This window comes from Cyanistes caeruleus, chromosome 20 (assembly GCF_971803275.1).
Source record: "Cyanistes caeruleus chromosome 20, bCyaCae1.hap1.1, whole genome shotgun sequence".
Classification (NCBI taxonomy): domain Eukaryota; kingdom Metazoa; phylum Chordata; class Aves; order Passeriformes; family Paridae; genus Cyanistes; species Cyanistes caeruleus.
In genome coordinates, this window is record NC_141720.1 from 3,378,965 (window position 1) to 3,451,053 (window position 72,089).

The following is a 72,089-nucleotide window of genomic DNA, read 5'->3' on the forward strand; positions in this document are numbered from 1 at the left end:
TAAAAGAAGATTTCAGCCTCATTTTTCACTGGCAGTGACCAGAATGACCAATCTGCTGCCTGCTGAGGAGCAAAAGGTCAGGCCAAGTCCACTTTGTGGCTACTTGTTTTTCTCCACAGTGACCAATTTCAGGCAGTAATAGAAGCATCAATAATGTCTCTGTCTTCCCTGACTGCTTCGTTTCTTCTTTTTCTTTTTCCCTATTGATTGAAATATTGCAGCCTCCATTTGTTAGCTGGGCCCCTGCGAGGCAGGCTGAGGCACTCACTCCCAGCTCGTGTCTTCCCCAGGAGCAGGATGTCAGGAGCTGAACTAATTTGGGATTGTGGAAATGGTGGCCACAGAATGCAACTTGTGATCTCCTTGGCTTAGGCTCCTCTGTGGCTGAGCTTTGGGTGCTCTGGGGAGCCACCTGGCAGCTGGAACTCTTCTGTGGTGTTTGCATGCTGAGAAGTACAAAGGAAAGGCCCCCTCAGAGTTTCCTCACACCAGAGGAAAAACCTTCTCCAAGGGCTGATTGCTGTCCCAGTTCCTGCTCCAGAGCTGCAGGTGGAGCTGAGAGCAAGAAGGAACCTTTAGGATGGGAGCTGTGTGGCACATGTGTCCCCAGAGACACCCCAGCTCCGTGTGGAGCATGATCCAGCCAGTAGGAATTCTCTGGAAACCAAGTCTTCCTTCCATCTTAAAAAAAAGCCCAATGCCAATAACCACCACCAAAAAACCCTGAAAATCTCAAACCACCAGAGAGGTTCATCAGAGGTCTTGTTTCTTCCCTGAGGCTGGGTCGGGCCTACCAAGGCCTCCCTCAGCCAGGAGCTTTGTTGAATTTCACAGGTCCCTTTTCTCAGGATAAGTTAAAGCTCAGCTGCACTGCTGCACCCCCAGCCTGGGACTCATCATTTATGAGTTGTCACCCCATATAATTTCTTCTTGCACAGTGGGAAGGTGATACACTAATTTTGGTTTCTACCAGGCAGACCCTGTCTTGTGTGGAGTCAGGCCCTACTTCTTGCTGTCTTCCTGTAATTCCACTTCCAATTTCTAATTTCCAATTTCTCATTCCTCACCTTGTAACTACCCCCACAGCCTGTTCCACCTCACCACAGACCTCGATGGCATCTAATTGTCATCAGGATTTTGTCTGGGTGGTGCAACACATTTCCTGCTCCTGTACTGACCTACTGCTCTGTAGACTCAACATCCCATCAGAATCCTCCTCTGGAATACGACTCCTTGAAAATCCTGATAGCTGTTGACAGCTGAAAACTTGATGGAATTTGGTGGTTTTAAACAAATCTGTTTCTGCAAGCACAGGCTTCTGACTGCAAGGGCTTTGTAGTTTAAAATTGCTGAAGTTAATTGATATTCAAGAGTGATTATTCAATGGTAATGCATTCATAAACAATGTCACCGTTCGCTTGAAAAATTCAAACATTAATTTAAATTAAACTGTAAACAAGGGAAAGATGTTGTGTGAGTAAGGATTGAGAAGGCCCTGCAGAACGTTTGACTGCAGTGATACTGTACGGATATCCATATGGGACAAGTGCATTTTTAAATCAGGAGACTCAAAACCATTTCAGGCCCTGTTTTCTAGCTCTTCTCTTTCTTTTTTACTAAGAGATGATACTCAGTGGCCACTGAATCTTCAGAAACCTCTGTCAACAGTCTTCTCCATCAAACATCTCATCTGACTGGGACATCTGACCACTCAAGCTGGGATATGATGGCACTCCCACCCCATGTAATTCTTACTGCATTTAAAATCAATCCATTTGAGGCTGGAAAAAAAAAAATACAACTGCCTGTCTTCACGATCTCGCCTTATATCACTTCCAACAGGAAAGGTTTCTTGGGTAGACCGTGGCATTTGCTGAGACATTTCCCTGTCCTAATAAATCCCTGCTTTATGGATAGATGAGACAGGTTATAAGCCTGGGTCAATAAGGGAGGCTACAGAAGTACACAGAGCAGTGAGTTAAATCTTGGGTGACCTGGGTTCAGGATTCTGCACTGCTACAGATCTCTCTAATCTTGAATAAGTCACCTCTTCTCTCCTGTTTTTTCCTGTAACTTGGGTCTGTCAACACTCTCTTGCATCATGGGATTTTGAGAGTATGAAAAGAACTCCAAAAGTGTGGAGGCAGTCAATGCAGGGGTAACGAGGGTCATCTAAATACCATTCTTAGATAAGTAAGGATGATTATTTCCCATCTCCTTTATCCCTGAATGATAAAAATGTTTCCAGAAATCATTATATACAACACATGAGCGAGAAGCAGCAGGAGAGTAATTCCCTGTCCTCAGCTATCTTCTACATGTGGATGAGGTATATTTTTGGAGGGGGGGGGTGGTTATTTTATCCCTGAGCCTTTTCTTGACACATTGGTAAATAGGGTACATTTTGCACAAGTTTGTTCATCACGCCACCCCAGCAATATTAGCAAGTAAAATATATAAAGTTATTTGTGGGGAGTGAGAATCAAATCTCCTCTCAGGGATTACTGGCAATAGAAGAGGCAGAATGACTTTAATCCTGTCCAGCACAGAGAATTCCCAGTAGTTTCAATGTTAGTCTTTTGTTTTCCAGAAGTTTACCTTGGGTTCCCTGTGGATCACAGCAAACTTGATTTGGTGGAATCTGATCCCTGATGTTTCTTTTAACACAGTCTCTCTATCAGATAGGAATCCTTTTTTTTTTCCTTATGAGTGCAAAGCGAGGGGATTGTTTCTTAAAATTAACAAGAAAACTTGAGATGTCTAAATCAGCTTTCTTTATATGGCAAAACATATTTATTAAATAATAATTGTAGAAAAAATATAAGAAGCAGAACTCCTAGGCACTATCTTTCGCAGCAAATGACCAATTTTACATTCTGTCCTTTCATGCCTCAGTTTCCCGGTGTTCAGAAAACCATAATTAATTTTCAAGGCAAGATATGCCCTATCTATGCAGTTCTATATCCCATTATGCTTGGTATAACCATTAAATTATTTTTTTTAAAGCAAATGATTTAAAGCTGATAGTAAGAAATACTTTTCCTACACAGCACATAATTAACACGTGGCACTCAATGCCACAGACGTTATTGAAGCCGAGAGCCTTGGAGGATTCACAAAAGGATTAGAGATTCATATGAATAATGGGAAATTCTATTAGAGAAAATAAAAAATGCATGAAGGATGGAGGACGTCTTGCTTTGGGGTTATAAAGCAGCTGCTAATTGAGGACAGAGACGTGCTGGGTGCTCAGGACATCCTGGGATGGTTTTCCACCAGGTTTCTTGGGCAGGACAGCAAAGCTGGGCTGCTGAAAGGATTGCTGGGCTGTCTGAACCTCTGCCCTCTCTCAGTGAGGCAGCTCCTGTCTAAAGGTAACAACGAAAATAAAACCCAGAGCCAGCTGTGGATGAGCCATCATGGCCTGGTAGCCCATGGCACAGTGGAACTGAGATTCTTGGCATTGCTTCCCACTGCTCCTGACTTGGCAGGGGAGGTCTTGGTGCACCACAAGCTCCCAGAATGATGTCCCAGGCACTTTGGGACAGGTCCCAGCACATTACCCCATCTTCCCATGGAAACCCCACAACTAAAACCCTCCCAGGTGAATCACACCTGGCTGCTCAGCTGCTTTGAGGCCATTCCTGTCCAGTCTCCACCTGCCTCCTTACCCAGAGCCTTCCACAGACACCTCTGCAGAAGCCCAGGAGCCATTTAACAAACACCTCAGGTGTCTGACCGTGTTTGCAGCTCCTGAGCAAGCAATTATAGTTCATCCAACCAAAGGCTTTCATTTGATCCAGCCTCAATTAGAAGTGGAGGCACTGCCACACCTGCCCACAAGTTCAGAAGTGTCCCCAATTCCGCTTAGATTATTGCTGTATTTCTGCAGCCTTTGATAGACTAAGATTGATTACAAAAAAATAAGAAAAAAGAGTGACCTTCCTCAGACTTTTCCAGTGGTATTTCTGTTAGTATTTTATAATCACTGTTTAAGGGAGAAATTGCTCTGTGGTTATTAAGGTAAAAATTATCACCTTCTTTGACTAATAAAATCAATAAAGGCTCCTACCCTTTGAAAAGCCCAGAAACCTGCTCTCTCTTCATAATTAAATATTTCAACCTAATCTGGAGCAATAATAACCTTCAAAGTTTTATAAAATTCCTAATAATAATATCTTACAGAACACCTTTCTGCTCAGCAGGTTTCACAAATTGCAGCCCAGATCTGAAAAGCATCTTTATTCACGGCTGGACTGGGATAGACATATCAGGGTTTAAGGAGTTTTTTGTGGAGTTTCATCATCAGTGGTAAACAAATCTGTGTAGGATGTCTGAATGTCGCATTTCTGGCACAATTAAAGGGTTGTTTTTAATTGCTGGTGCCTGTAGTAGGGCATTTGTGCTCACTCAGAGACCTCTAGGGGAATCGTGGAATGGCTTGGGTGTGAAGGAGCTTTGAGCTCCTCTAGTTCCAATTCCTGCCATGGCCAGGGACATCTCCCAGTGGACCAGATTGATCAGAACTCCATCCAGCCTGGCCATGGGCATTTCCAGGGATGAGGTAACCTCTGTCAGGGCCTCACCACCCTCACAACAAAGAATTATTTACTGTTATCTCTTTTAAACCTCAAATTGAGGCCATTTCCCCTTGTCCTGTCTCTCCAGGTGCTGTGAACAGTCTCTCTTCATCTTTCTTTAGGTTCTCTTCAGGTACTGGAAAACTACAGTCACCCCAGAGCCTTTTCTTCTCCAGGCTGAACAATCCCAATTCCCTCAGCCTTTCCTCACAGCAGAGCTGCTTCATCACTCTGATAAACTTTGTGTCCTCCTCTGGGCTCTCTCCACCTTGGCCATGTCCTTCCTGTGCTGGGGACCCCAGGAAGGATCAGACTGTTGCAGATATCGACCATTTATAACTAAGTTCTATTAAAAAAACTTTTTTTTTTTCCCCCAAATGTTTTATTTTTCATATGTGTGTTGGAACATAGTGGCCAGAAGCACTTTTTGATGTCCCTTGTTCCAGCAGGGTTAACTGTGGATGTTGAGGGTCACTGATGGTGTAATCAGTGAGGGTGAGAGCACCAAATATCTCTTCAGCCCAGCTGGAGTGTCACCTAACACTGACAGTGCTAGAAGGGGGGATCAAAATTCCTAATCTCACATGGAGAGATACTGCTCCTGCCTCTCTAATTTCTCCTGTCCTTTTCTGGAGTTCCATTTATCAGGATTACTTGCTCCTCAGACAAGTTATCTCTGTCAGGCTTGAATAGCTGCTCTCCTGGGCACCAAGAGACATCCCAGCTAATTAACTATCATCCTACATTTGATGATGACGAGCGTCCACTGAGAACCTTCCATCCCAGTGGATCTCTTGGAGCTCCACATATTAAACAAACCTGCCTGTGCCAAGCCCAGGGATTTCCTCCTCACAAATGAGTGGCAACCAGTTTGGAGCCGAGTTTAGGAGGAGGCAGAGGAGCTGTGCTCCAGTTCATGGCAAGGGGAAGGAGTGCCCTTATGGAATGATTAACTTGTCTAGGAAAATGATGTCTCTGCAGGGATTTGATTTCACACGTAGCTGCCACCAGGAGCCCAGTAACAGAGCAGGAAATACAGTTCAGGAATCCCCTCTCAGCAGTGCTCATGTCCAGAATTCCTGCAGGTATCCTAGGTGTGTGTGTCAACTTAGAATTAGGCAATCATAACTCAAAAGTCACCATTTTGATCTAATCTAACCCTTTCCTAGCCATAACCATTTCAAAACATGGGTGTTTTCTTATGAAAGAACTTCCTTTCAATGCCTGTCCTTGAAACCTCTTTGCACTCCTGAGGGATGCCTGGGCTAGTGCTGGACTATTTTTATCCATATTTAAGTCATTTCAGTGAGGGAACTTAACCAATGCTCTGTGGCCCTGAGTTGTGCTGTATGGACAAGTCCTCTGACTCATTTAGGCACCTGGGAAACGCCTGTTTTGGGCCAAATCTTATCTCCAGAGGTTCCAGGTGTTCAGTTTTGTTTGGAGATGGCTTGGCTCTGGCTTTCAGCAGCATCCTCAAATCCCATAACAACCAAAATGCACATTTACGTTTAGAAGAAAAAATGAAAATCCCCAAGGCCTTTGTACCCCCTCCCTTTCTCCCTCAGTGGGTGAAGACAATAATTTGTGCACAGCAGATGAAAGAGCTGCCTAAACACTGAGTGCTGTTGTGAGCAGGACTCCGTGGGTGTGAATCTGTGCAGCCCCACTGGAGGGGATGAAACTGTGCTGATTTTCACCTGCTTTCCACTCAGGCCCTCTCGTGTTTATTACTGTTATCATCTGAACCTGAGCTGCAGCTCTCCCCCATGTTTACTCATGGCTGACCTTATCACATCTCCTTTCATTTGCCTCCTATCTAAACAATTTACATTTCACCTCCTTGGAGGTTTTTTTTTTTTTTTTGGATGAGACTCCTTTCATCTCTCATCATAATGTTCAATAATGACATTTCCATTTACTTTCCTTTTCATGAGGCTTCTTTTTGAAAACAGAATCTGACCTCTCTCTTTGTATTCTCCCATCAGCCAAGAATCACATTGTGCATGAATTTAATTGACTTATTACTTCTTGACAGAATGTGGGTCCTTTAGGTTTGTGTGTGTTCTGTATGTTTGTTTGTTAATTCCTGGGTTTTTGAGAAGCAGATTATGCAATTTCCAGAGCTTATTTCCAATTACTATTGAATCTTTCAATTGAACTGAATTTCATTGTGAGATGGAAAATAGAATGAACTGAAAATTCTACTGAAAACATGTCAGTATTGTTGATACATGTGTTAGTGCTATTATAGACTTTATCAGCTTATTTTCTCTTCTGAGGCTGAGTAGGGAGGGGAAACATCAAATAAACAAAAGCAAGCAGAGGGTTCTTTTTTCCCTTCCTCTGAAAGAAATGTCTATATTACACTGAACAAAACCTTATTTGCCCTGTTTTGGTGAACATGAAACCGACCCTATCCTGTTCTTCAGTCCTCAGATACAATGGAAAATTCATTTCAAGAAGTGTCCGGCTTCACTTTTATTTAGCAGCCTCCTGATCTGGTGCTAACTGTCCCCTCTCTATCGATCCAGAGGGAATGCCATTGATTTTGCCTGCAGAGAATCTGGCCCAGATAAAAAGTGACATTGGTGCAGGTGGCCCCTCGTGGCTCATGCCAGCAGGGAGCTGCTGTGACACACAACAACACAAGGAAAGGAGCAGTGGGTACAAAACCTGTTTTCAGTGTTTAGGTTCCATAAACAAACATTGTTTTGTGGTGGGGATTGTGGCAAGATGCAATATTTCCCAGGAAGGAGAGGATGGTGAAGAGCTCAGTGAGCTGCAGTCCCTCTCTCCTGGGTTGTACCCCCAGGGAAGGGGATGTGTAACCACTCTGCCTCGTCTCCTCTGATATTCCAGCAGTTCCTCCATTTTATTTGCCTTTTTGAGCATCTCTGAGCACTAAACTAGCATTTCATAGAAGTAATTACAATGACTCCAAGTTCCCAATCCTGACTGGAAATGTGGAGTTTAGCTTATTTTCCCTGTGTACATTATTTAGCACTTATCAAACACTGAATTCCATCTGTCATCACTGAATCCTTATCTCAGGAGCATTCTGTGATTCTCTACATTCAGGTTCAGGTTTGACTATGCTCAGTTATTTTGTGTCTTCCACAAACTTCATCTCCTTTCTATGAACCCTCTTTTCCAGCCCATTTATGAATATATTAGGTATGTTTATTCCTGTCTTTTTTTAGGTGATTTAACAAGAAAACTTGTCTCATCCCATGAGCTCAGAGCTGCTTTAAGATCTTTGAGCTCTTAGCATGAGAGGTTTGTTTTGTTTTTTAATTTCTGAGCACTGCATTGACTAAATCATCCTTATTGATATATTCCTTAATCACTTAGAAGAGCCTGGAATGATTTGTGAGAGATGACTTCACTCTACAGCTGCTGTATTGACTCTTCCAAAAGAATGATGTGCTGCCCATGTGTTCACTAATTCTGTTTGGGTTAGTTTCTAATAATTTGGCCTGGTGCAGCAATCAGACCTGGTGATTTGGGCTCCAGAGAGTGGGGCTTTTATTGGTAGGGTTTTTTGTTGTTGTTTTTTAAGGCTGGATTATATTGGCCAGTTTCCCTTCTGGTCTGGAGATTTCTTCCACTGAGGTCAGGGGGTGACTGGCATGGTTTTGTGTGATGCCAGCCAAGGGAGGATCAACACAGACTGCAACCTCTTTATTTGAGGCTTTGAAATCTCCCATATGTCACAATCTTTCTTTTCATCACCATTTTTATGTTTTGGGGACAAGCCTTCCAATCCCTATTTGTCCAAAAAGTCCCAAAGGGGCTTTGTCACTGCAGCAGGTAAAAGTTGGATTTATGGAGTCTGAGCACGTTGGGAACATGTGAGGCTTTTTAAGGATAAAGTTTTGCCTGACAACCTGGAGCCTGAAGAAGCAATACTTGTGCTCAAGGCTTCCTTCTGATGGGAGGAGAAGCAGAGCTGTGAGCAGCAGGAGATACAAGGGTCCTTCAAATCACAATCCTGCTTCAGTCCCTCTTCTCTCTGAATCATTTGTCCAGCAAACTCAAGAACCAAACAAATGTGGATTATCCTCAGTGGAAGAGGATTTTACCTTTATCTGGTATAAATCAGAACAACTCCAGGGAAGGGTTTTTTTTCTCCATGAGCTAAGGATCTGGCCACTTTCACACTATCCAGTTATGTCTGTGGATCAATAAAAAAAAATTGAAATAGTATTTTTTTTAAGTGACACAAATCCCACAGCTCTGTCAAAAAGCTTTGTATCATTCTAGCAATCCCAGCCAGCCTTAAACTTGTGCTGTCCATCTGTCTTTAGGAGAGGTTTGTGTATTTTTGATTGCTGGGTTTGTTTTAAGACTGGTTCCCTCAATAAAATGCCCAGGTGGATCAAGGTATGGTAAAAACCCAAACCAGAGTATGGCCAGTTCAAATGGGCACCGTGATTTTCATGTCAGTAAAATCCTCACTTCTGACATTAATTGAAGAACAATCTCTCAGCACAGCAAAGGTTAAAACTGGCCCCACTCTTGTCTTTCTGGTGTTGATTTGGTAGATAAATTTGGGACTGCTTCCTGCAGAGCTGTCCAGCCCCTTTTCACCAGCATGTATTTCACTTCCAGCATTATATAAGCTTTTATTTTCTTAATCTATTATATAGGCCTTAAATGAGAAACCAAGCCCTGCAAAATTGCTTTTCCCTTCAGGCCAGGATCAGCCTCACCAGTCCTTCCTACCCAGTTCTGCTTCTTTCCCAGCTGCTTTAAAGTCTCATCACTCCTGAGTGGGAAGCCTTAAATATTTCCAGTGACATTTCCTTGGCCTCCAGTGATTTAATATTATCAACCTGGTGTGTTATTAAAGTGACAGGAGGTGTCTCCCCTCCACAGGTATATTTTCCTGAAAACTCATTTGAATTTTTATTACTTTATTCTGAGGGGCAGCTGGTGAAGCGCAGAAGGGGCAGGGAGGGCACAGGAGGGAAATGCACCTGGTTTTGGGGATGGAGATCTCCTCTGTACATATATTACAGGTTCTGGTATAGCTTATTCCACCAGAGTTTACTTCAGATTTAAGTGTATTCCTCAGCTGGAGCAGTCAAACTAAAGTATTTGTAAGAAAAATGTCTCCTTCCAGAGACTGCAGCCCATTTCAGTGGCATAACCTGGGGGTAAATGGGTTTTTATGTCCTTTGCAAATCCCACAAATTTTATGCTTTACCCATGTCTCAGTCCAACTCTGCTTAAGTTTCATCCTTTTAGTTGTTACTGTAGGAAAAATCTAATGTGCAGAGTGAAAAATCTATAAACTTAGGACAGTGGAGAAATAAAGCCAGACTTTTAGCCAGCATAAATCAGTGGCACTAAAATCATTGGAATGGATCTGTGCAAGTTCCCTCTTACTGCACACAGAGTCTACAGGGCTTGGTTTGCACAAATATGAGGGGGAACCGATTTCAACCACTCAAAAAAGGAAAAAGTATCTCCACAGTGAGATCCCTGTTTAACAAAGGTCTGTAGATTTTCAAGAATGTTTTGAAAACTGTCAGTTACAAAGTGTTTTTTTGGTTCTAGAAGTGAAGAAAAGATGAGATCCTTTTTAGCCACTCATCCAGAAAAGCCAGGTTATTAGATCTCCATCAGCTACTGACTTAATTCTGTCGTGCTTTTCTGCTGCCCTGTCCAATCTGTCATGGATAATTCTTAAGGAAATTTGAGCAAATTCCAACATCTCCATATTGTTCGTGAAACAGCCCCTTTGTGTTGTTCTCCAAAAGGTATTTGGTTCAGGACTTTGCTCCAAGCCCATCTCTTTGCTTTGTTCATTAAATGATGTCTCTCTGAAAGGTTATTTGAAGATATTTCCTTTGTCTCTGGCTTATCAGCTCCTTTCCATCTGCCAATCTCGGCGGCAGCACATTGGTATTTTAGACAGTTCACTAAAAACTTTGCAAGGTAAGAAACAATATCCAATCCTGCCAGGGCTTCATTCTTAACCAAGGCATTCATGACTTTTCTGTCAGGCTATAAAACTGGTTTTGTAACAAAACCCTCCCATTCAGGTTTAGTTTTACCTTTTCCCTCTATATAATCTTCAAAATCACTTTAGAAAAATACTGTATCAAAAGCTGATATTAAACTCTCGAGTGCCTGGCAAATGATTCAAAGCAATAGCTCACACTGGGGTAAACCCAGAGATTTCTTTTGTAGAGTTCCACCTACATAATCTCTTAGAGGTAGATTTTTAGAGCTTACTATTTACTTTAGTCTGGAGACATTTTCTGGCTTTTATGGCTTATCTACTTGCTGTCCACCAGCCCTCTTAGATAGGAATGTTGCTGTTTTCCTACTCTTTAATCTTTTTTTCTTGCTCAGAAGTTGCCTTTGCTGTCACCCACCCCAAGCACAGGCAAACCACAAGCAGCCCACCTGCTCTGTAGCTGGGCAAAGCAAAGGCAGGGATGCAGCCTGGGAGGGAAGGAAAACTGTGCTGGGAAAGGCAGGATGGGCAAGGCTTGCTTCCAACTGAGACCAAATTTGGATTAGAGATTGAGAAAAAATCCTTCCCTGGCAGGGTGGGCAGGCCCTGGCACAGGGTGCCCAGAGCAGCTGGGGCTGCCCCTGGATCCCTGGCAGTGCCCAAGACCAGGTTGGACAGGGCTGGGAGCAGCCTGGGATGGTGGAAGGTGTCCCTGGCCATGGCAAGGGGTGGGATGGGATGGTTTTGAAAGTCCCAACCCAGGCCTGTAGGATGATGCCTGCAGGATCATGGAATAGCAGGATGGTCTGCTGAAGCCTTTCTGCTAACGTGCCACTGGACTGCTGAGATCTCCCTTAACCGAGTGCTGTAACACTCTGGCTTTGAAAGGATGCCTGGCAGAAGTTTCCCTCTGGGACCTGCGTCATCCTCCCTGTCTGTCCTCTCTCTCCCTCTCACAGGGACTGAGCTGCTGCTCTCCCAGGCCTCCATGGGAAGCCAGGGCTCCCCAGAATTACAAACACTTGTTCTCTCTGGCCTGCAGCAAACACTGCTCTATAATTCATGGGATATCTGGGAGTGAAACAAATGCCATGTGGAGCCCCATGGAGGAGCTGCAGCTGAACATCTGGATGGTTTTACATGCAAGAACAAGCACGGGTTTTACAAACCTCACTACCCCAAATTTCTCTCCCAGAGTTCTGCTCAAAAACAAGCCCTGTCAGGGGGTTATGGAGGGAGCAACTCAAGGATGTGTCGTGGAAGTGTGGTGTGAGATTTTCCACAGCATTTATGTAGCAGGCATTGCTGATCCCTGGATCCACATGGGGAAGTTTTCCTATCTTATCCTTTCCTATCTTTCCTTCCTATCCACCTATCTTAGTTATAGTGAGCTAAAACATAAAGCCCCCTACCCCTCATCTGGAATAAGGTTTTTATCCCCCTTGAAAAGCCCTGATGGTGTCTCTGCCTCCTGCACCTGTTTCTCCTGACTTGTGCACAAACCTCCATGCCACGGCAGGGTGTTATCATTTATTATTTCTGACTCAAGACTTCTCAGTCCTCACCACCTCAAAGCATGACTTGGCCCACAGCACTTCAGAAAAGAGACAGAAGAGGGAGTGTTTAAAATTTATTCTTTTGTTTGTGTTTAAGAAGAGGTTACAAAGTGCTTTGTGGTCTGTTTTTTTTCCCAGTTTGATTTAAATTCCTTTTCTAGTGAAAACCCTGACATTAAAACAGAGATCCATTTCTGTCAGAGTAGGTAACGTCCATTAGGTGTTTACATCTTTAAAAATATTCTACATTTAAATGAATGCCTTGTGATGCACTGAAAAAAAAAAATCTATTGCGGGAAATTCTCATTTTTTTTTAATGCTAAGTCTCTAAAAAGCCAGACTTTAAAAGGAACAAAGGACTGAGTGGAAGTAAAATGATATGTGTTCTTTCTGAACTAGTCTGATGCAAACATGGAGAAACCCCACAGCCAGTTCCAAACAGATTTGTTCTGTTCTGTGCCACGTGCTCTCCAGGAAGAAGTTTTGCTTGCTTTATATTTTCTTGTATTTCCTGAGCTGTGGATGGCCATGAGCCTGACCTGGTGGTCCACAGGCCCTGCTGGAAGTCCCTCTGTGATCTTCCTCAGATCAGCAATTCTGTGAGAGGGAACCACCCTTGGGAACTGGGACAGATCCTATGGAGACTCCCCAGATCTGGAGCCCTCACATTCCTGGGTTTTATTATTTTCCTACTGAGTATCCCTGAGTTACTCTTTGGGTGAAGAGCTGTGACCTCCTGGGTGTCCCAGGCACAGAGGCCTCCCCTGTGCGGGTGGGTGCAGCTCTGGGACATGGGGTTTTTTTCAGATACACAAATAACCTGCACACATTTCAGCCACAGGCAATGGGCATCCCCTTCCTGCTGATTTTCCTTCCACAGACACGCAGCAAATGCAGGATTTCCATCTCGTTGTGGCTCTCCCACACCTTATTCCCAGCCCCAACCACAGACAAGCAGTTCCCACCCTCAACACTCCATCCTGGACACACTTTGCCTGCTAAGCCTTTATCCAGCAAGGATGTTCACACACCCAGGTGCTGATTGCCTCCAGCAGCCCAGAAAACCTCCCCTATCCTGATTTCTCCCAGGTTCAGCCTCCCCAGGCACATCAGTGCCACTGACTGCTCCAAACACAGCACCTGCAACCTCCCAGCCACGCTTTCCTGCCTCTCCTGCTTCACCTCCAGCCTCCCAGCCATCCCTGTGGCCCTTTCAGGGGGTTTTGGTGTCCAAGTGATGCTCCAGCCCTTTCCAGCCCCACTGCTGTTACATAAGGCTGGGTGCTGGGTGCATGAGCCATCCCTGAGCACATAATGGATGCTGCATTTGCCTACGCTCGCTGTACTTCCCGTCCCTACATCAGTGCTTTGTAAAGCCCTTTGGGATACTGGGAATGTGAAAGACGCTATAAAAAACCCAAAGCCTATTCTATTCTAGAACAGTGCTTTTAAGTCCTTTTATCACAGAATGAGGCAAGGGTTGAATTGGGCCCAGAAATAGCAATTTAAAGTTTTCATGAAAGACTAGAACAGTGTATGTTTGGTATATTTTAACATAATCTGAGAACACTAAGTGCACTAAAAGCATTCCACTTATTTGTGGGTGGGGATCTGGAAAGGAGGGGGAGAAATATAAGTACTTGTTTTTCCTTTGGGAGTGTGTTCATTACAGAGCCTGACAGAGATCTACCGGGAGGGCAAAAGGGAGGGGTAGAAAAACACCCTCACAAAGGTCTCTGACTGTGGATTCTAGAAGATAGCGGCCTGCTTTGGCTGTTTGAGCATGAAGGATTATTTGGGATGTGATCTGAAGAACATAAGGGAGAAGGTTTTGGGTTATAATAACCTATACCAAAGTTCTCAGGCTCTGAGTTAAACACAGTCATGGGTAGGACAGGCAAAGTCGTGGCTGTCAGGATGTGCCAGGGGTTGATCCAGGGCATGGGGATCTATGGGCAGGCAGCAGGAGGTGGCACTGGAAAAATAAGAGAAGGCATCAGCCAATTCAGAATTCAGGCTGTTGCCTCCATCAGCACCCAGGACATTGCAGTGGGATCCAGGAAAAAAAAAGGCAAAGGGGATCTGGAGTGTCAGGATTTTGTGTCCAAGCCCATTTCATATCTCCTCACGTGTCATCCCAGGTCAGCTCTGATCCAGAACAGCCCCCAGCATGGCTGGATATTTTATTAAATGGACCTGTCAGACAAATCCAACACAGCCTGGAATACCTACAAGTACCCTCTCATGCCACTTCCTCAAACTTTGCTGCATTGACACATTTTGGCAAGAGTGAACATATACTGATTTTAATTTGGGGGTCCAAATATGTGTATACATAGAAATTCCCCAAGGAGAAAATGTTTGTGGTAAAGCCCCATTAATTAGTTCTTGCTGAAGTCACCAAGTTCAGTAGGTTTTTAATCTGTTTAGTCTATTTTCTATTAGTGTAGCTCTAACTTTTAGAAACAAACCATTTTATGATACTGAGTCAGAGAGGCTTTGCTGAAGCCAAGCCCATCAATGTGATTATCAGTTCAACTTGGAATCTCCCCAAATAATTAAATCAGGCTTATTTGATAAAACCTATTTTCCATAAAATCATGTTGACAGTCATTAATTCTATTCCTATCCCTTAATTCTTTATTAATTGGTTCCTCTATTAGCTCTTTCATTATTTCACTGTATTTATGTCAGGATAAATTAACAATCCAAAGTAACTTGTAATCCCATATAGTAGGTTTTATTTTTAATGTCACATTGTTATCAGACCATCCTGTTACCTGTAACTCTCATTTATGACTTTTATTTGTATTTATGGGTTAGATATCTTCCAAACTGTCTCTTGATTTTCATTTCAAGTACCCACACTGGTCTATAATAGCTGTTTCTCTACTGGTGAACCTAAAAGATCTCTTCACCTTCCTTGCTGTCAGCAGTTTTCAGTTCAAAGGTTGTGCCCAGCAAAATCAACTTCTCAGCTGGTTGTTTGCCAAAGCCTTTCAGCTGATTTATCCTCTCTCTGTGGAGATCTCCATGCCTTGGTCTTCTCTTCCTTCTTTTTTCATTCTGCACTTCCTTAAAAGACCTTCTTTTACAGTTAGTGCACATTTTTTTTTTTTGGAACTTCTCTTTATCAACCTTGGTTATCAGCCCCTGGCCAGGGGAGCGGGGCTGTGGCCACCCATAGCCCTGTTTTATATTCCTGGAGTGATGGGTGGGGTAGGGAGAGGCAACAACTCATGGATTTCCATGGATTTCCATGGATTTCCATGGATTTCCATGGATTTCCAGGACTGAATGTAGCACTTGTGGGTTCTTCCCTCTGGAAGAGATCCTACCCCTTCAGTCAGAGGGGATGCTCATGCACAGCAGAGCAAATTATATCTTTTTGATAGAATTTTGATGCCTCTTATCTTCCAGATCTCGACTGTGATAGACACAACTATTCCTGTGCCTCACTTCCTCCTCACACTCTGTGCACATCAACTGCCTTGATTTATTTCTAAAGCTAGACACAAAACCACTCTGAAACCTGCTTAGGTCCTCTTGCTTTTTCAAAAATCGTCAGCTTTTTCTTTTTTTTCTGCTAGAGATGTTATTTTTGTCTCAGAAGTAAAAGAGTAGGGGTAATATTTCCCCCTTCCTGCAGCAAACAAAGAACCTATTGGGAAATTCTGGGATTCAGGAGGACTACACCAGCTTGTAAGTACTGTGAGGAGCAGCTAGGGAAGCTGGCGTTGTTTAGCTTGGAGAAAAGGAGACTCAGGGGAGACTTTCTCACTCTCTACCCTTCCGTGACAGGAGGGTGGAGTCAGGCAAGGATTGCTCTCTTCTTCCTAAGTGACAGGACATTGAGGACATCGTCTCAAGTTGTGCCAGGGGAGGTTCAGGTTGGAGATCAGGAGGAATTTCCTGACTGAAAGGGTGGTCAGACATTGGCTGGGGCTGCACAGGGAAATTTGGAGCTCCCTGCAGGTGTCCAAGGAATGCCTGGACACAGCACTCAGAGCTCTGGGCTGGGGGCAAGGTGGGCATCGGCTCAACGGTTTGGGGGACCCTTTCAAAACTTGGTGATTCTGTGATTCATACTTTGAATTACAAATCAGCCCAAAGCTCATTTCAGGCATCCTCTAAAACCTTTCCTCAGAGCCATCTCTTTACTGCAGTTTCCAAAATGATATTGAATAGAATTCCCTTTTTTCTATTGTTATTAACAGTTTGTCATCTCCGCTTTACCATCCCTGGCTGATGTATATTGGAACAGGTTGATACTTTTGTTAGGGTTTGCTTTATCCATTACATACTTTAAAAACCATCCTTATTTTCTTTGGCTCTGCCAAAGATGGATTTTCCCCTGGTATATGTTGTCTATATTAAAACATGTTATGTTTAAAAGGGCCAATAGGCAGTTAATTTCAGATGTGGATTCCAGCTTTCATATAACAGTAATCATCATCATAATAAAAATATGGGGAAATAGCACTTAGGTATTTTTATTTCCCTTGTCACTGCAGGTCTCTGTACAATATTGTTCAATACTATTATCTTGGTTAATTTTTAATGTCACAAACACTGGAGTTTCTACTGTTTCTCCACAGTGATATTTCCAAAGTCTAACAATACTCCTTTTCCATTTTTTTTCCCATAATCATGACCTTACATTTTTACTCCAGTGAAGTTTTGCCACATCTACACTGTTGTATTTGAGGGCAAAGCTTGGTCCTTTGACATCAATGGAATTATAGTAGAGATGAATCTATTCCACTTAGAGCATAAAATCTTTCCTTGTAAATCAATCCCTCCAGTCCCTAAATCATCTCTGAAGATGTTCTTTGAGTTCCCTCCAAGCTGTCAATACATTGTTGATGCTGAGATAGTCAGAACTGACTGCATGTTTGTCTCATTGAGCCCAGAGGGAAAAAAAAAATTACCTCACTTGACAAGAATTTATATATATCCTAAATAACCCTGTTCTCCTGTTATTTGCTGCCATATTAACCTGATGTACTAATGTGTGATTTATTCTTATCCTCTCTGAATAATTCACTTCCTGAATAGCTGCAATTCAGGTGGTTTGTGTTGGTTCATGTTGTTGTGCAGCTCAGACGTTGCTGCCTCTCCTGATTCCAGGCTGACCAGCTGCTTTACTATTTTTGCACTTGGGCTTTTTGCTGATTTTTCACCTCAGACAAATAACCTTCCCTTTTTGGTTTCACCTCCAAAACGAAGCTAATAATGTGGCCAGGCTGCACTTTCCAATTATGGCTTAGAATGTTTGCATTTTTAAAAGATGTTTAGGCCTCCCCATGGGAAATATTATGACTCTAGTTACTTCCCAGTGCTCTCAGAGCCAATCCAGAGTTTATTTAAGCATATAATGACAGTTTAATTGATCTGGTCTTGCAGTGCCTTTGTCACCATGTTCCTCTCCCCTTGTGTGCACATGAGACATTGGTTGGGACAGAGTTAATTTTTGTCTTAGTAGCTGGGCCAGTGCTTCATTTTGGAAGCAAAATCAGAAGAATATTGGTAACAAACTGATGGTTTGGTCTCTGTTGATTCCCTAAATCCAGGACTTTCCAGCACTCTGCCAGTGAGGAGGTGCACAAGAAGTTGAGAGGGAGAATGGTCAGCACTGCTGACCCAGACTATGCACAGGGACATTCCACACTACAGAGCTTCTTGTCCAGCAGAGAACCTGAGGGGATTTGGCTGGAAGGGGCTGAGACTGCTCAAAGATGGTGTGGACATCAGGCAGGGAGCAGTTGTGTTGGGCAGCACTTGTTTTTCTTGGGTTTTAACTCTCTCCTTCAGTTTTTCACTATTATTAGTAGTAGTAGTAGTATTAGTAGTAGTGGTTTTAGAATATTTAGAATATTTTACTTTTTTTTTTTACTTTGTTTCAGTTATTAAACTGCTTTTATCTTAACCCGTGAGTTATTCTTTTTTTCTAATTCTCCCAGTCCCACTCTGGTAGGAGGGGATGGAGTGAGCAGCTCTGTGGTTCTTTGTTTCTAGCTGAGGTTAAATCAGGACAAAAGCCAAATCCTTGTGGCATAAATCAGCACCCATCTTTTAACACTGGCTGAGGAACTGCCTGCTTCAAAGACTCATTAGCTGCAAGCCTTGTTTAAAGGGTGAGATAATTTATTTTCTTTTATTTTTTCTCTATTATTTTAACATTTCCATTATTTTTCCATGTTTTCCATCCTACTTAAGAGTCTTGCTTGGATGAGCCCAGCCCCAGACTGTCTCTCCTTGGCTGGCTAAGTCAGACAGTTTTATTTCTGCTTCTCATGGTCTTTTTTAAGCTGAGTGCCAGAAAGCACTGAGGTGAGCAGGGTGAATGGGCTGGGAAGAGGGAGTGGTGAAAGAGAAGAAAATTCTGGGACTTCTGTTTGAAAGAGCAGCGCTGAAGGTTAATCTGGAGCCAGCTGGCCCTGCTGGCTGGCACTGCTGATAGACAGAACCTTTATCAAGTGTCAGCAAAGACATGTGACATTTATCACAGCGGAAAGCCGGATGCTGCTGCATTGACAGTTATTCAGCTCACGCCATCTCCGCTGCACCCAGGTCCCTTCACAGCATCATTTCTTCCTGAGACTGGGACAGCTCTTCCTCCTGCTCATCTCTGCTTCTCCCTCAGCTTCCTTTTGTTACCTTTCCCTCCGTACGTTTTCTTTCTTTTTTTATTTTTCCTCCTGTTTTTTCTTTGCCGTTCCGTGTCATTCCATCCATTTTCTTTTCATGCCTGTTTTTCCTGCTCCTTTCCAGCACTTCACCCCTTTCCTCTGCTTTTCCTCCCTTTGTTCCTCTGCCCAAACAGCCCAGGAGAGCCCCACCAAACCCCACATCCACAGGCATCCTGTGACTGCAAAGGAACAACTCCCAGCCTTGGCTTATAAAATCTTTCAGATCACTTCAGGTCACAGGGAAGTTACCTGTCAGCTGCTGCTGCTGAAATTCCTGCTAAAAGGCTGGAATTGTTCCATCAACAGAGTTAAACCCTTTTCCAGGTACATTAGGGCAGGGAGAGGAGCGTGTGGACACGGTGCTGGCTGCACCGAGCCGCTCAATGGGAACAAAAGAGATGTGAGGCCCTGCAATTAAGTGATTATGCAAATCTGAACAGGGATTTCGTTTTAAAGTATTTTCCAGCACGACCATGATGTGATTGCAGGAGACATGTGAGCCATCCCCAAAGCCAAGGAGCAGGGCCAGCTTGCCCCTATGGAACGCACACCTGGGAATAAGTGAGCCAGTCACTGGATGTCACCATTGAGCTGCAGAAATGTGGCTTCGGGTTCATTATTCATCTGCTTTTAAAAGTACTGTGTTTTTAAGGAAAGCCTCTGTCTCTGGCAGCCCAAAGTGAGTCAGCACCTTGCTGGGGGCTGGACCTTTTGCTGGGACTGGTGTCTTATCCCTGAGTAGGTGGAGACAAAAATCTCATCCTGGAAGGGAACAGAGGGATCTGGGACTGCTCTGAATTCTGTGAGCTGGGTTTGGAGGTGGCTGGGTGAATGTCCTGAGAACACAGTGACTCAGAGCCCACCAGAACTGTTCCCATGTCTGCAGCAGTTACACAATGGAAGCTAGAGGCTCCACTAATGGAATTCTCATGGAAATCATATTCTGCATCCAGCTCTGGGGATCCTCAGCACAGGAAGGACCTGGAGCTGTTGGAGCAGGTCCAGAGGAGGTCACCAGGTTGATGAGAGGGATGGAACAGCTCTGTTGTGAGGAAAGGCTGGGAGAGCTGGGAATGTTCAGCCTGGAGAAGAGAAGGCTCCAGAGTGACCTAATTGTGACCTTCCAGTTCTTCAAGAGACTACAAGAAAGATGGAGAGAAACTCTTTACAAGGGCCTGGAGAGACAGGACAAGGGGGAATGGCTTCACAGTGACAGAGAGGAGGCTTAGATTAGAGATTTAGAATAAATTCTTCCTTGTGAGGGTGGTGAGGCCCTGGCACAGGATGCCCAGAGAAGCTGTGGCTGCCCCTGGAAGCATCCAAGGCCAGGTTGGAGCAACCTGGGATGGTGTGAAGTGTCCCTGCCCACAGCAGGAGGGCTGGATCTGGATGATTTTTAAGGATATTTCCAACTCAAACTCTTGCAGGACTCTATGATATTAGTATTGCACAAAATCCCTTAAGCTTCACAGAAGAGCTGAGACCAGAATTACCCAACTGGACACTCAGAAACCACCAACACCAGAAGGATTTGGTGACCTAATGCATAACTGCTGTCCTGAGAATGAGACCTCCAAACAGAAGGAAAACAGAATAATTTTCACTTAACTGGAAATGTTCAGTTGTTTCGAGTCTCTTAGGCTGTTATGTAGGAAATTATCTCTGATGATCCAATTAGTAGAATGGAATAGGGATCTGCATGGGACTGAGGATGTACTCAGAGCATAGATTAAAAGAAAATTGTGTATATCTATTTAAGAAAAAAAAAAAAAAAAGGGTGGAGGAGGTGAAAATAATCCAAAGAAAAGAGAGATCCTTTCTCAGATTCTCCCCCAAGAAATCATAGAATTTCCTGAGTTGGAAGGGACCCAAAGGGATGACTGTGTCCAGCTCCTGGCCCTGCACAGGCCACCTCAACAATCCCACCATGAAAGATCATTCAAGGACTGATTGGATCATTCCCAAAAAACAAAAAAAATAGCAATACTTCATTGCTGAACCCACTTGGCAAGTATTTGGTGAGTCAGGATAAATAACTCACTCATTACACACAAGCCTGGGTGCACACTTGGGTCAAACATTCTGGAGGTGAAATTGCAGTGATTTTTATGGTCTGTTGGTCATTCTGTGTGAGCACGAGGCTGTACTGCTTGGAAAAATCTATTCCAGTGGAGGAGAAGGCAGTGCCAGGAGGGGCTGAGCAGAGCAGGGTGCAGGAGAGCACCCAGAGCAAAGGGGAGGAGGAAGAGAAGGGACAGGGAGCACTAATTTAGCACAAAATCAAGATGTTGAGAACCCGATTAATTGAGGTACCAAGAGAGTTGGAGGAATAGAAAATCTTTAATTGCCTGTACACCAATGTGAAGATTCTGGGTAGGAAAGGAGGAATAGGAATTCCACACATATGAGCACAAATTCGACCTACTTTGGTGCTACTGAAGCCTGATGGGAAGGTTTGCATGAGTGGAATGTTAAAAGCACTGGTTACGATGTCTTTAGCGAGCAAAACCAGGCAAATAAAAGTAGGAGGACAATATTCTTATGTCAAAAATGACATTTCATGTTTCTGATTCTCTGAGAACTCTGTAGCAAGTGATCTGAATTCATATTCTCACAAATACAAACCAAATCAGGTCCTTTCTGCTACCCACTGCAGACCAGAGAGAAACTTGATTTCTTGTCTGGCTCTTTACACACCTCTCTGTTATAGGTAACAACCAAAAGACTTTTTATCTGTGTGGCCTATGAAAGAGATCTCACACTGCTAGAACTAAAATATGCTGGAATATTTATTTATTTATTTTCAGAAATGAAGATGAGAATTTCCCAAAATGTTGGATAAAAGAGTTTTATCCAACAGGAGGATAGTGCTAGTCTTCATCATCGTGATAGATAAAGAGAATTCAGTCCCAGAATTAAAAGTCAGAGAGCTGTTTGTATGCAAGTGGCATAGACTTTAACTCTTGCCACATGTAAATGAAATAACATCCAAACCACACGGACACACTCACACCCAGAGCTGATTTCACAAAGATGAAAGCTATTATGAAGCCAGTAGTTTGGGTAAAAGGATTTAAAGGTGAAAGCAAAGTAAATAGCCAGGAACTCTCTGACAGTATTTTCTATGCTTCAAAAATACCGTTAGCATCAGCAAGGGAAAAAGAATTTTTAAAAGCCAAATCAAACAAAAGACATACTTGAAGAAGGGCTGGCCTGATGTTTAGAGGACAACTGAGAATGTAAAATGTGACCTAGAAAACAAGTGCAGGTGCCGGATTCAAGGCTCTGTGTTTGGGTTTGCTCGAGGTGTGCGTGCAGAAAGCGCAGCCCCCACTCAGAGAGTTCCACAGTTTGCGAGAGCCCAGGCTCAGGATCTTCAGACCAGTGCCTGAAGTCTGTCTGGATGAGCCCTCAGTCATTTAGCTGCTCACTGACATTGAAATGCAACTTTGCATCCCCTGCCAGCCCCAGAGCAATGCACCATCTGGTGCCCACATCCGCTCTGCTGAAGGGACACCGATAATCCACAGCTTGGCTCGTGCAGCTCAGGAGTGAACTTCGGGATGGATGGGGAGGGAAAGGCCAGCAAACACAAACAGGTCCTGGAGCACAGAAGGAATTCATAAGAAGTGGAAACAGGCTTTAGGCAGAAACCTTTCTTGTTCTCAGAAATGACCTTTCTGTAGCTTCTGATTTCCTCCAGCCTGGATCCTCACTGACTCCATTTCAATGGGGACTTAAGAGCCTGAGCACACCGAATGTCTGGGCCCAAATCTCTGTGTGTGTCTCTTCTTTCCTATAGGATTGGCAAGGGTTCAGTGGAGACTGTAGAGTTGAGACTAGAAATAGCATATAATGGTATTTTACTGCCTGTGCTTTAAAACACCCTAGGCTTTAATTAGGATAGCAGCTGTGCTAGAAATGTGAGCTAGACTTCGTGATAAGGAAAATTGGAGGGGGACTTTTGTGTCTTACAATCCCTGTTGTTGTTTTGGTTTTTTGGGGTTTTTTGGTGGGTTGGTGGTTGTTTTCTTTTGTGTGTGTGTGTGTGGGGGTGGGTGTTTGTTTGTTTGGTTTGTTTTGTTTTAATGGATGGATCTGAAATACAGTTCTCAGAGTTCCTGTGTACACGAACATGTCCTTAAAAAAACTTTTCCATCCATCTTCTCCATGCCAGGTTGATGGATTTGGAACCTCTGAGCAATCTCTCTTGACTGAATGAGCCATCTTCGCACCTCCATGGGGAAAAGAGACATCACTGGGTGAAACAAAATGGATTGTTACTATTTTCTTTCTTTTTTTTTAAATCAGCAACAGAATTGAGATGTTTTCCAGATATTCCTTAATTATGGAATGTGGATGATACTTAGTGAAGAAATAGACAATTAAAAAAATTATATTACATGCTAAAACACATCTTTAGATATCCAGGAGAATCTTGTTATGAGCCAGACAGAACTCTTTGCCTTCAGTGTGCATCCCTTTGGTTTCAGAGCTGTTCCATTCCAAGCTGTGGGTGGGGAAGGGCATCACTGGGTCCTGCTGAAGTTCATGAAATGAAAGCCCCTCTCCCAAGCACTGTTCAAATGTTCTGCCTGAGTTGTGCAACCAGAATTTTCACAGTGGTAACTTGGCCTGAGCCCAAATTTGAATGTGGATTATTCAGCTCTGCTGCTCCTATCTGCAGGTCCATGCTCCAGCAGTCACAAGAGCTATTAAAAAAAAAAAGGACACAGATGCCTAAAACTCTCTTTCAAACTCCAAGATGCAGAGCTGTGAGCATGTGTTTGCAAAACTGGTTCCTGCTTAGGAGAGGGGGAGATTTACAACACAGAAGTTTAGACAACTTGTCTTTGAGGTGTTCCTTGAGAGCTCAGAAGAAGAGGGGATTGTGCAAGGGGAGCTTCAGCTCTGCTTTGGAAAGGTCTCCTGGGAAAAGTTTCTTTTTTTCACTGACCATGTGTAAAGGCTGAGGAACCAAGAAACCACTGCAAGTTAGAGAGAGACAGGAAGGGATATGGATGCCCTTCCTGCTTCTGAAAACCTCTCTCATTGACAGAAAAGTGTCCCAAAGGCACTGCATTATCAAAGTACCTCTCACCCCATGGACCAGAGCATCCACCAGACCACAGCTCACCAGCACAGTCCTCCAGTGGCTCCCTCAGCCCCAGGCAGTTTCTGGCTCTGTGGGCTGTGTCACAGCCCTTGGCACTGTCAGGGACCCCACTGGGTCAGGACCCTTTCCAGAGCAGCCTCTGGCCCACCTGGAATGGCAGTTTTGTTTGGGGCATCCCAAGAGTTAAATCTCTATGCTGTTTTCCCTTGGTGTGAATGAGAGAATTAAAATTACATAGAAATTAAAGAAACAACAACAAAAAAAAAACTAAGCCAAAACAGGAAAAAAAAAAAAAATAGAGCTAGGAATAGGGAGGGAAAAAAAAAAAAAGAAAAAACAAGCCTAAAACAAAACTCTGGAAAGAGAGAAACAAATATGATTTAATAACTGGGACGCAATCTACAGTTTGTGAAATTAAAGCCCTGCTTTCTGCTGGCTGGCTGCCAAAGTTAGACACAAACAAATCCAGGGAAAAGCAGGTTAATGAGAGACATCCCGAACAAAAAATAGCAAGAAAAGGGAAAGCAACAAACTCGCAGAGCTCCTACTGATGAGATAAATAAGATTTGAACTGACATTATCTGTTCCGCTTGCTGCGCATATTTTATTTGCTGCAGCCAGTCTTTAAGTCTCCTAGACACAGCTTCAGCCTCATCCTCTCAGCAGCCATCACTGCATCCATCTTATCCTTCCTTCAACTTGTCCAGCCCTGATTACAGTGGGATTTGGTTGCATCCTGAGCCTGTTGCTAGGACAGAGGCAGCTGTGTTGGAAAGATGCACGCTGCATCTATCAGGAGGCTGCAGAGCCAGAATATTTCTTAATATGATAGACCAGGTGTCAAAAGCAATAAATAAAAATAATAGTGAGAATCCCTGATGAGAAAGGAACTCAGCTTTTCAGAAGCATAACCCTGTAGCTGTCTTTGCCGAAGGTATTTTTAACTTATTTTGATTGTTTTCCAATCTCCATCTGATGTTCCAGCTCAGATCTCCTGCAATTATTTCTCCCCCTGGTGTAGGTTTGTTTGAACTTTCAAGACTAATGGGATGGTGTAAAGGACCAAATCACAAAATCTGTAATTCCCACCAGGTTTTCTAAAACTGCAGGTTTGAGCCCCATGGCCTGACTTAGAAGTTAAATTCAGGTTACACTGAGGTTACAGCTAAACTGCTGCACAAATCCTTCTCCTCTGGAGCTGTTGACTTCCGAAAGGATGGAGAAGGAAACAAGAATCCAAACAAGTTCTTCCACCTCATGCACACACCCACATGCCTGAGTGAAAAGAGCAGTCAGGGGCCTTTGGTAGTGAGACAGAACCAATTAGGAAGAAACAGAGAAGCTGATATAAAAGTATTTAACAATGAAGCTTTTTCCTCTCCTTTTGGGAGACTGCAGGACCATCTTCCTCACAAAACCACATGGGACAGTTTTTTTCTCTTTCCCAGTTCTACAGGAATCTGTCTGGGTAAAGATCTGTGACACCACCCAGAATAAAATCCCAAAGTCTCTAAAAATTTTCTCTGACTTCACAGACAGAACCTCAGTATTTTGGTTTCCACGTTCACAAGTCCCATCCTCTGTTTCCTAATGAATTGCACCTACCAGCTTTTTCCATATGTCCACTGGGCTGGTGGCCAAAGGCGTGGAATAAAATGTACATTTAGCAGGGTTTGAGCTCACGCTTTGAGCATGAGTCTTCCAGAAAACAACCTGGAGCTTTCCTCTTTTAGCTGCACATGTTCAGCAGTATTTGTCTGTTGGTTAAATTTCATTCCAGAAGTACAAACATCCCTGACTGGGGCTTGAATATGGACACAGCTTCAGCAACACATTCATTTACTCTGCTTAAAAGCCCCTGTGGGACGGATAAATTAAAATCTTGCCCAGAATTTTCTTAGAGAAGGGTTTTTTTCTCTGTGATTCAGGACTGTATTTCCCTCCCTTCCCAAGCCTTATACAATCCAGGCTGTCAGAGATGTCCAGTCTCTGTTCACATACAGTCTGGTCTCCTTTTCTATATATTCAACACATAGAAAAATTCCAAAAGAACACTTTATCCCACCCATTTTAATAACTATTTAGTCAGGGATGACTGAATTTGGGTTGGTAGGTCAGACAGAATGCCTGACCTTTTGGCTGCTAAATTTAGGGGAAGTAAGTCTTATTTTCTTAGACAAATCCCTTTAAGAACTCTTTGTATTACAGAAAATCCAGCTCCTGCTCTCAACCAGAACAGTGGAGCATCCCAGCCTTACACAATCAGAAGATCCAGGTGTAGCAATTCACTCATTTCACAATCCTCTCCTTGAATGGGACCCCACTTGTCCATTTTCTGTGCTAATGCATCATAAAAATCCCATATGCAAAAATAAATAGAAGCAATATATTTTTTTCCCTTTTCTTAAAGTCACATGCATTGGGGAGCAAAAAGCTTTCTCCACATAATCCCATGTTAGTTCCAACAGGAAAAGATGGCACTGAAAAGCTACAGAGGGTTTGGAACATCTTCCTGCTGACAGGACAGACAGATGGCCACTGACGTGCTATTAATTAGCAGAAAGAGTCATGGATTGAAAAATCTCTTTTTCTTTGATTTGTTTCAGGTCTCAGTCTAGGCTTGGAGCCTTGTGCAGCTCCAACCACACCAAGAACATCCTTTAGAATGTTGCCAAAGCCTAAAAGAGGTGTGGAGACACACCTTTGATGAGTACAAGGCTCTGGGAGAGAGCCCACACCCTCACAAGTGTGAAACCCCACCGGGAAAGCCAAGGAATGCAAGGACCAAGAAAAAACAAACGAGGAAAATGAGGAAAAAAGGAGAAGAACCAGACACCAACCGTGTGTGATCTTCCCCAGGCTGAGGAAGTCATTGCAAATCCTCACATGTCCCATTGCAGTGAGAGCACCGAGGGGAGATGAAGGGAGCGTGATGTGCAGGGAGCCAAACACAGCGGTGGGTGATAAGAAGCTACCTCTGCACAGGATAAAACATAAAACCATTAAAAGGATGACATTAAGTTATTTAATTTTTTGGGGGGGAAAGGTTGTCTTTTAAAGGAGGAAGAAAATTTCTACGCTGAGCTCTGGACTCTGATGTTTCCTACTCTGTGCACTTTGGTTCCCTTCAACCACAAGACACAAAGATACAGTGATTAGCTGAGAACTCCAGCACGTAGATTTGTACATAATTCATATTTTGACTTCTCTAAGTTTGCATAATAAATAGTTTAAACACCACAGAAAATGTCTGAGAGAGGAAATTAGGATTCTGAATGAAAAAGTTAATTATACCTCGAAGGATATTTTTTTTCAGATATATAAGGGCTAGAAAAAAAAGCCTAGAAGTGGATAATTTAGGAGATGGAAATGCAGAAAATTATGGGAGTGGTAGCAACAGGAGAGTTATCGCCTTAAATAGGATAATTAAACTAATTTAATTTTTTAAACTGTGGCATTGCATTATAGACAAACAATTCAATAAATACCAGCCTGAACACTGTTGCTGCAGCTCCTGATGCTTCTCAGGGCTGTGGAGAATTTGGCTTTTCATTTTCAGCAGAGTTGTCTGCAGTAGGAATACTGAATTATCATAATGGGTTGCTTCCCATAGTAAGTCATAAAGGGCAGGGACAGGAAATTATGGAGGAGTGGAAAGGAATATTGACATCATTAAATCAATCACTGCTGATTGGGCCCAGGGAATGATGAAGCAGTGATTGGATCTGAAGCTGGAAGACACTGGGGACCGGCTCTTTAAAGATATTTAAGGACTTAACTTTTGCTGATTAAAATAGGAATTAGTCACCTAAATAAGGGTTAGATGGCTGATATCATGAGGAGCCCAAAATATCTTAGGCCTGAATATTGATCCTGAAGGGAGGAGTGTTCCTTCCAGTTCTCAGATTATATTTATATAGTTATATAGTTATATAGTTATATAGTTTATATAGTTCATATATATATATATATATATGTGTGTGTGTATATATATATATATATGTGTGTGTGTATGTATGTATGTATATTTTTATAATGTTAGTATATGTTACTGTTATGTAATGTAATATATTATTATATTAGTGCATTTTCTGCAGTGTTTAAACTATTTATTATGCAAACTTAGAGAAGTCAAAATATGAATTATGTACAAATCTACGTGCTGGAGTTCTCAGCTAATCTCTGCATCTTTGTGTCTTGTGGTTGAAGGGAACCAAAGTGCACAGAGTAGGAAACATCAGAGAGATTTACACCCAGTTGTGGTTTGGGATATGTATGACAGTGCAGCTACACCCCTTGTGAGTGAGAGGAGGAAAAAGAGAACAAGCAAAGAAAATAGCAGACATGAACTAACGCAGACATTAGCTTAAGAGAGAGAGATAAGAGTTCTTGTCCAGAAGTTTCTCTCATTCATTTTCTAGTCCACGTAGTGGAAATCCTCCGTACACCCCTTTCCTTGCAGCCCCTGCCACTGAGCTGGGACAGCAGTGCTGGGAACCTCTCTGATGGCTGATCAGCACCTCAAGGCACGTCTCAGGTGCTGCCTCAGCTGTCACCCACACACCACCCTGCAGGAAGATAAACTCCTGCATCCTCCTGCTTCTCTCCCCTCTGCTGCTCTGTCACACTTCAGGCTTGCACTGATTCCCCAACATATTGAGGAGAAGAGGGGCAGGGGTGCAGCAGAGCAAGCTGCCTTCAGTTCCACAGCCATGAAGTGACACCTGCCAGGCCTCTGGCACGCATCTGATCACCAATTAACAGGATGATTTATGGTGTAACGAGAGGATGCCCTTCCAGTCTCTCAGGCTGTTTGGGGAAGACACCAATTCACAGGCAGCAAGGAGAACCTGCCTTCTCTTGGCAAACTCATCTTTGGCTGCAAACTTCGCTCATCAGCTCATTAGTGCCAAACGTGGGGTAAGGAAGCTTCAAAATGTTTTATTTGAGCGTATTTGAGTTTATTAAAGAGGTGGGGATCAGTGTGGGATGATGAGATGGGGAAAGGCCTTTCTGCCAGCTCCAGGAGAGGAGGTTCAGGGTGGCCCTGGATTTTGTGTGCAGAGCATCAAAGGGTGCTCCCAACCCTGCAGTGTCAGGGGAACAAACCCCCCTGACTCCAGCAGGGTCTGCCTATGGAACTTAGAATTCTCCTCTTTTATTTTTGTTATTATTTTCCTGTGCATATTAATTGTGGTATAATAACAAAAGTTTTAAGAGACTCCAGAATGGGCAGCCAGATGACAGTAAAGTGTTTTGTTGTGTTTTTTTTGCAAAGTTTTCTTTTTTTTTTTTTTAACCTGATGTGATTTATGTGACTCTTAAGAAACTTAACATAAAGGAATGGCAACCTACAGCACATACAGCAACAGATCCAGATGGAGGAAAACATGGAAGAGTTGAGTTATGCACTTGCCAGACTTGAAGAAAATAATTATGCAAGTCCTAATTTTCATGGCATATCAAATTAAAATTGGTTCCTGGATGTCTGCTAGGGAATAATGGTTGGTGGGAATTGTATGAGGACCAGAGAAGGACAAGCATAGTTCTGACATTTGGAAAGGGGAGAAGCGGCCACAGGGAGCTACAGACCAGTCATTTTAACCCAGAAAAATAATAGATTAAATTATTAATTAATTTATAAGCACCTGGAAGATAATAAAAATAAAAGGCGCGGTCAACATGGATTTGCAAAGAACAATTTCTGCCATATCAATCTAATTTTCTTCTTTATAAAAGCCACCTGCCATACTGGAGGATTTTAGGAGGAGTTTAGGAGGATGCAGCATCTGGCTCTGATACATCAGGATCTGATGCATCTTGATTTTAATATCATCCCACTGCATTTTCTTAGAAGCAAACGAGGAAAATATGATCTAGAGGAAATTCTGAATCAGGATAGGTCCTCAATTGGCTGAGGTGTCACACATGAATAGTTCTCCTCTAAACTGGAAGGACATTAGGATTGCAGTCCCACACTACTTCAATATTTTCATTATCCATGTGGATGATGTACTGATGTGCACATCTATAAAATTTGCAAGTGACACTTTGCTGGAAGGGACTGCAAGCAGTTTGGGAGACAGGATTGGAATTTAAAATTATTCTGATTCATCAGAGGAGCAGCAGGAAATCAACAAGCTGAAATTCAATAGGACAATGGTGCAAATGACTCCTCAGGAAGGAGAAACCATGGCTGTGTCCATGAAAGGGAGAAAAACCTCCCTGATGGGAGCACTGTGGAAAGGGATCTGGGGTTGTGAAATTCCCAGGATGAATGTGGATTTGCAGTGGGGAAAGGAAGGCAGCACCAGGCAGGTTGTCCGTGCTGCTTGGCTGGGACTGGGGAGGTTCAGCTGGAGAGGGAGGGCTCGGGACACCCCTTTTGTGAAGAGATTCAAAAGGATGCCACCATGAGGAGGAGAAGTTCGAGGAAATGGGACCTGCGAAAAATGTTTTAGTTAAACTTTAATAAGAAAAGACTGAAAGAGGCCACAGTGCAGTTTGGTGATGGGCTGCAGGACACCTCAGCGGCTTCTGAGGGGGTAAGGCAGTAAGTCTGAGGTTTAATTCCCAACAGGAAGGAAAACTGTGTTAAAGTAAGAAATTTTAGCTCTTAAATCAACTGGAAAGGACAGCCACGAATTATCCTTTACTGGGTGCTTTAAAGAATACTTTAATAAGCTTTCTGTTGATGGACATCTAGATCAGGGCTGTTACATTTCTTTAAGCTGAGAAGTGACTTCCATTTCAATTGGGATCACAATCTCTGTCTTTGGAAGTGATCAGAAAGCCATCCTGGAGATAAATCTCTCTGCCAAAAGCTCCATCAAAATCGATGCAGCTCCCTACAATACTGAAACAGATTTAAGGAAAAATAAATTGTGCTCAGAGGAGTTGTAAGTACATACATTAGCAACCAATGTATGCTAATCCATTCCTATCAATCCAATGATAAAATAATATCATCCAAAAATAAAGTTTTGCTGCTCCTATTTTTCTTGAAAAAGAGTTCAGTGTCTGAAATCTTTTCTGGCTCTTTTATTTTTTTTCCTCCTCAATTATATAATTTGGGATAATAAGAAGTAATATTTCTTGCAAGCCTTTCCTCACTTACACTATAGTAGCTACAATATTCTTCCTACTCTTCCTACCCACAGCAGACTTCTTCATAAATAAATTCTGTGGGAGTCTGGTACTTTCACACATGAATATCCTGTCTTTCCACATGCTCCTCACAATGGTAATCCCTGCCATGGTTATTATTTATTCAAAAGGTAATGAATAATAATAAATAATGTAGATGATTACTGAGGTGTGATTAATGAATAATGATAAATAATGGTGGGGGGGAGTATTGTTGCTTGTCAGATAATATCTATTTATTACAAACCATGAAGTAGGGCAGGAAAGTCTCATGCAGTGATGAAATAACCACATTCTGTCACCATTTTCAGAAGGGTTGAAGGCTCTTAAGAGTGACATTTTCTCCAAAATGCTCCATTTTCTATGCATTGATTCCCCTTAACAATCTGCATCATGGCAAAAGTGCTTAGAGGCAGAGAAATGGCACAAATGTACCCCTTCTTTTAGGTGGTTAAATAAGAAAGAAACTCCTCTGAAAATCAAATCAGCATTTCAGGGGTTGAGGTCTTGGGAATTTGATTCTGAGGATTTAGTTTGAGTGTATTATTTTCTAAAGATTGGCCTCACATGGCCAATTACACACGTCCCACAACCACTGTGGTGATAGAAAGATCATGAGCTGAAAGAAAGAAGAAGGAAAAAATGAGGAAGTAAATCCTACTTTTGATTCTCATCTTAATGGTGATGAGAAAAATTGTGGCTAATTATAAGGGTTAATTGGCGTTTGCACAGGTGCAGATGTGACATGTAGGCACACACTCTGCTACAGATGTTGAAATCTAGCGTTAATTTCCTAAGGAATTATTTTGATTTAACAAAACACAGGCACCTGAACTGGATGTAAACTGGCTCAGTGGCTTAGAACAGCCAGGAATTTGCTCAGTGCCTCCAGGTCTTGCACTAAAACCTGAAATCACATTCCTGGGGAAGAGACTGGGTTGGTTTTTCTCTTACAGGTGAAAATCTGGAATAGTGAGGAAACTGGAACTGCACTGGCACAGGGTGCCCAGAGAAGCTGTGGCTGTCCCTGGATCCCTGAGAGTGTTCAAGGCCAGGCTGGATGAGGTTTGGAGCAACCTGGGGTAGTGGAAGGTGTCCTGCCCATGGAAGGGGGTGGAATGAGGTATTTTAAGTTTTTTCCACCCCAAAGCATTGTGTGATTCTGAAACAATTGGGTTTTCTCCAGCTTCATCTCTGGCCTGAGCAGAGGTGCCCTTTCAGCTGGCTGTTGCCAAGGCTGCAGGAGCCATGGCAAGGCTGTCTCTGCAGCAGAGAGATGTTTGTGTCTGACAATACCTGAGGCAGTAATAAAAGAACACTTTTAATTTTATTGAGGTGCAGCAGAGAATGGAGCACGTTGGTGTGCGAGGCTCCCTCATTGTGTTCCAGGGAGGAGTTGTGCAGCACCACTGGGTTCCTGATAAACATCTGATGGTGATTTACTGGCTTCCAGATCTTGCTGGAGGGAACATCTAACAGCTGGATCAGCATGAACTGCTCCTTCTCTCTTAAGGGAACCTTTGGTGTGTAAACAGCCTGGCAAGAAATCAGCAAGACACTGGGTTGGGAAGAAGAGGAAAATTACTTCAGATGATACCAGCAAACCCTGCCAAGATCAGTTTTCCTCCTTTGGGATTATTTGATACATCACCCTGCAAACTGAAGCAGAAAAGACACAAGAAAAAACATGGAAAGGAGAGGCTGGAGTGCACCAGGCTCCTCTAGTGTCCTGTCAATGATTTGGTGATTAATAACAGGAAACTCACTGAGCTTCTTGTGGGATTTGCCACCTCTCAGGCTTTGTGCTACTAATCCATTTGATAGCCTTTAGGACACTGTTTCTCTTTTCAAATGGAGAATTACTATTTTATTTCTCTTTAAACAAAACAAAAATATGAAAGTTCCGTCACAATTTCAATGTACAGCTGCACAGAAATAAGACCAAACCTCTGAGCCTCATTAATTTGTTTCCTCCCCATTTTGCCTGTTGATAGCACATGGAAGTGCATTTTCATTTCTCACTTCAATTGCTTTTGGCCATCAGTTCATGCCCCATGTCCAGGTGTTGTGCAGACCACAGGCTGAGGAGTTCTTCACAGACTGTGCCATGTGAGAGCAAAGGTGGCAAACAGAAGTGGGCAGGTTCCTGAATGACCTCTAGATAACCCTTTTGCTTTGCAGTAGGGTCAGGAAGAACAATGCTTCTGAAGATATGAACTTGTCTGGTCTTTTAAAAGTCTCCAGTGATGGTGATTTCACATTCTCCCCAGGCACAGCAGAAGGAGCTCTGAGAGCTCAGATACCTTGAAAATTGAGGCTGAGCAAGGCAAAGTTTTCCTTCCATCCATGAAGACCTTGGAAAAGCAGAAAAGCAAGCAGGAAAAGCCCAGAGAGAGCTATTAATGATCCCTCTGGGAAGGCAGCAGCTGGCAGCCACCTCAGCCTCAGCATGTGGAGATGAATTGCAGGTGCTTCCATCCCACAAGCCTATGAAGTTTCCTTTCACTTTAATATTTATGGGAAGCCACTCTAACATATCAAAGGTGTGCTCATCTTTACTCCATTACTCATGAGAGAGATAACTCAATATGTCAAAGTTGCCCTGATCAAGGGGCAATTTCTCTTCTCCCCATGCCAAATGCAGACCAGGTGGAAATGGATGCATCTCCATGAAAATTGTATCTTTTCATGCTGGCACCGAGCAGAGCCCTCTTGCTCAGTCTACTGGAACATTTCCCAGATACCAGTGTCAGCTCCTCAGTTCAATCCAGTGCACATCACATGGCCCTTTTCTTTAAGCAGCCCTACAGAAAGAACAGACTGGAATCGTGCTTTCATGCCTTAGCACTTTGTGTAAGAGCATGAAATTGTCTCTTGGTGAGAAAGATGGAGGCTTTCAAGCTGGCAAAGAGAGGTTTTTAAGCACCTTAGCCCAGAGGGATGTAATAGCTGCTGAGGCTGGGATTCATCTCCCTTCCCTTTGGAAATGGAGCAGGGAGAGGGCTGGGATAATCACCCCAATCTCTATTCAGCCTGGGGCTGTGGGTGCTCCCCAAGAGGATTCCTCTGTCCCAGATTAGAGCCTGGAGAACAGCCAGAACCTGTTCTGGAGAAAGAAATGAGGCATCTTCCAGAGGAGCCTTTTGCTGCTGGCTGCAGAGGCAGCCTGGTGTGACCACATCAGCCTCAGATGCTGAACACCCAGATGTTTAAATTAAGGGAATGAGTCTCCCTCTGCCTGGTGTACAGAATTCCAGTGGTTTAAATCCCTGTGCATTAAGAACAGTTTATGAAATTCTGCTTCAACCTTGTGTCAAGTTCTGAGAAAAAAAAAAAAAAAGGGGGGAGAAATATCATTGTGCAGCCATTTTATTTCAACATTTAAAGAAAAAATGAGAAATTCTGGGGTGCTACCAGACCCAAAGTTGCTTTGTAAATCCCAGGGAAATTCCATACACAAACCAGGCTTAGGGAAAGTACCCAGAAAAAAAGAAAAATCTTTGGGAATAAAATTGCATAGGGTACAGAAAATTAAGCCTCTAAACATTTTGGTTTTTTCTTGCCTTTTCTGATTCTCAGAGATCTCAGAATTCCTTTGGCTTCATCATTATTTGTCATACTTAGGAAGGCTTAGTATGAGATTTCATTGACCTTTAGGGTTTGTTGTTGTTGTTTTTATTTTGGAGAGTTTTTTTTGTTTCCCTGACTTATTACACTCCCCTCTTTCTGTACTCCTGCATCTGCAGGTTAATCTAAGAGAGCTTTATTATTTATGGAGCAGCACCAATATCTCTGTTATTTTATATTCCAGTACAAATGCATTACCTGCCCTCACAGTGTTCTCAGTTTCCAGAGGACACCAAAGCCTGGGGTACAAGTGGAGAAATGAGAATTCTCATTTTCCTTTGGTTTGGTGAGATCACCACTATCAGGAGTTCTGTGGGAGAGGCTGACTGCCCTGTGGGGTCCCTGCCCATGGAATGAGATTGGCTTTAAGGTCCCTTCCAGCCCAAACCCTTCTGGGATTCTGTGATCTTCTCTAAAGGGAGGACTGTATGTCTTGTAGCCTTCAATGTGAAAAGCAAACAAAAAAATGAGAAGCTATGGACCAGTGGTAATTTTGTCATAGAATCATAAAAACCTGGAATGTTTTGGGTTTGAAGAGATCTTAAAGCTCTTCTCATTCCATGGGCAGGGACACCTTCCACCATTCAAGGTTGCTCCAGGCCCTCTCCAACCTGGTCTTGAACACTCTCAGGGATCCAGGGGCAGCCTGTGGACAACATTTTATTTATATTTAATGAAGGGTTACTTCAGACAAGCTCAGTTTTGCCCTGGGGGCTGAGTAGCAATTGTAACCTGCATTATTTAATCAGGAGAAACAGAGTCCATCCTCCCCCCACAATGGGAACCCATGTCCAGTGGCACCTTGAATGTTCCATGAGGACAAGAGGGGACTGGAACACTCCAGCAGAGCTCATTTGGATGCCACCTGGGTCTGTGCAATTCCAACTCAGCACTGTCAGTAGGAATGTTCTCCCTCTTCTCTGAAAGGAACATTTTGAGTGTTGCCTGTGTGGAAAGTAAAGAGGCCCAGACAATCAATGTGTTCAAGTACACGGCTTTGAATGGGGTGAGGAAATGTAAAGTCATTGAGAAATAAAAAATATTTCTGGGTACTGATGAAGTACATCCTGTGCTGGGTAGTCTTGGAGCACGGATGATCTATTTTGGCTAAAATGACTATGAGATGTTTTCACAATGCAAAAAAAACAGGCTGGAATTGCAAAAAGAAAAGCTGGAATTGCTGCTTTTAAATCAGAAAGTGAAAAATGAAAAAGATGTACACAAGTGAGGCAGATCTCAAACACATCTTCCTTGTCTCTGTGTTATTACAATAAGCACAACAACATCTGTGGACACAAAATGCATCAGGCTGCACGCCCCCATGGCCCTGCACATGCACACACTCCTCCTTCATCCCACATGAGTTCTGGTGTACTTGCTCTTCCAGCTCCAAAGCTGCTTAGGAGGCTCTCCTGACTACACACAGACAAGATATACACAGTCACAACCTCAGTCACAAACTGCATTCTGCTCAGTGATGCAACAATTAGTTTAAATCATTATCACAATAAGAACTGTGGTTGCTGGGATGCATTTAATCAGCCTACATGAGCAGGTGAGAGGGGAAAATGGAACCACCCCAAAATCAGACCCAGCAAGATCTGCCTGGGTAATGCAGGGATATTCTCAGAGTTCTTGTAGGTGCATCCACCACACCAAAACTCACATGGATATCCTAAATTTCCATTCCCTCCTTCACCCAGGAGCACACCTCCAGCTAAACTTAGGAAACTCTACCCAAACCTCAGCTGCCATCTATTCACTCCCACACACTCCCTTCCATAGACAAAAGTTTAAAAAAAAAATTCCCATCACCTCATTCCTTCTTCCCCTGCAGTCAGAAATAAGTCCCAGGAAGCTGCCAGAGGTTTAGAAGCTAAGCCAGCCATGCGCAGCTCCGGTGCTGCTGACATTACCAGACAGCATTAATTTAATTCCACTCAGTTATGCTTTTAAATTTGATTTGAAAAATGTGTCATAAAATACCATTAAGTACAGTGCAGCATTTTGAAGCAGGCTGTGATGTTCCCTGCACTGACAAAGTCATGGGGAAGGGAATGTAATTTTCATAGCTAAGTACTGGGGGGCATGTTGGGAGAGATTCCTTTAGAGAGTGGGTTGAGTGAATCAAGAATCTTGAATAAACATTATATTCACTAAATAATTTCATGGTGCAGCAGATCCAGAGACCTCTGATTTCATGCTTTAAGGGCAAGGGTTGATGGAGAAAGAAAAGGAACATACAAAAAGGCATGAGGAAAGAGGAAAGAGGAAAGAGGAAAGAGGAAAGAGGAAAGAGGAAAGTGGAAAGAGGAAAGAGGAAAGAGGAAAGAGGAAAGAGGAAAGAGGAAAGAGGAAAGGACTGTGAAATATTTCATAAAATCATGGAGTGGTGGAAGGGACCTTAAAGATCATCCAGTTCTATCCCCTGCCATGGCAGGGACACCTTCCACTGACCCAGGCTGCTCCAAGCCCCGTCCAGCCTGGCCTTGGAGACTTTCAGGGATCCAGGGACAGCCACAGTTTCTCTGGGCACCCTGTGCCAGGGCCTGCCCACCCTCCCAGGGAAAGCTGAGTATTCCTAATACCAATCTAAATTTAAACCCTTTCAGTTTAAAGCCATTCCTCCCTGTCCTATTACTACATGTCCATATAATCAGAAAAATCAACACCTTTTGAGGTCAGGGTGAGTTTTAACTGGTGCCCATTTTAACTCCAGGCCACATCCACTCTCTGGGAAGTTCCATCCCTTACAGCAGGCAATAGAATCCAGGCTCATTTTTGGTTTTCCAAAACTCAACTTTTCCTCCAATTTCCATAGGCAGCCCATTTGTTCATCCTTGTGCTAGGCACCCTCAGAAGTACCCGCACACAGAGCTGGCTTGTCATCTGTAGAACCTGGCACATAACTCCTACAAACCCATACCTGGTAAAGAAGAAGCAGATGGCTTCATGAAAAGGACTGTGTTGGAAACAATTTATCCTATCCAAAACCTCAGATTCATTTTTTTCCCTCTGCACAATCTGATTTTTATTCTGAGAAGGCAAAATCGTTACTGCCTGATTTGTAAGGAAAAAAAAAAAATAAATATTTGAGTGAATAGAAAAAGAAATATTTGAGTGAATAAAAACAAATTATCTGTTAATTGTCATAATTTTGTTTCAATTCTGTTGTGAAATTGTCATAACTTCAGACAAAAAGAAACACTAATGGGGGAGTTATACATTCCTCATGCCCAGTATGTCAGAACTTTCTCCTGATGGTTTTAAAGGGTTTTCAAGCCCCAAGGGATGGGGCTGATGAGGAGCTGGGTTAGGGGGCTGCATTTCTCTGTGTTGGTCCTTGGCTTTCCCCCTGCTCCTGTTGTGATCCTGTGTGTTTGTGGGGATGAATCTTTTATCACAGAGCCTAACACTGACCAACACAAAAAAAAACGTGATAATGAGTGTGTCTGGACAGCTTTGCTCTGGGTCCTTAAGTCAGCCTTAGAAAGATGGAATGCATTGCCTTCACCCTTTTAATTTAAACCTAAAGTGTGGCTCCTGCAAAGTACCCAGCGAGGGGCTCAGAAGTCTCATTTTCTGAAGTGCTGCCCTTTCATCACTCTCCCTTCTCATCTTCCCCACTTCTCTCTCCCTCTTCTCTCCATTATAATTTTCCCTTTGACCCTCTGATTCTCCAAGCAGAGAATGGGATGGCTGCCTGTCCTCAGCCCTTCCCAGGGACAGAGCTGTGAGTACTGAGGGACTCTCACCACCCCAGCGCTCCCTGACAGCCTTTAAGCAACTGGAGCACGCCTTAGGAATGCTGAGCCATCCCCAGCTGCACAGTCCTGGCTGCTGGTGCTGGCACACACCTGGAATACTGAGCAGCCCACTCCTCACGCTGGAATATTGAATGACCCTCAGCCTCCAGCGCTCCCTGAATACCAAACAGCTCTGCACCTTTACAGCGTCTGGAGGGAAACGTGGAGACGTGGCTCAAAACCAATCCTCCTGCAGCAAAAAAAAAAAAACCAAAAAAAAAGGGTTTGAAAAGATACAGAGAGTCAGTCTGAAGCTGTGGAGTTGGATCCTGAGCTGGGATTTTCTGAAGAGGGTATGGAATATAAAGTGCCCAAACATTACCGGGGGATGTGTTGGGAGCTGAGCACCTAATGTGGTTTCTCCAGGTATTTTTTTAAAATCCTGTTTAAAATTGAACACGTTTCCTGGTGAACAGAGAAGGGTACTGCTATTCTTAGCAGGTCTTGGTGTCAGCAACAGAAGGACAAGGACCCTGCTCTTGGAGGGGCTGGGTCAGAGAGGCTGCAGACCTTGTTTGTGAACTTTAAATGACCTACTCGTGAAGCCAAAACACTTCCTGATTTTCCCTTTCCTGGGGTACCTTAGATAGGAGATGCACAACAAAGGTTATTTGGAAACTCATTTTTCCCCTCCAGGGTATTAACACAAGCTTTACAAAGGCTTATAATCCCTTTAGACAACAGCAGCAAGAGCAGCAGCAACTACAAAGCCCTAAGCTTGGAACTCAATCCCCTGGTGACGGGCTGAACCCTCTGCTGAGGTTGCAAACGAAAAGAGAAAGGTGTGAAGATATTTACATCAAACACATGGAACAAGAGGGGATTTTAATCAAACTTCTCTTTTTCATCTCTTCTTTCTTCTCTTGGAACCTGCTTTTTCTTTATCCTGATGAAACTCAGCGCTTGTATTTTTTCCTTTTTTTTTTTCCCCCCCTATATAAAGGAGGATTTAAAAAAAAATAAAAAAATAATCACAATCCCTGAAAACTCTGAGTATTAAAACTCCAGGGCAATGCATCTCCAAAATCTGTAAGACTGTAAGAAGATAAGAGACAAAAACCCACAGAACTATTTCCTCCCTGTGTCTTTGGAAGTTGCAGACGCGTGTATAATGCCCCTAAGCCGGGGTAATCTGCTTGCCTCCTCCTGCCTTTCCTGGTGCACACGGATGTTCTTAGCATTAATATTCCTCACACTCCAGCAAATGAACACCCAGGAGGCAGCTGACTCAATCAGTGCTTGTTTTACTTACTGTGTATCGCTGGGAACAAACCATAAACCAGAGCACGGCAGATCTGTAATGCTCATCTCAATCTGCTTCCCCTGCTTGCTCCAGCCCTGATGAACCTTCCCATCCAGCCAGAATCAAAGGAAAAAAGAATTAAGAAATACATTATAACAAACACATTAGCAACGTGTGGTAAATTACCTTCAGAGATTCCTCGTGGTAGGAGGGTTTGTGGATAAACACATTTGTTTACTTCCTTTTTCCTGCTGTCTTCTCCAGTGCTTGATTATTCCTCGGTGACATCACAGCTCCCAGGTCTGATGTCATGACTGTTCCCACAGCAACAAAACCAAATCAAGGACCCATTTGAAACCTGGAGTAAAGATAATTTGGAAAAGGTATTTGTCCATTCTTTCCCGTAAAATTGATGGGCTCCTACGACTGCTGTCTGGAGGTTGGAATTTGTTTTAATTAGGATGGCACAATCACAAAATGCAGAGGAGCTAGCTGTTATTTTTGGAACAGATACAGCTGCAGGGGAATTGAGAGAGAAGCTGGTACAGACCATAGAGATGAGCTCATTTCACACAGGCAGGATCACATGCCCAGGTGGATGGGGTGTGACATATGGCCCTTGGATTGCTCTGATCAATTCCTGCTGTCCCTGATGGAGATCTCCAGTGCAGCCAGCAACTGGAGGCTGTTGGCTGGATCTCTCAGGGCTGCAGTGGGAGAACAGACACTTTAAAAGCAGAATCCTACACTGTGCATCCTAAGTGAGGAGTGATGGATTGTGCCTCACATTCCTAGCATCAAAGCCTGCCTTCCTAACAATTCCTCGTGGATCTACTCACCCTAAACCTCATTTTAACCCATCCTACCATTGGTCACTGTATTGACTTGCTCATGAGTCTCCCAGAGAGGCTTTGATTGAATTTGCAGCAGAAGATATAGATCCAAAGAGACAGAGAGGGAGATGAGGCTGGGGCAGTGGAAAAAGCTTCAGGAGAAAGTTGTCTTTTGGGAAGGTGATGCTGGGGAAGTTCCTTTGATTTATGGAAACTGGAGAGGGGCTGAGGGTGGTGAAACAACCTGTAGGCACAAACACAACTGTAAATCACACCCAAAACTGTTAACACAGAGAGGAAATGAACCAAGACTTGAATCCAGGACACGAGATTTAGATATTTAGGGGGATATTCCCAGTGAATTTCCTAACAAATACATGGAAGCCTTTCAGAGGGAAGGTTTGGTAAGTGGAGGGCAACTCTCAACAATACCTGAACCGGGTGTGTGAGGGGATGACTAGGATGGCTGGCCAGTGGACTGTGTATAAATTTTGGATTAAAGTTCAGTCAGCATGACCACAGTGGCAAGAATTTTGCTGATAGTGAGGTTCCTCTTTGCTCAGGCTCCTGATCCTCAGGAGAGGGACGAAGGTGGCCATGTTTAGCCAAAGTTTAGTCAAGCCAGACTCGATCCAACAGCCTTTGCTTGGCTCACAGGCAGGAGAAGGAAAGAGAATGCAGCTGGAGTTGGAGGGGGTGCATTTCACACTCTGGTGACTCTCCATTCACTGCATCCATCAGCTCCAAAGCCAAGAGCAGCCCGTGGGATCCCTGCCTCCTGCCCTGGGACCTGGATGTGGTTTTGCCCACCCATTCCATGGCATTGTTTTCCAGCAGCGTGTTCTTGGAGCAGGCTGCACTTACAGCAGGGCCTGGGCAGCAGAAGGGCTGTCAGTGCCAAGCTCTAATCCAAGGGCTGTGCATGTTCTTTGTGTCTGATAAACAAACAGGGAGTTTGCCTGAATTTACTTGGTTTTTTGTTTTGAGACAAAACAAAAAAAAAACCATCAAAAACCATCTCAGTACCATGGGATCTGCCCAATTCCCAGGAATTTGTGTCTCGATTTGAGGCACAGAATTCCAAAGTGTTCAGCCTCATGCTGGGTGAGGCTTAGTTCAAGTTGATCTCCTAGCCATAAGAAAAGCATTCTGGGGGGCCTTGAAACAAGCTCTCTTGTGATAATTGTGTTTTTCCTTCACTCGGGTTTTGTTTATTCACCTCAGTCTCCTTACCCAGAGCATGCAAATAATGACAATGCAGATAGGTGCCCCAGGTTGCTTCCTATCCCATTCTTCGTGAAAGGACATCCCCTATTGGTCTTTCTAGGAATTCCAAGTGGTTTTCAAGGACCTGGAGGGACCTTGATGTGATAGCTGGTGATACAATGCCTGAGTGCTGTAAAGCAATTTACCCTCCAGCAAACACCAGTTCCAGCAGGACTGGGGCCAGGTTTGACATCCCGCCACTCTGAAAGGTTTCTTCAGTGCATTGTTTGGCAGGTCAAGCACCTTCTCCTTGCTATTCTTTCAGAATCCCAAATGAAAGAGGCAGAAATAAAGGTGGCTCTGTAGGATTAGGTGCTCTGAAGATGAAGGTAAAGGCTGACAGGTCACAAGGAACTTCTCTGCCAGTCTCGGCCCATGTTGTGATCCAAACTCTGGGCATATGAAATTGTGGACAATTTGCCCACCTAGAGGTATTTTAATAACACAAAGGTCTGGCTTCCTATAAATGGAGTTTTAATCACTTGCTCTCTTCTTGAAAATATGGAGCACTCACTCCTCCAGCTGAGCCATGGCAGAAACAGGGATGGAGTAACTTCAGTGCCAGCCTGACTCTCCTTGGCCCATACTTTGGTGCTTTAGGATCACAGGATCATTGAGCTTGGACAAGACCTCCAGGGTGATTGAGTCCAGCCATGGATATATGGCTTATACTGCCAAGTCCACTAATCACCACATGTACATGGTTTTTTGAACACATCCAGGGTAATTCCACCACACCCCTGGGCAGCCTTTCTCACAGACCAAAGCCTTGGTGATGGAGAGTGCCCAAATCATTCACGGGAAATGTTGGGAGGATGTGAGAGCTCCCAGCCAGTCACTGTCACTTCAGGGACATCTTCAAGAGATTCATGAGTTGCCCTTAACTTGCCAGATAAATCCATTTTTTTGTGTCACATCCCTCAGTAATGCTGAGATCACTTCCTGCTCCAGCTGGCATCCAGCTGCCCCAACTCCCAAGGAGAAATCCTTGCACCCTTTCCAGCATACACACCTTTGCAAAGGATGGGGAAAGAAGTCCAACTTCCCCAGTCAGATTTGGAGGATTCATGCCTCCAGAGCAGGCAGCCCTGCTGAACTGAGAGCCAGGAGCAGGCATGCATTTGGTTTGCCTAAAATAGAATGGTTTCTCTGTGTCAGCATCTCCTGCTCCTCCATCCCCCATGACATTTTCTGATTACATCCTTGAAGTGTCACCTGCACATCACATTTTGGAGAATGGCAGCTGAGTCCTGGGTTTGAAGGGAGACTGGGGAGGAAGCAAGAAGCTTCATCAGCAGAGTCTGAGAGGGAGGGGAAAAAAGAGGAAGAGAAAGGAAAATATCAGTCCCAACCTCTTCCCTTCAACAGCAAGGCTCTTGCTTTATTACCTGATGTGGCACAATGGCAAATGTTGGGAGAAGTGTCTGGGAGCCAGTGGTCAGAATGAAAATCAAGAACAGCTATCAGTGCCTATTCTGGGATGAGGAGTGGAGGAACTGTGATACCCCCCCTACACACAGCCCTCAGGACCTGGCACTGTGTTACCTGCAGTGCACTGGTCGCTGCTGTTGCTGACTGCAGAGGTGCTGCTCACCTCCTACTGCTCCCCTCACCACCTCCCCTCCAGATCCAGGAAACCTTTAAGGTATGGGATTTGTATCCCTAAATGCAGGGATTTCATCCCCCGAGTGCCACATGGGCCCAGAGCCTCATTCCAGCCCAGCCCAGGGCCACCAGTCCCTGCCCCAAAGGGTTTGTGAAATGCTGGGCTGCCCTTCCTGTCCCCATCACCCAGATCCCAGACTCTGGCACTCACCCTGCTGGGTCCCAGCCCCCAGGGAGCCCCCAGCTCTGTTTGCACCCTGATATTCTCTCTGAAGATGAGAAGTGGATCAACCAGCTCCAACCACAGACCCCTCAGAGCAGAGACTCTCCCTTGTGTATGTACAGCACTTATATTTCAGATCATCTTGGCTTCCTAAAATAATACTAAGTAATACTTTAGGAAATTTCCCACCTCCTCTGCATACCAAAGATTGTCTGCTTTTGGGATCAGATACCACTATTTTCTCCCTGAACGCACGTTGTTTACCACACAATCCATAATGGATCGTACAGAAATACGCCGTTTTATTTTTCTTACAGGCATCCAGCTAATGGATGAAGTAATTTAGTGTGGCTATTGTATTTCATTCAATAGCCTGTATGTAGATTTGTTGTGAAGGATAAAAATGTTCCCTCTTCAAACACCAACAATGGGAGCACAGTCTACCGCTGACCTTGTACTCTGCTGCTGTGCCGTGTGCAGGGAACAATGGGAGCCCTGGTGATGGGCAATGCAAACACAGAGATGTTTATTTTCAACAGCAGGGACCCAACCTCTTCCACAGAGCATGTGTACAAGGTACAAATATTCACAGCGTTTTGAGGTTTAAATTAATGCTTCCGATTTCTAATGGTCCTGAACATGAGCTGTTTGTAAATACCTGTTTCACAGGTCTGAAAATTTAAAAAACTGTGAGTTTCCACTGCTCTTTGTGTGTGGGTATGTGTGCTTTCAACAGCTTTGTTGTGAGGGACCTGGACTGCCTTCTCTCCTCTCAGAAACAGCTGAATTTCTGAAGAGTAGCAATCAGCATTCACTCAGGCTTTTAAACCCTGCATTTCCTAATTATGGGTGCAGTAAGTTCTGTTGAATCTGTCAAACATTTTCAAATCTTCTAAGGTGCAAAAAGATTAGCTGAACTTCTGATGTTATTATTCTACTCTCTCCATGAATTAACAGGGAGCATTAATGAAAGTGTTCTCCAGTGTCACTGGGATGGGATCCATCTCATTTCATTAACCACCTGGGGTTTTAGATCTTGTCTGGGCTGGTTATTCAGGATCTATCTAAAGGCTGTGCACAGCATTGTCAACCCCACAATGGTTATTTTCACACCAGCTCTGGTATCCAGATAGATGGGAGCAGTAATCTGTTTGCAACAGATGCCTGTCATCCTCTGGATGCACCTCCAGACTAAACCCCTAAATTTTAGTTGGCTACATGTAGATCAGAAACTTTCCTCCAATTAATTAACAAATTAATGAATGTCTCAGTGGCCTGGGGGTAAATGTGACATATCCTTGGTACTCAGCAGAACATGAGTGTTTCCTGAGCAGACATCAGTTCTTCCAGTCCTTGTACCATCCCTAAAAGTCATATCCCTGAGAAAGAAATTACCTGACAGGTTCCCTCCTTCTGGTTTGGCCTGAATGCCAACCAGAGGAGGATCAACCCAATATGAACAGGTTTGGAAAGCACCAGGGATGACACTGTGGCCACATTCCTGCAGACTTTCATACAGAGCTTCATTTCCATTCTGATGTTCCCTTTTGTGCCCTTTCCATGAGATTCCTTTCAGGCCAGTGGAGGGTACCAGCTCGGGTGGGAACAAACAGGTGTAATGGTAATTCTGTGTCCTGTGGCTCTTCCTGGCTCTTTGATCATGCCTAACCTCAAGCCTTTAATTGCAGCAGGGGAGCCCTGCTGCTTTTCAAATACTTGGATTGCAGATATGAATAAACCCAGAGTGCTGTGAAGCTGTTTGCTTGGGTGTCTGATATAACTGGCTGGAACCCCTAAAGCTCCTTGTAAAACCAGCAGAAGGACTTGATAAAAAGCGGAATCCATGCCAGGATCCTGACTTATCTGTTTCAAATCTGGACAAGCTAATCCTTCCTTGCTGGCTACAGAAGGAGCCGAGGAATCTGACCCACTAAACTTGGATGCCCAGGATGTCTCACATGAGTCAGTGTGAATGAGAGATGATGCATTAAGTCTTTATTAGTATCTGACAGCCTTTTGATCATGGCAGAGAGCAGCTACAAGTAAAGACAAGAGGGTGGGATGGGTGCCAGCCTGTCTGACTCTGGGTTTGTTCCAGCACGTCTCAGCTCATGGCTGTCCTGCAGCCTCCTCTCCACAGACCTCTTCCTCTGTTAATTAACAGACAGAATCCCAAAAGTATTAAAACTGTGCCTTCCTCTCCTAGAATTTAATTTCTCTAACTTCTCTCAAAATAAATTTTCTTTTTTGCTGTTGCCAAGATAAAGCTTTTTCTTCCACAAACTTCGTCCTCTTTTAGTTTTCACTTCTCCCCGAGCAGCAAAAGTCTACCAGGCCTCAGAAGAGAGATTCTCCTCCAAATCTGCTCCTATCTGCAGTCTCCACACTCAAAATCTTGTCCTCCAGAGCAGTGTTTTCCTGGACCCATGCTAGGAACCTTCAAGCTTCTAAAAACTTTCTCCAACCAAGGCCCCCACCAAACGTTCCACAGCTCAAATGGAATTTTCTGTAGAGCGCAGGGTACCAAATTTCTCTCCTGAGCAGATGAGGCTTGTGACTTCCACTTCAGGCCCCAGAGGTCTAAAAGTCTCTGCAAATGACCCTCTCTGAAGATGCTGCCCTCTCCTCATGCAGGCACTGATGTTTGCTGCTGTTCTGCATCATTCTGGGGTGTAATCATGGAATCATTAAGGTTGGAAAAGACCTCCAAGATCCCCAAGTCCAACCTTTGACTGAATACTATTTTGTCAATTAACCATATCACCAAGTGCCTCATCTACTCATTTTCTGAACAATTCCAGCACTTGGTGACTCCACCACGTCCTGAGGACTCTGTTCCAAGCCATGCCACCCTCCTTTCCCACTGGGAAGGATCTGGATTTTGCCCTGGCTTTTCCTAGTTGTCCTATGCAGGTTTTCCTTTGTGCCAAGCAGGAAAGATGCCTGGAGAGGGGCACAGGAGGGAAAGCATCCAGAAAACCTCGGGAAGTGTTTTTAGGGGGAAAGCATTCCCACAAGGAACCCTATTTGACTGGTGGAAAATGTCTTCTTCATTGATAGCAGGTAATGCAAACCACACTGCCTGCAGCTTTTTCTTTTAATGTAGACATCTGAAAGTGACTGTATGATGGAGGGAGAGAGGGAAAGGTTATGTGTCTTTGCAGGCCCAAAATGGCAGTATAATGAATATAAAAGCCATCCTCTCCTCCTCTAATATATTCACTCGCCATTCCACCCTCTTTTCTAGTGACTGTAAACAACATTTGTCATCAGCAATGGGCTACTTTTCATTATAAAACTGATCTGAAAACTACATTTTTATTTCACGTACATCAGCAGTGACAGGAGAAGAAACAGGCAAGGGGAAAATATATGTCCCTAGCAGGAGAGGGACCTGGGACAAGCGTTGCCTGCACAATTCTGGGATCATTCATATGTCTGGCCTCCAAGACAGAGGATGGTCTAATGCCTCATTAAATCCTACTGAGCCAACGATGATGTATGGGATCCTTTCAATCTTCCACCAAGTAATGCAGTAAAAAATCCCTAATTTGCACGTTTAATGCATTCATTAAGCTATTAGTCTTTCAACAAGAGATTTAATAGCAAATTAACAGTTTTTATGAAAGAAAAAAAACAACAACAAAACTCCCCACTTAGTAGAATTACTTTTGTGTCAGAGCACAATGCAGGGTAATGGGCAATTAGGGGTTTTGGAGTGGAGGATGGGAAGATGGGTTTAATTTGTGTTTGGTTTATAATTAGCTGGTGCTTGGTGCTTGGAATGAAATGAACTGGATCCCCTCGATGTAGAAGACACTGACTTGGGCAGAAAGCATGGGGGGTGATGAAATGGAAGAAGATGGGAGGAGCTGGAGGGATTCAGAGATTCATCCCTGAAAATCTGTTCTCATGGGACACATCTTTCCATGCCCAAGGAATACTTTCTTGGGGCTGAGTTTGTGGTGCCTTGAGATTCATGCAGCTCTTCCTGGACACCAGGACAAACTCCTCCCAGGCACAAACAGCTACTGTCAGAACACCTAAAGCTCAGCAAAGCTGCTGTCTTTCTATTGAAACCTGTGCTTAGAGTTGAGCAAACTCTCGAGTGTTTTGCCTAATAAAGATGGATTGTTTATTTAAGTCCAAAGCCTGAATTTCAGGCTGCGTTCAGCTTGGCAGATATGTGCCAGTGCAGATGGCTGGCACAGGGGCTGTTTTGTAACTTTTAGTTTGTGTAAGTCTCTTGGAAAAAAAAAAAAATAAAAAATAAAAGTCTTAATGAGAACACTGAATTCCAAGGAAGAGTTTGGTGAGGGAGAAAGAGAATTGCAAAATCATGTAGTTGTCTGAACTTACTGAAAATAAATGATGCTTTACTTGAAAAGGAAAGAAAGAAGTGGAGCTGTGTTTGTTTGTTTGTTGATTTTTAAATGTCATTTCTAAGTTTTCTATTTCTTTGAAAAGTCCGCTGACAGAATATTGAACACCAAATCCACAGGATTTTGGGCCTCTTTTTCCTATTCATGCAAACTTTAGGGAAAAAAAAGAAGTTTTGGTTTTTGTTTTTTTTTTAGTTTTTTCTTTATCAAAAAAAAATTCTTAAAGGGATCCTACACTGAGCTTTGATTTTCATCTAGAGTGAGATAGAAAAAGGGAGAATAGTCTAAAATCAATTTCTTAAAGGTCTGAGGAATCATAAATACAGTTTGAATCAATATCTCATGTGTGAGAGTTTGTATGTGTGTGTGTTTTCCCTCACACACATTTATTCAAACAACTGTTTTCCCATAACAGAATAGTCAATTCCGTAGATATAATAAATTGGCTTTCCAAACTGGAATATTAGCATCAGGAAGTGGATCTTTACATCTGCTTTTCCAGAACTTTTCTCTCCACAGAGGATTCTCTTCAGTTCCTGACACTGATTTTATGTAGCTGCTCATGCACTGACATTCAGGTCAGGGAAACACCCCTTATATATATTATATATATATATATATATATATATATATATATATATATATATATATATATATATATTATATATATATATATATATATTCGTTTATTTGTTTATTTATTTATTTATTTTTATCTTTATATATATTTATATATATTTATATTTATTATATAGATAATATATATTATATATAAAAATATATAATATATTTATTATATATATATATATATTGTAAATATATACATAATATATATGTATTTTCTTTTGTCAAATTCTGAGAACCAGTCTAAAATTAAGCAGGTGCTGAAGCCTTGTCACAAGTAGGTAATGCAGCAACATCTCAATGTCCTTGAATTTCTGTAGGTGAGGCTGAGTTAATCCTTGTATCACCATGGACTCATAGAGCAGTTTTCCTGCCTAAAAGTTGAGAAGGATCCTTAGGACACGAGGCTGACCACGCTGGCATCCCAGAGCATGGTGTTGTGTGAGCTGCTCCCCCAAAATTTCTCCAGGGTAACAGACAGTAGTGACAAGACTTTGCACTTCATGGAGGCGCAGTTAGAGTTATCCAGCAGCATGTGCAGCTTGGCTGGGGGAGCTCCTGGCAGAACCAGAGGTTACTCCAGATGTTTCAGAGATTCTGGGCTGTTGTTTAGCTGTAAAAGCAGAGACACAGAGCTCATGGCTCAGCCAAGGAGGCTCCTCCCTGGAATGCAGCTGGGCTGTTTTAGAATCATAGAATCCAAAATGGTTTGGGTTGGAAGGGACTTCAGAGCTCATCTTGTTCCACCCCTGCCATGGCAGGGACACCTCCCACTGTCCCAGGCTGCTCCCAGCCCTGTCCAGCCTGTCCTTGGGCAATTCCAGGGATCCAGGAACAGCTCCAGCTCCTCTGAACACCCTGTGCCAGGGCCTGCCCACCCTCCCAGGGAAGGATTTCTCCCTAATACCCAAAGGTTACCCACCCTCTCTCTGAGAGTGAAACCATCTCTCCCTGTCCCATCTGTCACTACTGAAAGGTGCTGTAAAACCTCTCCAGAGCCTTCACTTTCCCAGAATAAACAATCACCACTCTCCCAGCCTTGCTTCATAGGAGAGGTGCTCCAGCCTTCCAATAATCTTTGTAGTCCCCTCTGGACCTGCTCCAACAGGTTTCTTCCCATCTCTATCAGTTCCAAAGGGTCCACTGCTCTAATATGCAACAGCTTTCTCAGGCATGATGCTGAAACACCACTTTGGACATGGATCTCCATGTTGTAGTCTCCTGCCTGTCTGGTCCCCTGGCAGCAGAAGCAAGGGATGCTCTCAGTGAGCCCTGAACCTGTCAGCTTGTACCTTTCATGCACTGGAAGCCAAATGCTATTTTCCCACTAGTCCCTTTCCCTACCTTTCCCCATGGAGCCACTCCAGCAAGGTTGGGGTGGACTCTGCCATGGCCAGTGCTGTGTCCAGAGGTCTGTGGCTGCTGGAATCTGTGACAGGGGACACGGAGCCTCATGGCACCCAGCTCCAGCTCTCTGTGGGGAGGATGCATCTCAGCCTTATCATGTCAGCTTTTCCTCTCCAAGCAGCTTGGTGTGTGGGCTGCTGCCTGCTCTCTAAAAGCTTCTGAGATATTTGTAGCTGCTCTGCTTGTTCTGATTTTGCTGGAACAAAAATAATTACTGAAAGGACAGGGGGGAAAAAAACTGTATGTATGTGTAGATGTATATTCTGAAAAAACAGTTTGAAGTGTGCCACAGCACTGCACTGGGTTTTAAAGGGATGTCATGAAGGAGACAGCTTTTATCTTGCTGTACACTGAAGGTCATGAATTAGGAAAACACCACCAGAGAAACACTGCAGGTTTTAGAAACTACACCAGGACCACAGTTCTGGTGGAATTTCAGTTCAGTCTCCTGTGTACCTGCAGTGGTAAGGAGGTGAGAGTCCTGCCAATCTCTAAGGGTTATGGTTGAGTGTATGGCTGGAGGGCTGATCCAATTCAGCTAATGAATATTGCTGATATAATACTGAATATTTCTTCTGTCTGGTCTTCAACTTTCTGGGATTAATTTCACACATGCAGAGAGAACTTATGACTTTCACAACTTTTACTCACCTGGGTGTAATGACAGATAAGGCAGATGTGCCCATTTCCCTACTTGCCCTGGTGCTGTGACTAAAGATATTTTAAACCCTTCCAACTTCAAATCAAAGAACTGTTTTAAATTTAATCTCTGAACACTTTCAGCTGAGTTTAAGGGTGAAATTTTCCTAATGGGAGTCCTCAAAAGTGAGCTCAGATGGGACTAAAATGAAGTTTCAGCTTTTGCAATGGGTCATATCCCAGGAGTTTAATTCTCCCTGTCTTGGGCAAACTTAGCAATCACTTTGCCTCTGAGAGATCAGCAGCAGAAATTACTGCACACACGTGCCTCCAAAATCTGTCTCCCTGTTATCCCTCCCCCTCTGAAGCCCAGCAAAAAGCTGGGACTGGCACAGCCAGCCTGATGTAATTGAATTTCCCTGCTTCTTGTGTTATATTTTATCAGGTGATGGCTTGGAGGGACAATGCACAGAGCTGCCGAGGAGAGTGGCTGAAAAATGGTGTGAAAATGCTGATAAATAGCTCTAAATGAAAGCAATTTTAGCAATAGCACCTGTAGGCAACCTTAGTCTCATTTTTGGTGACTATCACTGCAAAGTGGGAGCTTCCAGCAGCAACAGGCACACAGGAAGGGAGGTCCCACACAGCACCCGGGGTTTCAAGAGCCAAAAAATACCTTTTCTTTGCCTTGCAATTGAGCTGGGTCGAATTAGTGGCCAGATTAAAGCCCCAAATCTCTGCTGCTGACCCATTCATGGCTTCCTTTTCCCTTGTTAATGGGAAGTAGATGAAGGACATTGGTGTTAACAGCCCTGGGTGATACAGCTTTTCCTCTTCACACTCATCCACTGACTGGAGCAGAGGTGGGGGCAACCACTACTCCTGGCAGCTCTGGATGCTGAGACAAACACCTCCAGGGCCAGGAGACCACGAGAGAAACTCAGACTTTGGTCTCCTCCATTGTGCTTCAAGTTTCATGCAGTTCATTCTGAGATCAGAGCAAGGAACCCATAAGAGGTGCAGCTATGACCCCACCACATCAACTGGTCACTGGTGGGTGGAAGGAAGTTTCTTTCCAAGTTATTATTTTTTGATATTTGGATTGAGACTAGTTTCGAAGGTCTTTTGAGATACACTTCACACAGGATGAAATGGCTGGGAGGGTTTCTAGGTTTGCACTAGTGGAAATGACATATGGAAACGTGAAGATAAAAGTACTTTTTTGTTTGTTTGGGTTGTTTTGGTTTGTTTTTTAGGTTGTGTTTCCATTCAAGTATACATGGAAATAGCTTACTCCAGCTCTTTGTACTTAAGGATCCATTTGTGCTGCTGCCTCAGCTCCTCCTGTGGAAGGCAGTGAGTTGAGAGAGTGATTTAGACACTGTTAACACAAACGAGAGGAGACAGGCCAGTACTTAGCACGACAGACTCCTCGGAAAGTGTGGACAGGGAAAAGCTGTTTCTTTTCTCTCTGTCGTTTCCCCTTTGCAGACTGCAGATGAGAATTTCATAGCAGAATAATTCAAGGAGCAGGAACCCCCAGGTAATTCAGCTGCCAGTCCTTGCAGTGTCTGCCCTTTGGGGCACAGCTCCGTGCAGATGCTGTGATCCAGTGCACAAAACAGAGGGGATTGTGAAAAATGAGTGACAAGGCACATCCTAAATATCCACTGCAAGAATTCAACAGGGAAACCCAGAAAACACGAGAATGAGAGGGGCTGAATGGTAAAGTTGCTGTTTTGTCCCATCTGTGTCCTAAAATGAAGGAGGTATTGGAGGGTGAAGTAAAATGGGTTATGGGGCAGTGGGCTGCATGTAAACCACGTTTAAAGAGTAAAAAACCAACAACAGTTCAGATCCATAAGGTCTGAATTAAAATCTAGGGTGGATCTCAGTTTTTCCCATCAAATAGCCACATTTAAACCTAGTTCTTAGAAGAGTATTTCAGTTTAAGACCAAGAGGCAAGAAATGGCTCTATCTATTAAAGTGAGATTCATCTCTGTACACTAGAACACTAGGGAAAAAAAATCTTTGCTGTAAATGTTACAAATTTATTTTGGGTAAACTTATGTAATTCATGAATGAATGAATGTATTTCTGCTTTCTCTCACGTTATAGGAGCAAATCTGACTTTGATAATCAAAATAATGTTTTTCAGATTAACTTGACCTGTGTTACAGTGTCCAGCCTTTGGGTAGACAGGAGGAATCCCTCCAGCTGCACTCAATACCCTGGGCAGCACCTGAATTTCTGATTAGAGTGAGTAGCTCTTTTTTTAATTATTATTATTTTCCCCTCCCCTAGAATTTCTGAGGAATAAGATTATTCTCCTAACTCTAGAAATGATTCCATTAATATTTCTGAATATAACTGATTACACTGACACAAGGGAACTGGCTGGAGAGTCTGGGATAAAACAGAATCTCTTGTGTAATTCTCTAGATTAAAACCATCAGACAAGAAGGTACATTTAGAAAGTCAAAAGGAGAAATGTCCTGTGACAACAGAAAAATCAAAGTATTCCAGACACCCACTTGGGTGATGAGTAAATCTATAAAGAAAGGGACTGATCAGCAATGGGAGCAACATCTCAGATGAGCTGGGGAGATAAAGTGAGACTTGTAAAATGTCAAGGTTTTAATTTCCTTGTGAAGGAGAGCCTTTGTAGAGGAAATTAAAACAAACAGTAGAAATTCTTTACCCATAGTAATAAGGAGTTTATAATAAGAAGCACTGACACCATGCAGGAGGAATGGGACCAAGTTAGAAAGTGATCTGCATTTGTCCTCAAAACAAAATGAATAATTTTCTTTCAAATTCAGTGAGGATGTTGATAACAACCGTGGCAAGGCAGGGTGTGAATGGGAAGAAGTTTATGGACATTTAAATTACTCTAGCTGAGGTAAAAGTAAAATTCAAACTTCTTGATGTGATGATAATGAGGAGAACAAACTGCTTTTGTTTGTGATTTCTGAACGAGCTCTTCTGCAGAGTGTTGGTGAAGTAGCTGGTTGACATTATTCAATACAAGAATTGTAAGCACATGTATTTTAGAAAAAAATGATCAAGGCATTTGCAAGTGCATTAGTGTGACCTCTGTAGTTTGCAAAACCAGCTTGGAATGGCACAGTCATTAAAATGGTGTCAGATGGATCATAACACATTTTCTGAGGAAAGATCAGGAAGGAACAACCTGGTATCTTGCTTTGAGAAGTTAACTAATTTCTATTTATTTGGTGTAATTTAGGTCTGTGTCCAAATAAGCCAGGAACATTTGAGACATACAGTATGAGAAATTCTCAGTAAGGCAGAGGTAGGTAAAGCAAAGTTAAATCTGATCAGAAGAGTGTTGCAAAAAGATAATTTCTCCTGGAAGGGAAGTATTTCTGTGAGGGTGGTTACTAGTGAAATTCTTCAAGCAGCAGTCTTGTCTGATGCAACTTCACATTTCCATTAATAATGGAAATTACCAGTGATGAATGGTGTTGGAAAAATCTGGTATAAACTGGGTGGAATTTATTCATGCTAAAGTTCTAATGACCACTGGACAAGTGACCTGAGAAATCTGTGTAAGAAAAACAAAGTCTAAGAGCCTGAGGAATAGCTGGAGATGTTAGACAAGCTTAGAAGAGTGTGCTGAGGGATCAGGATGTGATGGAACTGCAGAAGAGGCAAATTCTCAGATGCCTTGGGCAACGTGTGTCTAATAAAGCAAGAGAAATGGAAATATTTTTGTATCAGAGCCTGGTACACATTAATCCACAGTGCCAGCTACAGCTCCAGACACCCGTGCCTAATGGAGACTAATCCAGATAAGAGCAGGTACAGAGAGGGACTGATGGGATAATCAAGTGGATGGAGAGGCAAAGACTGGAATTTTTAAGACAAGTAAACAACTGCTGTTGCTAAACAGAGTGTTGAGGGGTATGTGAAAAAGATGAACAGAAGGATTCAAAATGCCAGAGAAAGAGATGATTTGTTAGCTCAAGGGTAACATTGACACAAGAAGAAATGAACGTCAACAAGCCACGATTAAACACAAGCTGAAAAAATATAAACAGGCAACTCAAAGTCAGAAGAGAGAGCAAAGCCTGTCCAGGGCAGAGAAAAGCTGAGGCTCTTCCCACCAAACTACAGACACTGAACGAAGGTATTTGTGATTTATCATATTAAATACACCCTTTAATTAATGTGAGGAGCCTCCTCCAGGGTGTAACTCAGATCTTGGCTGTGTTGAATCAGCTCAGAGGGGTCTATCCCCACACTGACCCAAGGGCTAAGGTTATATTCACTCTTGGTTCCTCAGATCCTTAAAGAGTGATGGGTGACTCTGCAAATGGAAAGGCCCAATTAATTATTAGATGAAGGATGATTATTTTAAGGCTATTATATGGAGTGCCTGCACAATATTATAGATTACCTGCAAGAGCAAATCACAGTTTTGAAGGTTCAGTTCTGCTTTAGATCAGATATTGCAAAGTTCCTACGTGCTGATGTCATATGGGGTACCTTCACAGCCAGCCTTGTCCTGCATTTAATGCTCAAAAATGTTTCAAAAGGAGGGTTAACCTGCCACAGATATTTTGTGTTAACTGTGTGGAGTCTCTGGATTCTGCATTGAATTACAACATGGGCTCAGGTGTCACAGGAAATCATGGGAAGTTTAATTTTGGGAAGAAAGATGGGCTGTTCAGAGCACCGATGGGCAATAGGTTTTGTATCTGTGGGTTAAAGCGCAGAATTATTGACTTCCAGCTTCTAGAAATGGAATCTAGATTTATTACAACAAATTTTCTTAATTTTACCTGGATTTCTGAGCTGTTTATAGCAGGGGTGAAGTGGTACCACTCTTTTGGCTGTGGGTGAACCTATCACCCCTCTATTTCACAATGGGTAGTGAGGTCTTTTTTGGGATATAATAGTGTGGCTGTCTCCTGATGGTAAAGAAATTACACTCCATTCTCTCAAGCCTAAGCAGGTCAAGCCTCTGTGACTATGTTTTCTACAGCAAAACATTAAAATGCTCCTTGCCAGGCCTCTCACTGATCTCTTTCTCCACTGTGTAAAGTGGTGTTAATTTGAAGGCATTTTAAAGAACGCAAGGAAGAAAACTGCAAGTGGAAGTTTGAGGGCGATGGGGCCTCCAGTGAGTGTGAGGAGGAGGAAAGGGAATCTCGATAATGCTGCCCTTCCAGGGATTCTGCCATTAACTGATGCATTATTTTTCTAAGCTCATTAAATAACCCTTAGAACTGTGAAAAGGTCAAAAGAGAGGGGAAGGAGCTGAAGCTGCCTGTGGATTTTTGTTGTACAGCAATTTCCTGACCAAGCTGAGGAAGGAAGAGGGGGATGGAAGAGTCAAGAAAGGAGGAGAGTGAAAAAACTGCCAATTTTTCTGTTGATCTTTCTGTGTAAATGAGTGTTTCTCCTCAGATTTTTCACTACAGAAGTCATCTATCCAAACCCCATTGTAGCTTACCTGTAGTAGCTGCTCTCTGGTGAAGCCACAAGCTGTTGTTTACAACAAACAACAAATTGTAATCTTCTTTGGATCAGCTTAGACGTGGGGTTGATGTCTTTGGCCATCTCTGAATGTCTGGGGCAAGAATTATAGGTATTTTATTGTCCTTGCTCTAGGAAGCCCAGAATCTCATTAGAAACACCACATGCAGGAAGGACTGAGGATCATTTGTCCCTTTTTAATGGCTTTGTATTTTAAATCACATTTCAGGACACACAGACAGGTCTTTGGAAGTCACAAACTTTCTAAAGGGATAGGGAGAGAGAAGTACAGAGGAACAAGGTCTTCAACTCCACTGATGCTGTGGGAACCTGGGACATGAGGAACAACTTTGACTCTTCACAGATCTGTCCCTTAGGTACTGCAGTCAAAATCACTTCAACAAAGAAAATGTTTCCTTTTAACTGCTTGTTCTTTCTTAACTCATGAAAGACAAGATGCTTGTTTCCTTTCTTTTCTTGCTTTTGCTTTGCATTGCAAGGTGAGTTTCCAAACTGAACTAATGGAAAAAATCAAGGTTAATGCTGCCTGATCAAATAAGAATCATGAAGTTCACCCCTTTGCAGAGCAATGGGTGATATTGTTGGTACTTTTTATGATGTAAATATGACACCAAAGTGAAATGTGAACCTGGAACATCATGTAATCAAGAGTTTATGATCAGTCAGTGAGCAAAGAACATTATTTAGGTCCACTCCTCAAAGAAACTCGCAAAAAAACCCCAAATCCCTTCAATTTTTTTGTACAATTCACTGAGACTCATCCAGTGAACCAAAAACAGAACCTGCCACAGGATTTGATGCACTGTTGCTCCCTTCTTCGAAAAGAAATTACTCAAAAATTCTGCACAAATAAGAATCCAAGAAATTGGATTATATATGAAAAAATACATTGTGTTGTGACATTTAAAGATTTGGGTTTTGTCCAGAACAAAAGAATATAAAGTACAAATTTCTGCCCTTTGCCTTTAGAAAGCTGGGAAAACGTGTGTTTATTTATTTCAATGCAGAAATTGTGTGAAAGCCTCATTTGTATGGGTCAGAAAGAGACCAAGGTTGTTTTCTAAATTCAAGGCTATTCCCATATAGGACTAGATTTTAGTAACTGGAGTTCTTGTGCATGAAAGTGAATCCACAATGCTGCTGATGGGGTCTGAGGGTAATCAGTTCTCCTGTCTGGGTGTCACAGCACCCCATTTTGCCTTTTTTTAGGCTTGTTAATCTTATTGCTCTGCTGAGTGTGCAGCAGTTGGACTCTGCAAATGCAAATCCCAGGAGTAATTCCACTCCACAAAACACATTTGTCTTTGGCAGCCCCTGAGTAAGAGTTGTGTTTTTATGTTGTCAGTGTCTGGTGCAGATCTGGTCTTTGCAGTTTCTTAGTCCTGGACCAGGGAAATACAGGTGAACAGGTAAAATTCCGTGTTCTGCAGGTCTTGTGGGTAGATCCTGGCCTGTAGGATGGGGGCCAAGATCTTCCAGGGTTCTTCTTCCAAGCCACATGCACAGCAAGGGTGAATGGAGACAGCACAGGGAAGATTTGATTGCTTGACCCTAACAGGGAGATGGTTCTGCCCATCCATTTCTGCCCACAGAAATCCCAGAGAGTGGTTAACCTCCATTTATCCACCATAACTTCATGCAGCAGCTTCTGTCAGGGGTTTTGAGCACTCAGAGCAGGGAAGGGATGCTGAGTGTTTACAAAAGGATCGAGATTGAGGTCAGTGGGATTAGGGTGTTCATCCTTGCTGGGCACAGTTACAAATCCCAGCTGGCACTGCCTGTCTGAGCTCACACAGAGCAGGAGAGCCATGTCTCGGTGTTAGGACATGGATTCCTCCACCTAGGAGAGTGTGAGGGCACAAGCAGCACATCTGTAAAGCGGGGGAAGTGTTTGGCAGGCATTTCCCTTGGGATTAGCACTTGAGCAGAGTGGTGTGTGGAGCCAGAGTAACACATCTCTATTTACTGAGCAGATTTTGCATGTTCACTTGTGTGAGCAAGTAAGTACAAGAGCGAGAGGAGCTTTTCCAGAATTGGAACGGTTTCTTTGTCAGTGCTGCGACTCCTCCATTTAATTCCACAAATCTTCTCTAATCAGAGTGCCTTCACCCATCAGCTGAACTGAGAGCAAGCACAGGAGGGAGGAAGCATCTCTCTCTTTCCAGCTTTCCATGTTCTCAGGCATTGCATCAAAGTGGCACAGAGACTCCTGGGAAGGGGATTTGCTATCACTCATGTCAGCCCCAGCCACATTATGTTTATGGATATGATAGGCTGAATACTAAAATTACCATTTGCACAAATGATCCCACAATTCCTTCAGGCCTACTGTATCCCTTTAATAGTCCAATCTTTCAATAATGAAGTGGAGATCAGTCAGGACTCCCTGAAAATCCCATATTTTTCTTTCATTCCTCTCTTTTTCCCTCCTCCTCCTTTTTTGGGGGGCCTTTTTATTGCACACATTATTTTCATCCTTTCTCTGAGCTGGATCCATTTACCAAGCAGTTTTAAGGGAGATCAAGAATGAGATTCTCAATATGATGTTAATACCCCAGAAGTAGCAACGTGGCAGACAATTCACTGCTGCTTAGGGCAGTGAGTCATGCAGAATTCAGAAGTTTGGGAACTACACACAAAGAAGAGGGATGCTATTCCTGAGGCCTCAGGAGCAAATATTGTGCAGGAATGATACCTGAGAAAGCAGGCTCTCCTTCTTTAATGCTCTTCATTGCATGCCCTGCTGCATCTCCTTCCCATGATACTTCCTGAAGTTAATATCCAGGGAAAAAACAGTTGCCTGATAGTTCTAAATCCAAGAAATTATCAATTGCATAGATCAAATGAAGACTGAGATCTACACCAAAACAAGGAGGGTTTGAGCCACTTAATTTTGTTCTTAGAATGGTTCTATTAGAGTTACATTCACCTGTTTCTCAGGAAAATAAAAATTGCCTGAGAATCGAAATGACTTTTTGTAAAGTGAGTTTTTAAGGACTCAGCCATGGTTAAAGGGTATAAGGGAGAGTTAGTAGGAGTGGGATGTGCAGAGCAGGTTAGAAGATCATTTTAGATTGGTCTGACAAATAATTCAGTGGGCATGGACAGACACTGAAATCATTTCTATGGTCCTTAACGCAAGACATAGTCTGGAGAGGTGATGGGAATGGGAATCCTGCTGACAGGAACAGAAATTCCTGTCAATCATATTTAGCAAATAGTCTGGGGAATTGGGAGCAATAAAGAGATTGTGCCCTAGGAAGGAATGGTGCTGTGTGATGTATCCTTGCCTGGACTGCAGCCCACAGGGCCTGAGCCACAGGCTGAGGTGCTGCCAATCCATAAAGCTCTATGAAAGCCACAAATCTCAATAAAAGGAGCTTTAGGAAAAATATTTGGAAGAATTTCATTGCCTAAAGGTCGTCAAGCACTAGAGCAGTCTGCCCAGGGCTGTGGTGGAGTCACCATGCCTGGAGGGATTTGAAAGGTGTGAAAATGTGGCATATGGGGACATGGTTTAGTGTGGCCCTTGCAGTGCTAGAGGAATGGTTGGACTCTCAGAAGGCTTTTTCAGCCTAAATGTTTCCATGATTCTAAGTCAGGGACCTGCACTCTCACTGGGGATTGATGGAGCTGTACCAGCATATAGAAATGGAAAACCTGGATCTGGCTTTTTCGCTTTGTATTCATGCATTTGTTTATTTTTGTGTCTCAGCATTTCATGCTGTCCTCCCACCTTCCCATTTTTCTCCTTCACTCTCCTTCTGTTGCCTCCAGTACTTCTCTCTCTCTCTCTTTTCTCCTAAAATCTTCCTTTCTGTTTTATTTGACACACATTTTTCTTTTAACCCTTTTCTCTTTACCTCCTTTCACATTAGTATGTGAAGAGAGGCAAAGAGAAAATATTACTGCTTCCAACCAAAACATGGAGATGGTCCTGCTGAGGGGAGATGATGTCCTGGACATCAAACCCACCCAAAACTGTGGTCAAAGCCCTGAGATTTCAGAGTGAACACAGTCCCATTCAGCCCCTGAACATCAAAGTGTTGTGCTCAGGGACAATTTTCTGCCTCCAAATCAGTCTGCTGATTTCTGTGGAAGGCTCTGCAAAGTACAAGAGGCAACTGCAGAAACTGTGAAGGTGCAACTCAGAATTTCAGCAGTCCCTGGGTGGAACATGCCACTCTTAATTTGGGAAGTCCCCATCTCCCACCTGCATCTCCAAGGGCAGGTAGCTGCCAGTATATTTGTTGTTATTTCCTCTGTTTTCTTGATTATATTAACACAGCTCTTGTCATTGCCTGTGCTCAGCTGCCCATTTCTCATTTGTGCTGTTTGATGGGTCGTGGTAATCTGTGTGCACCCAGCCTGCTCTGGGATTTACTGATGGAGCTCCTTGTATGCAGAGGCTGTTGGCACTAAAAGGATCATCAAAAGAAAAACCTCCTTGACTCTGGCCAAGCAGCAGAAATCTCAGCTATGGACAGAGGTATCTCCACCCTCCTCCATAGGATGGGCAGAAAAGAGCCCATAGGAGAAGAGGAAAGTGGAAAGAGGGGGAAGTAGGGACTTGGGGTGTAGAGGAGAAATGAGCTTGGAGTTTGTGCAGAGGAACAGCTGAGAGCAGCCACCAGGGGCTGAGGCACATCACCTTCTCCTGGGCAGCACCGTAAGTGCTGGGAAATTGTGCAACAAACCCAAATTAAATTTAAGTGCCTAAAGCAAAGCACTTAAATCCATACTTAATGGCCCAATTCCCAGAAGAGTGCAGTCCATGGACCCAAAAGGCTCACTCTGACACATGACTGCGGCCTTGAGTGTATTTCTGTGGGTTTTAGGATGAAGTGTTAGAGGATGAGTTACTGCCATGGTTTAGCCACAGCCAGCAAATCACTCACTCACTCTCCCTTGGCAGGATGGGGGAGAGAATTGGGAGGCTAAAGCAAGATAACTCGTGGGTTGAGATAAAGACTGTTCAAAAGGCAAAGAAAAAGTCACAAATACAAACAAAGCAGGGGAGCCCTCGGTGCCACGTTCTCCTGGCCCCAAGGGCCCTGCTCAAAGAGTTCCCCAGGGGCAGGGGATGCTCTGCTGCCCGGTGTGGCTTGGCAGCACTCCACACCACCCGGGAACAGAGCTGAGCTGTGCTTGTAATCCTGCTGCAGGGTTTCAGGGGAGCAGGAGGAACAGGGCTGAGCTGAAAGGGATTAGCAGGAGCAATTTCCAGCCAGGGATCTTACTCAGAGATATTCCTTCATGGGTTAGAACACACCAGTCTGTGGCTTTTAGAGTCTCTGATACAAAGGCAATTATCAATGACCCAGTCCAGCCCAAGAGAACTGCAGTGCCTGTCACCTTTTACTGATGTTTGAATAGCCAAAAGTTGTTTTTGTTTTTTTTTAAAACTACTTGTTCCCATTGTTTGACTGTTATAAAATTGAGCAGTTTGCTGATGGAAGCTGAAAGTGTTTTGTACAAGGTTTCATGGAACCAGCTCAATTGAAATGAAATATTTCATGAAGAATAGTTAAATTGTTTTGACTTCATTTTGGTAATGGCAAAAAATTTTCTTTTGAGAACAGGAAAACACTTGATTTTCACATTTTTCTCCAACCTAATTTTTATGGATCTTATATTACATTCTGCATTAATTTTAAATAGCTTGTAATGGCATAGAGTGCCACACATTATGGCATTTTGATGCCTCCATGTGACTTTTTCTTTTAACACAATTTCTCTTCTGTGGCAAGGTTTGAGAACTTAGGCTGCTGCTTCCCATTCAGAAGAGGAATTTCCTGTAGAAATGGAAGTTCACTTTATTAACTACAGCTACTACCCCAGCAGCTCATTCCCTTCTCAAAATACCCACCATCCTTCTGTCCTCTGTCTTTAGCACTTCTTCCTCATTCTTCTTTTCTCCTTCTTATCCTTATACTCAGTTAAAATCTCCTGTGCTTCAAAGGAATACTGAAGGTGTAGAAATAAACCAAATGTAGTAAGAAGAAAAAAAATGGGTGTATGGGAACATCAGGGTTAGAATTTGTTCCGGTGCTCAGCCCTTTGAATCTTGAATGCTTTTTTCTGGGGACAGCAGAAGCCTTGTGAGAGGATGTTATTGTTAAGAAAACCTTTCTCTTGATGAAATGCAGATTTCACAGGGACATTGAATTTTGCAGGGTTGTCTTTTGCAAGTCAAAAGGGAGGAAAAAAATCTTAATATTTCAATCCATTCATTACTTGAGACTGCTAAATGTTGGTGGAGACAACACCTGGAAAACCTCTCTGGCTGCGTAGCTAAAAAGGACAGCAGCAAACTTGTCCCTCAAATAAATTGTTTGCACTTTGTCTTCTCAAATACATTAGATAGCTATTTGCGAAGAGTGGAACTCAAATATAAACAAACACATGTAAACACATGTAAATATATGTATACACACACACACACACACTGTGTGTATTTATTCAAACTGTAAATTCTGTTTGTTGGCTACCAGTGAATTCATCACTTGCACAGACTCAGCTGGGAGCCCAGGATATTTCCTCCAGCAGAGCCCACCTTTGCCTGCAGCCTGGGAGGTGATCATATATTATAAAATTCCTACTGCTCAGGCCCATCCCATCCCCTGATCCAGACCCTTCTATCCTGGTGAAAGGGCCAAACACCTTTGCTGGTGTAAAACCTGTCCCAAAGACCTTGTGAGTGTCTCCCATCCTTCACCGGCAGCCCGGCGGCCGCGCTCCATTTCCCGCAGAATTTCAGCTGCTCGGGTATTTATCAGGAGCATCTGTTAAACAATCTGGAGGGGAGCAGAGCTGGTGCCATTAGTGTGGGGGTGAGGAGGGAGCTCCTCAGCAGCGCAGAGAGCAGAGGAGATGAGGCTCTGCCTGCTGCTTTGGGCGGTGTCGTGACCTTGACTTCTGTTGATGAGCGATGCCGAGTGTCTCGGAGCAGAACTGACAGGGATAATGTTCCTCTGAATGGATGTGTTCTGGTCACTGGGGCTGGACAGGGATGGAGAGGATGGATCATTAGAGAGACACAAACAATTAGAGCCTCACTGCTGAGTTCTCACGGAGGTACTGGCCATGAGTGTATTGAAGAAACAAGATGCAGGAGTGTTTATCCCCTTTCCCCTAAAGGTCATCTTTCATTTGGAGCTTTTTTTGCCCTCCTTGACCCGCTGTTGGTACTTTTGGGGTCCACAGAGGGTGAGCAATAGTGTGCACAAGAAACTGAAATCCAGGGAGATGATTAAGGATGCTCATGTAATGTAAATCCCTTTGCAAACAGAGAAGCTCAGCTGGACCTGCAAGGCTCCTGACGTTCCCCTGCTGGGTCCTAACCCCACGTGTAAATTTACACCCATAACTCCATGACCTTCCCAAGCTTCCAGCAGCTTCCTGCAAAATCAACATCAAAATTCCAGTGCCTCTAGTTTTGTGTTGAGCCTGATGCACTCTGCAGGGTGTTGTGTAGGAATCCTCTTTGCCCAACCACCACGACACAAAAACGCTTGGCAGAGCAGATCCTTTTCTTTTACCTCAAAACCAGCCCTGATGGGATCACTCAGTCCTTATCAAGGGCTGCTCAGTGTCCAGACCCCCCAAAAACAGTCCCACTTCCTTTCTGGAAGGGAACTGGTTTCTAACAACAGTCAAAGTTTTGCCTATGACATATTTTTTTCTCTTTCCTTTTGGCTTCCACATCTGCACACTTCTAGAGTCCTAATTCATTTCTTTAATGGCCCTTCAGCTGTTATATTTTTGCTTGTCAGGGTGCTTCTTTAATTTCCCCCTCCCCTTATAAACATATAAAACATTTAATGAAGAAATAATGATATTTTCTCATGTCACTGCCTATTTTTCCTGTCATATTTGATGTGTTTGTAATGTGGGCGGACATATTATTTATGACCAAGAAAATTAAATATTATTTCACTACTTTTTTTTCCCCTAATGCAATATGTGTCATCTTCCAGTTCCCAATTTCTTTCCATTAAAGTTATTGTCTTTGCAGTTCCACTTGACCGTTTGCTGTTGGTTTTGCAACAGCGCTGCCAGAAGATGCAGAAAAACATAATGGGGAAAAGAAATGGCATAATTTGCAGGAGATACTTTTCTCATCTCATTTAAATGAAGATCGTTTGTTCCTGGGTGTCAAAAACATCAAGAGCAACAAAAATATGGAAATTGGTAATTTCTTGCACTAGGAGTACTTCCAAAACTTTGGAGATTCTGTCTGATTCTAGCAACTACTAAAGATGTGTCCAAGCCAAACTTCCAGCATAAAATCAAACCTCAGAAGCTTGAAATCTGGGCCTGAATTTTTTAAGTCTTTGGCCCCAAATGCTTCTCTCATCTGCTGCCAGAACGTCCTCAAGACTGAGAGAGGAATCACAATCCCTAACATATTCCTTAATCATTTGGACGAAATACAGACAAAATGGAGCTGAACAAGGTGATCATGTGCTGTCTGACACAGCCTTTCATGTTTAGCTCTGCTTCTCCATTTTCCAGTCCTTCCATAACACATAACATGGGATGAGAGCATGGGGCAGGAACCCTTTGAGCTCCCAGAATCTGCTCCAGCCATAAAAGACTGCTCAGAGGCTCTTGGATGGGATTTTTCTGACTCAGGAGAGGTGGGATTAGCTCTCCATTCTGAACTCATCCCGTTTGGTTTTCTTTTTCTTTGACCAAATGATGAGCTCCTCTGGAGCTGAGGCATCTCCTCCCTCTTCACTGCTCACTTTTATTATGGGTGGAACTGCCCGTGGCAATTCCTCCAGGGACTCTAGGAAGCCTGGAGAACTCCTTGAGTTCTGTCTGTCAGCTTTAATTTGTATATATTTTATATATATATTTTATATGCGTTTGATGGGGGACAAATCCCACCCAGTCTTTCCATCTGTCCCATTCCTATTTTCAGCCACAACAGCTCCAGTACCAGTCTCTTGTAGGAATCAGAGGTGCAGGCCAGCAACCTCGAATGCTGGAGGAATGAAGAGCACCCTGACCCATCTTACACTGAATATTCTTTCCCCAAAGCTTGTGTCTTTTCACACTTTCTCCCTTTTTCCTCTGCCTCCTTTGCGGTGCCATGGCTTTGTTTCACGGTTCCTACTCCTTGTATCCAAGTCAAACCCAAAGAGCTTTCTATCACCTTTCCTCTTCTTTTCCTTACCCCCCACCCCCAAACATCTCAGCAAGACTGCCTGTTAATCTCTTCTTTTGCAAAGATTAGAAACGTGGCTTTTCTATGACCTTTCTGAACAATCAGGATCTTAGAGTCCCCAAGATGGGTCGCCATTATCTCATCTTTTGGGCTGTTAACAATGATTAAACAGGACAAAGGATGTGCTCAGAGCTGTGGAGTTTCAATCCGTCCTCAGGGAGTACCTGGAAATAAAAGCAAGCGGAGTGGGAAAGCTCCTGCAAAAAGAAAGGTTCGACCTTTAGAAAACATCCTTGGTTGGTGCTTTCTCACCTTTTCAAATATACATAAGAAAAATTTGCAAAAATAGGCCTGTAAGTGCAGACACTGCCTCTGGACTAATTCACAGAATTCACAGAATTCCCCAAAGTGCTGCTCCCACAGCATGTGCCACTGGACCGAGCACTCTGGATTTGGGAAAACCAGGTCACAAACAGAAATGCAATTTCAAACTGTTATTTTTGCTTATGATCTATCTCATTGTCTGTCCGTCCATCTGTGTGCTACGATCTTTACAAGTTTTTCCCCCGGTTTTGATTACCTGAGTACAGCAGCTCCGAGCGAGGGATGACTGATGCTTCCTCCACTCCCAATCTATCTCACAGCAGAGCTGGGGCTCTTCAAGGTGCAATTCCTCTACCAGCTCCTGTTTCCAGCAGTTTCTCATCTGTGGCTCAGCTTTCCCAGGGATAAAGAACACCAGTCAGGGCCAGGTGAGTGAGCAGTGGGTGAGTTGCCAGGAGCATGGGAGTTTTCCCATCCTGCCCAAGGATTCAAAGGGCTGTGGTTTGGTTTTGTGGACTCAGAACCTTTGCAGTGCTTGTGCAAGATCCTTGTGTTTGTCACATGCTGCTGTCATCCCACAGAGGGCAAACAACTGAGCAAACAAACCACGAATTGATTTGGAATATGCTGTTGCCCTTCCTTGTCCACAGAACAGACACATCTCTTGAGAAGACCATGGCCAGAGGCTGTCTGAACCAGATCAGATGCCAGAGGAATGTGTATAAAGTGAGCTGGCTCATACACCCATTCACACTTGGGTATATAATGGGATGTCCACAGAGACACACAGAGACTGGGAATCACAGAACACTTTGGAAGGAACTTCAAAGATCATCTCATTCCACCCCCTGCCACAGGCAGGGAAAAATTCCACTATCCCAGGTTGCTCCAAACTGGCCTTGGACACTTCCAGGGATCCAGGGGCAGCCACAGCTTCTCTGGGCACCTGTGCCAGGGCCTGCCCACCATCACTGAATAAAAGTTCCCAATACCACATATCAAATTCTCTCTGTCTTGTCCAGCAACTCTTTAGAGCATCTCTGCCAAGGGCTGCAAGGGTAGCAAAGGCAAGGAGGGGAGTGATTAACAGAAAGTTTAGAAGAGAGGAATAAAAGATTTTTTTTTTGTAAATGGGCTAAAGTGTGAAGAATGGCCTTTGTGAACAATTCAGTCATTTATCATTATTTCACTGGCATTGTATGAATTATACATTCAAGACTATAATGGAGTAATATCTCATCTCCTTTCCCCCTCAGTGGGCACCGAATGAATGTCCAGGTGAGCTGCACTTGGGCCAGCACCATTCTCCAGGAGTGTCACTGTTCACCTCCCACTGCTCTCCTGAACTTCTGTTCAATAAGTGCATGTTGATCTTTCATCAATTTTTCTGGGTGTTAAAATTAATGACTATTTAGAAAATAGCATTTAAGGGTTTGTTTTTTTTTTTCTTATTTTTCTTTTTCTGCGTTGAAATAGAAGAGTGGAGGGGCAAAGAAGCATGGGAAAAAAGCTAGAGCCAAGCAATATGGACAAGCTTTGCAGTTTGTCCAAGAGCTAAGGTATAAGAGTGGACACAATCTCTGTTGTAGTAGCTCAGGTGATGGGTGGGAAAATGCTAAACGGACTTAACTCACCAACATTTTTTTGAGTGGTTTTGTACTTGCACAGTTGCCTGTAAAAATATTGGCTCACAGTCATGATGTAAATGGAATTTGCCCCTTCAAAACCGGTGTTTCACTTCAGAAAGAGAGCTTTTCCCCCAGGAGAAGGGTTGACTCAAACACACTAAGAGGGTTAATAAAAGTGCTCCTGCTGCACGAGACTGGAGGAGCTGTGAACTCTGGTTTAAGAGGCAGGTAGTGAGGTGTTTGCTTAGCAGACTATCAGGATCCATCAGAAACTAACAGGAGCCATAAACCTCAATGGATTAACTTCCATCCATTCTGATTTCCAGCTGTATTACACCTTGGCTGTGTCACTGCCAAAATAAGAGGTCCTAAATAGAATAGCAATTATCTCAATATCATTAATTCAGTGAGCACTTTTTTTCAATTTTCTCTGTTATGTGTTGACTCCTGCACCTCTTCCCTGCTCCCAGGTTTCTCTCCCTCTTCCACAGATGTGTACTTCCTCCTCCCAGTTGATCTGTTAGGGAGATGGAGCCCTGGAGCTCTCCAGATTTTGGGAACAGAGGTCTCTGATGCAGGGTACGTAAGAAGGAACATCCTGTCTTAAAAAGAAAATTCCACAATGTACCATAAAGAATCATTGCCGAATTGTGTTTTCCTCTGAGAATCTCACTGAGCCTGACTCTCAGTTACACCATCCTCCTTCTAGGAGCAAGAAAAAGGTGGATAGAGAAGGAAAACAGAGTAGGAGCCTTAACCCAGCTTTGTGATCCTTCAGCCCCAGGGCTTTAAAGATGCATGACATCTGCATTTGAAGAGGTCATTCCACTCAAGCTTTGTTTCTTAAGTACATCTCATTTACACAGAGCTCCTCAGCACCTCCACACAGACACCGATAAAAGCCTGGCAGCAACGCAGAGATTATTTTGTTTGAATTTGAGGTTTTCCAATAAATACCTGGACCATGTCCTTTCAAAAGTCAAAGGGTTAAAACTTTCCATCAAGGCAAGGTATTCCCCAAGCAATCTGCATCGAGGGCTCTCTGAAGCACGAGAACACTGTTGACCCAGACATCACTAAGTTCTTTGCTTCTGAAAAGTTCTGGCTGCTGATAAACCTTTGTCCTTTTTCTTTGATTAGCTTTACTCTGGCTGTAAATCCTATTTTGTTTTGTGCTGGGGTCTAGCCAAGGAAGTATTTCTATTAACCTGGAGCAGCTGGAGAGTTGCTGGCTCTTACCATCAGGGGATTGCAGCCTGAGTATCCTGTAACACTAATGTTTTCCACTGCTGAAACCCCAGCCTAAAAAGAAGGAGATCCATGTTCCCTCTGTGGTTATTTTTCTACCCTGGAAGACGGCAGAATTGTGTGGGCAGGATGTCATTAGCTTAAAGATGGCAGCCGTTAGAATTTCCATCTAAAATCTGTTCCCACCCAGACTCCATGTCTGCCGTCTTTGCTGGGAGCTTTAATTTATCCATTCATAGAGTGGGAACATACTCCTGCTACTTTCATTACCCAATTGGCTTTAATTAAAAAATCTGTAACGCCTCCTGTCTTGGAGGGCTTTGAGTTCGGTATCCCGATGCCAGGAGCCCTGGGAAGAGAAGGGGATGGCAGGCAGCTGCAAAGCAGCAATTCCCATGCTGGGAGCAGGGATGGGCTATGTGCAGCACCCTCATTCACATTCCTGCAGAGCCACCTGCGAGTGCCTGCATCTTCCACATCTCCTCAGCCTAAAGGAGGAAAGAGAGCCTGCTTTTACTCCCTGATGCTTTCTGCTCAGTTACAGCATTTATTCTAAGCCTTCCTGCCCCGAGGCTGTGGAGCCTTACTAAGTTCACTACCCTCATTAACAGAGCATCACAGCAAAAAAGAAAAAATCTCTCTCTGCCTGTGTCTTTTGCCCAGGGTCTGTGACATCCCTCCATATCTCACAGGTGTAAAATGAGCATCAAGTAGGCACAGGAAATGTTAAAAGCCCTTGTCCCTAAAGGCAAACTCTGTAGTGACTAATCCCTGGGAGAATCTGGGATTTTAAAATTGGTGTATTTTCTCCTTTCTCTTATCTCTACTCCCTCTGAGCCTTTTGCCAAGTATTTACTGCCCCTTTTCCCCTTTCCCTGTGCCACCTCCCCACTCTGCATAGCCAGTGCCCTCAGCCAGCAGCACTTTATCTGCTTCCAATGTAGCGTGTCCTAGAAAGAATTATAGCATTGCCTTTCTCTCGACAGCCAGTCATCTCTCAGTAACATACAATAAGCTGTACTTGGGCCAAAGGAAATGGGTTTAGCCTGGCGGGTAATTAATTTTCTCAGGGTTCAGTTTCCCACACTGAAATTGGTCTCCGTCTGATCAATTAGAAGAACATTTCGCAAACGAAACTGATTATGAATCATGGGCTTCAGCTCAGCTGTGGAAAACCTGATACATGGCTATTGGAGCAAAAAGTAGAGGGAAGCTTCAGCCCATTTATCCCAGCTACCACTCAGGAGTGAAAGCAGCACTCAAACACACACCCCACTCACTCCTTCAAGGAGGAAAAGATGCTGGGACTGCACCAGTTCCCAGCATAATTCTGAAAATGGTCCTCAAGGCTCCAGAGAGTTGTCTCCCGGGCATGGAAGTTTGCCCACTGGCTGAACACTGTCCTGGGACCTCCCCTCTGAGCACTGGCATAGCTTAACTCTGGCAGATTCTGTTTCTTTTTGATCCCAGACATGCAAATAAAAAATGGAAAAGCTTTTGGGTGAGGAGCATCCCAAGACATCTTTAATTCAGATGTAATGGCTTTGAACAAGGAAAGGAATGATCTCAGACATATGAGGTATCGGTATCACAGTGAGCCTCTCCTTCCCATTTTCCTCTGCTGATAATAGCCACAGAAATGATGGAAGCTGAAATTTAACTTTTAAGAGAGTGACATTTCCATTTCAGCCCTGAGCAAGCCTGCAGGAGCCAGCTCACAGTGGGAGCTGTTACCCACTGTCCCACATCAATAAGAAGAACCCTCTCCATCCCCTCTGCCCTTCTCTCTGCCCCATGTGCCCCCCAGCAGCCAGCAGAACCATTAGTTCAGTTTTTCCTGTGTCTTTAAACCATACCCAACACTTTAAAGGAAATAAACAAGGTCAAGTTTCCAAATGAAATTTTGCTGAGAACCCTCTTTTTCTCCTGAAAAAGCCATGACACTAAACTTTCCAGTCATCTCAAGCCTTGAATAGTTTTTCATTTGTGTCAGATTAACCAAGTTAAAATTCCCTCTCACGAACTCGGCATTTAGAGGTATTACGCCAGAAGTAGCTTAATAACTTTCACTTCAAAAATAAAGGAAAGAAAAACAGAGGGGAAAGAAAGGCATTTCTTGGCATCATGCAGAGTAAACAAAGAAATGCAATTTCATGAAGCAGGACCTGCTAAAGGGGACGTGCTGCAGACAGAGGGGGGACTGAGGCTGGACTTTGCAGTGAAACAAGGCTGCATATAAAAAATTCATCATCTAATATCCCAGGCAGCAACCCTGGCTGTTTTTATACACCAAACTGGGTCAAGCCCAGCTAGTGCCTGGGCAGGACACTCTCTAGAAAAACTACATTAGTCAAAAGAAGTGCCACAGAAATTGGTTCTCAGAGGGCAAGTGTGTACACAGTTCCTATCATTACTTATATATATATATATAAATATGTTACTATTTCATACAGCTCCTTTTTCCTCTGTCTCGCTGACATAGACCTCTCATAGAGAACTGCATTTGCAGAAATAGTCTTAATTTGGAATTGAAATATGTAATGCATTTGCTATCTCATAGACTGACCTTTACTCATGCTGGAGAAGTGGATTTGGAAGAAAGAAAAAAGAAGTTTTTGATGCTTAAAAGCTTCTGCAGGAGGAAACTCTACATACTTGAGGTCACATCTGGGACAGCTTTGTCACCAGCATGGTTTATTCCTAATGAAGGAAGTCTGGTTGTGCCAAGGAAATGGAGGTGTTGACTGTAGCTTTTAGTGTAAAATATAATATTTCTCTAAACCCTCAAACTGTGGGGCAAGACCTGGAACATAAAGAAAGACAAACCTGACTACTATCCTGATAGACTCAAGTGCAAAGGAAAGAAGGGCTGTTGCTCCTGTGGTAACCCCTGTTAAGGAATGTTTAAAGATGGAATTTCTGAACTGAACAGTCTCAGCCAAAATAGTATCCTAGCTCCAGGCTCTTCGAGATGTTGCTTTTAAGATGCGATGGAAAACTGATGCCCTGACCTCTTGTGGTCACTAAACACACAGAGCCAGATTTCCCAAGCATATGATTGTTTTCAACACAGTCTCCTTCAGAGATTTTTATTTGCTTTACTGCATAATGCTCTCTCCAGTGCTCCCTTCACAGTTTCACCAGGGCAGGGACTTACTCAGGATTCCCCATTCTTTCGTAGAAGGCACAGTGTGATGTTGTTGGAGGTGTCCACCCCCAACAAATTCCAGAACTCACTGCAGTGGGCCACAGACAATGAAATAATATTGGAAATATTGGAAATATGAAATAAAATCTCTTGTCCTGCATAGCTACTTCCAAGTATTCCCTGGGAGCAGTGCTGACTTTTGGGGCTGGTGAAAGGATCCTGGAATGTAATTTGACAACCAAAAAGTTCACAAGTGACAACAAGATCTTTCAGAATGAGAGGACGCAGGCTGACTGTAAGAATGTATTTTTGCCATTGCCTCAGAA

General features: G+C 43.4%; 1 long non-coding RNA gene across 1 annotated transcript; it reads right to left on the minus strand.

The window, feature by feature from the left end:
- Nucleotides 1-32,369: 32,369 nt before the first annotated feature.
- Nucleotides 32,370-39,973, minus strand: LOC147649691 (uncharacterized). The gene is made up of 4 exons (XR_015278223.1): nt 39,924-39,973; nt 38,546-38,684; nt 35,263-37,614; nt 32,370-35,030 (listed from the first exon to the last, which is right to left on the minus strand). It is a non-coding gene; the product is annotated as an uncharacterized LOC147649691 (long non-coding RNA).
- Between the last annotated feature and the right edge of the window lie 32,116 nt (nt 39,974-72,089).